General features: G+C 37.6%; 3 protein-coding genes and 1 long non-coding RNA gene across 22 annotated transcripts; 2 read left to right on the top strand and 2 right to left on the bottom strand.

The window, feature by feature from the left end:
• Nucleotides 1-27764: 27764 nt before the first annotated feature.
• On the top strand, nucleotides 27765-32857 carry LOC133880333 (protein FAR1-RELATED SEQUENCE 5-like). Of its 2 annotated transcripts, XM_062319285.1 has the most exons (8): nucleotides 27765-28062; nucleotides 28378-28427; nucleotides 29080-29133; nucleotides 29281-29370; nucleotides 29473-31643; nucleotides 31748-31843; nucleotides 31938-32063; nucleotides 32205-32857. In XM_062319285.1, exons 3-5 carry the CDS (start codon nucleotides 29100-29102, stop codon nucleotides 31344-31346), a joined length of 1998 nt encoding a protein of 665 aa, XP_062175269.1. In that variant the 5' UTR covers nucleotides 27765-28062; nucleotides 28378-28427; nucleotides 29080-29099; the 3' UTR covers nucleotides 31347-31643; nucleotides 31748-31843; nucleotides 31938-32063; nucleotides 32205-32857. The 2 variants fall into 2 exon arrangements, with proteins under 2 accessions (XP_062175269.1, XP_062175270.1); XM_062319286.1 differs by lacking the exon at nucleotides 28378-28427.
• Nucleotides 32858-33551: 694 nt separating this feature from the next.
• LOC133880204 (uncharacterized) lies at nucleotides 33552-35447 on the bottom strand. The gene is made up of 3 exons (XR_009902211.1): nucleotides 34654-35447; nucleotides 34195-34342; nucleotides 33552-34032 (listed from the first exon to the last, which is right to left on the bottom strand). It is a non-coding gene; the product is annotated as an uncharacterized LOC133880204 (long non-coding RNA).
• Nucleotides 35448-35611: 164 nt separating this feature from the next.
• On the top strand, nucleotides 35612-39145 carry LOC133880688 (UPF0481 protein At3g47200-like). 2 transcript variants are annotated; one of them, XM_062319680.1, is made up of 2 exons: nucleotides 35612-35867; nucleotides 37702-39145. In XM_062319680.1, exon 2 carries the CDS (start codon nucleotides 37761-37763, stop codon nucleotides 39060-39062), a length of 1302 nt encoding a protein of 433 aa, XP_062175664.1. In that variant the 5' UTR covers nucleotides 35612-35867; nucleotides 37702-37760; the 3' UTR covers nucleotides 39063-39145. The 2 variants fall into 2 exon arrangements, with proteins under 2 accessions (XP_062175664.1, XP_062175663.1); XM_062319679.1 differs by having other exon boundaries at nucleotides 35613-35867; nucleotides 37705-39145.
• An 11925-nt stretch (nucleotides 39146-51070) lies between these two features.
• LOC133879532 (putative disease resistance RPP13-like protein 1) lies at nucleotides 51071-66071 on the bottom strand. Of its 17 annotated transcripts, none has more exons than XM_062318109.1 (16): nucleotides 62817-66071; nucleotides 61740-62358; nucleotides 61462-61652; nucleotides 61286-61363; nucleotides 59783-60063; nucleotides 57293-58006; nucleotides 57101-57160; nucleotides 56973-57023; nucleotides 56057-56210; nucleotides 55711-55961; nucleotides 55487-55606; nucleotides 54275-54335; nucleotides 52572-52702; nucleotides 52221-52484; nucleotides 51769-51858; nucleotides 51072-51686 (listed from the first exon to the last, which is right to left on the bottom strand). In XM_062318109.1, the coding sequence occupies exon 1, from the start codon at nucleotides 65922-65924 to the stop codon at nucleotides 64737-64739; it is 1188 nt and encodes a 395-aa protein (XP_062174093.1). In that variant the 5' UTR covers nucleotides 65925-66071; the 3' UTR covers nucleotides 51072-51686; nucleotides 51769-51858; nucleotides 52221-52484; nucleotides 52572-52702; nucleotides 54275-54335; nucleotides 55487-55606; nucleotides 55711-55961; nucleotides 56057-56210; nucleotides 56973-57023; nucleotides 57101-57160; nucleotides 57293-58006; nucleotides 59783-60063; nucleotides 61286-61363; nucleotides 61462-61652; nucleotides 61740-62358; nucleotides 62817-64736. The 17 variants fall into 17 exon arrangements, 16 of the variants coding, with proteins under 16 accessions (XP_062174103.1, XP_062174104.1, XP_062174093.1 ...); XM_062318118.1 differs by having other exon boundaries at nucleotides 55733-55961; XM_062318117.1 differs by having other exon boundaries at nucleotides 55826-55961.
• Between the last annotated feature and the right edge of the window lie 6018 nt (nucleotides 66072-72089).

Raw genomic sequence — 72089 nt, 5'->3', positions numbered from 1 at the left:
AAATGTGAGATGTTTTCGAAAAACAACTCTCATATACAATGACGAAACAATGCGGAAAACAACAAAAATGCATTTTAATTTTAAGTGCACAGTAATTCCAAGGGAAACAGGTTTTGCGTTCGACTCCTAGGAATGAAAATTAAGTGCCTTTTCTTTTTTTTTCTTATTTTTTTGAATTTTCTCCTCTCTTTTTTTTTCCCTTCCCTTTCTCATTCATGTGAAATTACCAAAAAAAAAAAAAAAAAAACCTGTGTCAATTAGAGAAGATCCTGGTCCTCCTCGCTTCATTCTCAATCTCCTTCAATTCCCTCAACAACCTAAAAATATCGTTGCAATATTTTCTAGCCCTTAAAGCCACATATTAGATCATAGATGTTAAAATCGTTTTTCCAATGTTGGATTCAATTCAAGTCTTGTCCTCCCTTTAAAAATGGATGTGGTTACCATTGGTTGTGACCATCAGCTTTACCTCCTCTTTGGTTTGAGCGGAGGATTTCGTGTGTAGTCTCATTTCATTTGACCTTTACTTATTTATTTTATTTTTTATTTTTTTCACTTTACCACTATCAAGATAGCTGTAATATTTGTCACAGCTGAATAACCATTTTATTTTAGATTACAAAAAAAAAAAAAAAAAAAAAATGTTTAGTTGATATGTAAGTAACTATTGCTTTCTTGATCTTTGGGGTTGTACGTGTTAATAATGTTTTCATTTTTCTTTTTCCTCTGGACATGCACATGCAACTGCAATTTTTCTCTCTAACGGGGCCTAGCTATTTTATGTGCTCCATGAATGCCACCTTTCCAGTAAACTCTATCATATCAATATAATTAATATAAAATCTTTTGGTTCTTTCTTGATCTTCCTTGTGAACATAAGGTGTCCTTTTCCTTTTCATTAGTAAGCTGGACTGTTAGATGCAGGCATCTCTTGGTTGTTATATTGTACATGCATTAACCAACCTTTTGATCAGTGTCCCTTTGTGTTCTTGTTATAAAGGTAAACTCCTCTGCCACCTGTAATCTTGAACTGCCTTGCAGTTGATGCACACAGAATCTTTTGCCTTCTTTTGGCATCCTCCGACCTGGACAACTGGTCTGCTAAAGGAAAAAGGTTCCAGTTGTGGTTTGCTACCTAAACCTTGTTTCAATTTTGAGCTGAACTTGGTTGTGCTAAAGTCACGTGTACGTTGGTCTAGTTTAAGCTTCCCACCACTCTGGATGAAATTCAACATGATTAGCATTTGGTGTTAAGGTTTCTTCTGAATTGTGTGTGTGTATACATACATAAATACATATACAAAGTCATGTGCAAACTTAGTAAGCGTAGAAGAGGGTGCCCAATTTCATGCCCGTGCTGTTGTTTCTGGCTTGATCTCTTTTATTACAGTTTCCATTGCACTTGTTACGCTGTACGGTAAATGTGGAAGCATTAGATATTCCCGTCGGATGTTCAATGATATGAAAATTAGGGATGAAGGTCCCGTTTGGCAACCTCCTTCTCTCTTACCCCCATACTTGAGGGGAAGAGGGTTGCCAAACGGGGCCAAAGTCTCGTGGACTGCGTTGGTTTAGGATATGCACAATTTGGAGAAGCCAATGAGACGATTGATCTGTTTGAAAGAATGTTGGCCCAAGGTTTGAAACCTGTTGGAGTTACTTTCATTGGGGTTCTTTCAGCTTGCAGTAGAGCAGGATTTGTGGAGAAGGGACATCAATATTTTGAATCAATAATAAAAGAACATGGAATATATTTGATTTGGGTTTGTTAGAAAAGAAATTGGGTAGGTGTCATTAAGATGTAGTGTGACACGGAGTTTTGAATTACTGGTAAATGAATTACTTTTTTTTTTTCCTTGTTACCTTGGAACCGCTGGACAAGAATTATGAAAACAACTTATTACAACAACAACAACAAATAAAATAAATAAAAGTTAATGAAGACAGACACGCAGTGTTGGCGTGAGCTGTACGTAATAAACAAAAAAGGAGAGTGTTGGGACAAATATAGATCTTCTCGGCAGTTGGGCCCAGTCCGGGAAGTGGGCCCTCTCTGATCCACCCGACCAGGCCCAAATATCAAAAAGAGCATAATCTACCCGGGCCCATTGAGGCCACTTGGGCCCAAGTCTGTTGCAACTGGCCTGAGTTGGCGATCCAAATGCTAGTTGGTATCCGCATCTGCAAGCGTCTCGGCAGTACCCGGAATCTAAGGGACACGATGCACGTCGTGGAAGGCATGCGTCTCGGCGGTACCCGGAATTTAAGGGACACGATGCACGTCATGGAAGGCATGCGTCTCGGCGGTACCCGGAATTTAAGGGACACGATGCATGTCGTGGAACCCCATGATGCCACCGAGATCTACGGAACCCGAAACATTCGTTTATTTGGAGCCACGTCTCCTCCAATCGTCTGGTGCACGAATTGTGAAGCTAATGGAACTGCTCCACAACCTCTATAAATACAAGAACTACTTCAGATGCTAAGGTACATGCTAATCAGTCTCTTTGGCATTATTCTGCGCATTTATTCTCAGAACCAAACACTTACTTAAGCATCGGAGAGGGGTTGTCGGAACCCCCCGACGCAGCTTTACTTTTCAGGTGAACCAGATACAACCGGGAGCAACTTAGACCAACATCTGACCGACACGTCACCTACCGGAAACTGTCTCAACAATTTGGCGCCGTCTGTGGGAACGACTTATATCGTTTTCCTAAAAAAAAATCCGTTATAGTGAATACTCGATCAGAAACCAACCGAGTGCCTCGGGATGACCGAAATGCCCGAGACGAAGGAAACTCCAACGATCCCCAATTCACTCTCCTGAATGAAAGAATGGAGCAGATGGCCAAGAGCATCGAGGATTTGGCCACTATGAATGCTGTCCTCCAGGCCCGGGTTCCAGAACTTCACCGAACTATCACTGACCTAGGAAACCGAGAGGAAGGCAGCCGGGTCGAAGGCTCTGAGGAGCCGAACAAAGAAGAAGAAGTCCCAGGAAATCCTCCACCTGTTCAACCCGAGGCAGCAAGGGCGGTACAAGGCATGATTGCTCGGTTGGAGCAAAGATGCAATGTTCTAACCGCAGCTATTCAACGGAACGATAAGGGAAAAGCTTCCCTGGTGGAAAACCTTTTGCAGAAGACCACCTCCCCATTCACCGAGGAGGTGGCAAATATTTGCCTTCCTGAGAAGTTCAAAGTCCCAGAGATCCCGTTTTATACGGGACTTGAAGATCCCGTGGAGCACCTAGATAATTTCAGATCCCACATGGATCTCCATCGAACACCCGAGATGGTGACCTGCCGAGCCTTCCCTTTGACCCTCTCGAGCAATGCCCGTGACTGGTTCAGGAGCCTCCCGCCAAATTCCATTCGTCATTTCGAGGACCTCGGCAGGATGTTCCTGACGCAGTTCATGGCCGGCAGGGTCAGAAGAAAGCCTTCGGGATCCTTAATGTCATTGCACCAAGGACCCGAGGAATCCCTCGGAGATTTCTTTATGAGGTTCAACCAGGCTAGACTTGAAGCTGAAGCAGCAACAGATGATTTCATCTACGGAGCTCTCTTTCAGGGAATCCGAAAAGATGGAGCACTAATGGCTGATATAGCCAGGAAGCCCCCTCAGAATTTAGATGGCTTTATGAGTAAAGCCGAGAAGTACATTAACCAGGAGGAGACACTCCGAGCTCTGTTGGGACCCGAGGCTACTCGCCCATCCACTTCCGGGAACCCAAAAAAGAAGAATCCTCGGAAGGAAGAACGGAAGCGGGTTCCAGAAGAAGAGGCCAGGCCGAAGCGGGATCAGGAGTCCCTAAGGGGTAACAACTGGACACCCCTCAATGCACCCATTATGGATGTTCTCCTGGAAATAAAGCGAGAACCGACGTACCGGAAGCCCAGACCGGTGCTCGCAAATCCGCATTCACGATACGCTGACCAGTACTGTGCGTTTCATGACACCACTGGGCATCGTACAGAAGCCTGCATATCCTTGAGACTTCTGATTGAACGTTTCATAGAAAATGGAAAACTTGTCCGTTTCCTCGCAGATCAGAGAATTCAGCAGAATCCGGAGCACGGCAACCGCCACCATCAGAATCGGCTCCATCAGGATCAAAACAATCCCCGGGATGATCGGGGAAGAAATCAAGAAAGAGGAAGGGAACCAGAACGCAGGCCAGATCCTCGGGCTGCACGAGAAAGAAGTAGGAGCCGAGCTAGACTAGAACGGCAGGAGAACCTTCTGGAAATACAGACGATTTCGGGGGGTTTCGGAGGAGGCGGAGAATCTAGCTCGGCGCGGAAGGCATACGCAAGACAGTTACGGGATTTCGAGGTATACTCGGTGCAGAAACCTCCAAAGTCCCAAAAACGAGACGCACAAGTGATCGGGTTCTCGGACGATGATTACGCAGGGGTATCACTCCCGCATACCGATGCTCTGGTACTGAGTCTGGCCATAGCCAACCACAAAATACACCGCGTCTTGGTTGACACAGGAAGCTCGGCTGACATCCTTTACAGGTCAGCCTTCGAGCGGATGAAGATCGATCGAAGTAAGGTGATCCCGGCAAGATATTCGCTTGTGGGATTTACAGGAGAGCAAGTGCTCCCACTCGGGTCCATTGAGCTTCCGGTCACAGCAGGAATGTACCCGAGGCAGAGGACGGTGATGGTTCGGTTGTTAATAATCGACCAACCATGGGCCTACAACGCCATTCTCGGGAGAACAGCTCTCAACGAATTTAGGGCTGTGACCTCAACTCCTCACCTGAGCATGAAATTCCCCACCGAAGAAGGTGTCGGTGTCGAAAAAGGAGACCAGAGGATGGCCCGAGAATGTTACAATACAAGTTTGAAGAAGCTCCCGGAAGCCGCTAGACTCGGAGAGAAGAAAAAAGATGAAGAAAAATAGCAATCACCGTTGGGGGAGCCGGTCGAGGAACTGGAAGAATTCGAGCTCGGTGACTCGAAGAAGAAAGTCCGTATCGGCGCGCAGCTTCCCCCTGAAATGAAGGAAGCCCTGGTTGCATTCCTCAGAAAAAACAAAGATGTATTCGCATGGAGCCACGAGGACATGCCGGGAATACCCCCATCCGTAATAGCCCACAAGCTAATGGTGGATCCAAGCTATCGACCGGTTAAACAACGAAGAAGGACTTTCGCACCGGAACGGAACCAGGCCATTGCCGAGGAAGTACACAAACTGTTGCGGGCTGGGTTTATCCGAGAAGTAAACTACCCATAGTGGTTGGCCAACGTGGTTTTAGTCAAGAAAGCCACCGGGAAGTGGAGAATGTGTGTTGACTTCACCGATCTCAACAAAGCATGTCCCAAGGATAGTTTCCCATTACCTCGGATCGATCTGCTTGTAGACTCTACATCCGGTCATGAACTTTTAACATTCATGGACGCCTTCTCAGGGTACAACCAAATTCACATGGATGAAGCCGACCAAGAAAAAACGTCGTTCATTACCGATAGAGGTCTCTACTGTTACAAAATGATGCCGTTCGGTCTAAAGAACGTCGGGGCTACATACCAGAGGCTCGTCAATAAAATGTTCCGAAATCAAATCGGACGAAACGTGGAAGTCTATGTTGACGACATGCTTGTCAAGAGCACACGAGCCGCCGGCCATATAGCCGACCTGGGGGAAACCTTCGAGACACTAAGGAGTCACAAGATGAAGCTCAACCCGGCCAAATGTGCTTTCGGCGTTTCCTCCGAAAAATTCTTGGGATTCATGGTATCGCAAAGAGGAATCGAGGCGAATCCCTAGAAGGTAAGTGCTGTCCTCGGTATGCAACCTCCCCGGACCACCAAGCAACTGCAACAACTGACCGGGAGAATAGCAGCCCTTAACCGGTTCATCTCCCGGTCCACCGACAAATGTCTCCCATTCTTCAAGATTTTGAGAAAAGCCTTCGTGTGGAGCAATGAGTGCGAGGAAGCCTTCAAGAAGTTAAAAGAATATCTGACCAACCCGCCGCTATTAAGCAGCCCTGAGGAAGGAGAAATCTTGTATCTTTATCAGGCAGTATCACCCTCAGCAGTCAGTTCAGCTTTAGTCCGAGAAGACTCGGGCATTCAAAAACCGGTTTATTTCACCAGCAAAGCACTCCATGGAGCCGAGGAGAGGTACCCTCGGATTGAAAAATTGGCCTTCGCCTTAATAATCTCGGCCCGGAGATTAAGGCCATATTTCCAGGCACACGCTATACGAGTGTTAACCGAGCATCCGCTGAAGAAGATATTACAAAAACCGGATCTATCCGGGAGGTTGGTAAATTGGTCGGTAGAACTGGGGCAGTTTGACATAGAGTTCCACCCTCGTACTTCTGTCAAGGGTCAGGCCCTAGCCGATTTTCTACTAGAATTTAGCAATACGCCCGAAAGTGAAGAGCTGCCCGAGAAGGAAACATGGGTAGCATATGTAGATGGTTCTTCGGCCAACCAGAAGAGCGGAGTCGGTGTCACTTTAGCAAGCCCGGATGGAGAAACTTTTCAATATGCGATCAAACTGGATTTTGTGACCACCAATAATGAAGCCGAGTATGAAGCACTTTTGTCCGGGCTTTCAATAGCTCGGGAAATGGGAGCAAGGAAGTGGAGATCAGAAGCGACTCTCAGGTGGTAGTCAGCCATGTGCAGGGATCGGCCGAGGCACAAGGTGAAAAGATGATCCAATATCTCGAAAAGGTACACAAATGCCAATCTAATTTCCACAGAACCGCCGTAACCAAAGTTCCTCGGGAAGAGAATGCCCGAGCCGATGCTCTTTCCAAAATGGGTTCCGGTACCGGGCCTGTCGTCAGAACATCCACACGGGGGGTGGTGATACAGACCAAGCCTTCAATCCTTCCACAACTCGACATGATGGAAATTGAAGAAGGATCAGACGAACCCGAATGGGCTACTGATGTCATTCAGTACCTCCGCAACGGTTCCCTACCCGAGGAAAAGCTGCGAGCTCGGAAGGTAAAAATGCATTCAGCCCGGTACGTACTTATCGGAGGGGTACTCTATCGAAGAGGATATACCGAGCCACTCCTGAAGTGTCTTAAAAGTTCCGAGGCGGAATACATATTAAAGGAGATACACGAAGGAGTCTGCGGGAACCACTCTGGCTCTCGGATGTTGGCTCACAAAGCGATGAGAGCCGGATACTACTGGCCAACAATGAATAAGGATTCAGTCAAAATCGTCCGAAAGTGCGACAAATGTCAGAGGTTCGCCCGGGTGATGAAGCAACCCCCTGAAAAACTAAGCCCAATCACTTCGCCGTGGCCATTCGCAAAATGGGGGGTCGACATTGTCGGGCCTATGCCTCCGGGAAAAGGTGGCCGGAAATTCCTTCTTGTCGCAGTAGACTACTTCACCAAGTGGGCTGAAGCCGAGGCACTCGCCACTATCACTACCGCCAACGTAGTAAAATTTCTCTGGAATTCAATCATATGTCGATTCGGCATCCCACACGCCTTTGTCACCGACAACGGAAAACAGTTTGACTGTGGACCGTTTCGAAAATGGTGCGCCGAACTCCGTATCAAAAATTATTACTCAACCCCGATATATCCATCGGCGAACGGACAAGTAGAAGCTACGAACAAGACTCTTCTTAGAACACTAAAGAAGAAGCTCGGCAAAAAGAAAGGAGCTTGGGCAGAATATGTACCCGAGGTACTTTGGGCCTACCGCACCACGACACGCACTCCCACCGGGGCTACTTTCTCTTTAACTTACGGCTCAGAGGCAATCATCCCCGCCGAAGTCGGATCACCCAGCTTCCGAGTATCACACTACAATCCGGGACTCAACGACGAGGGAATCAAGCTCAATCTGGATTTACTACAAGAAAGAAGAGATGAAGCGCAGGTAACATGGGCTGCGTACCAAGACCGAGCTGCCCGTTACTTCAACAAAAAAGTAAGCCCACGAAAGTTTCAACTCGGAGATTGGGTTCTGAGAAAGGTAAGCCCCATCACCAAAGATCCAATTGAGGGAAAGCTCGGAGCAAAATGGGAAGGCCCATATAGAGTTATACGATGCCACGACAAAGGGGCATACCATTTGATTGATACGACCGGCAAAGAATTACCAAGAGCCTGGAACGTCGAGCATCTGAAGAAATATTTTATGTGAATTGCTTATATTGTGCTTACTATTGTTATCAAGTTAGCACCGACAATGTATGTTTATTCTCAATTCAATTCAAAGCATGGAATCTCAGTTCAAATCAAACCAGACCAGATCAAATCAAAGCGTTGCTCTCTCGGTTCGAAATACAACCGACCCGGAGCACGCACCGGTCATTCCTCAATATTGACTGAAGTCATTAAGGAATGTCTCGGTTCAAATCAAACCAGACCAGATCAAATCAAATCGTCGCTCTCTCAGTTCGAAATACAACCGACCCGGAGCACGCACCGGTCATTCCTCAATATTGACTGAAGTCATTAAGGAATGTCTCGGTTCAAATCAAACCAGACCAGATCAAATCAAAGCATCGCTGCCTCGGTTTGAAATACAACCGACCCGGAGCACTCCCCTGTCATTCCTCAATATTGACTCGGACAAATCACCAAATTTGTCTGAAGTCATTAAGGAATGTCTCGGTTCGAATCAAACCAGACCAGATCAAATACAACTCGGTAGCATAAGCGAAACAAAAAGATTATGTGAACACATCAAAATACCGAAGTATAAAAAGTAATTCTATATCATAAGCCAACCGGGTTACATTAGTTTCCATTCCAAAATACAACCGGCCCAAAAGAAGAATAAATATATTACAGAAGTGGGCTCCCCGTCGAGTCCCCAACGTCGCCAGCCCCAGGTTCCTCGGTTTCTTCCCTACCGGGAGTGCATTCCAAGACAGAGGGTCCCGAGGTTAAGTCATCTCGATAAGGATTGGGAGCATCCTCGGTCCAGTCCTCCACGTCCGGAAAAAATTCCACTCCCAGACTCTGCAACTCCTTGGTTGCAGTCTCGGGCAACTCAAGAAGTTCTGGAGTCACAGTCTCGGGATCGACCTTGAAAACTTTCGGGTGAAGGAGCATGGTCCTCAATCTTTCGAAACCCCAGTTGGATCCTCGGCCCCAACTAAGGCCTCGAAGCCAAGGAACCAGAGCAAGTTGTTTCTTGAAACGCCGGGACTTGGACTTATAGTGATGACCCTTCCTCCGAAGCCTCTTACACCGAGCCTGAATTTCTTTCCATTTCTCGGACAGAGATTGCTTATCGGCCACCAGCGAGTCCTTCTCCCGCTCTAATTCTTCCACCCGGGAAGACAGTGCCGTTTTGGCTTCGTTAGCCTCGGTCAGATTGCTCAGTACTCTGTCGAGGGTTTTCTCACTTTCAAGTGCTTGAGCATGAGATGTATCTGCCAGCTTCCGGGCTTGAGAGCCTTTATTATCTGATCTCTGGTCTGAATATCTTGTTTCAGGGTCTCTATCTCGGACTCCAAGTCCGTGGTTCGGGACACCTCGAATTCCAGCTCTTGAACCCGGGACTGAAGCTCGGCTACCTTAGCCTCCAGAGCAGCTTGACTTTCAGTAACACCCCGGTGGTCACGCCACAAGGCAACCGATCTCATAACACACTGGAAAAACGCAAGGAAAAGTTTTTTTTTTTTTTTTAAAAAAAAAAAAAAAAACGTGCAGAAAGATATTTTTGAAATCACAAGGCTTGCCTGCAATTGGGTATGAAGCATCGCCTCCACAAGTCCTCCGGGGGACGCGGTCCCGGACATTGAGGAAGACCCCTCTGGGATCAAGCCCATTAAAGTCTCTAGAGGACAGGCCAGCAGGCCTTCCCTCAAAGAACTGATTAACGCTCCCTGTCGGGAAGTTTCGGCTTCCATAAATTCCAGAGAAAGATTTCGAGCCTCCGTTTGGTTCTCACAAGTTTCGGGTCCAGAGGACTCCGCGACTTCAACTCAATCCGAACCTTCTCCATCCGGCATGGACAAGTCTATTTCCACGGTCTCCAGATGACCCTCCGGTTCCTTCACCACATGATCCCCAGATTCCGGTTCATCTTGGGGTTCTAAAAGTGTTTCATGCTCCGATGGAATGTGATTCTCGGAGGCCAAGCCGGCATCAGACTCCAAGCGAGCTTCCATCTTCTTAGCCGGAGACCGATCCGGAGTCTCGGATTCTTCAACCGGTTCCTCCCGTGTAACCGGCAAAGTGGGTAATACAAAGCGCGGCCGACCAAAAAGAAGCTCGGCTTCAGTAGCCCGTGTAAGTGCATATTCCAAAGGATCTGGGGCAAACCGGGTCCTCTTCAGCGACTCGGACGTCACTTCTTTCCCTTTGCGTTTGATCGTGCTCCGAACACCGGAAGCCTCTTGCTCTAACTCAGGTTCGTCTCCGATTTCTATTACATCGGACGCCTGAACGACCCCAATCGAAAGATCATTGGGCTGAACAACCATGGTCTCTCCACCAGATGCTTCCATTGGATTTCCAACCTCAACGGGATTAATAACGGCCGACAAAGAGGTAGTCGAAACCGTATTCTCGGGAGCTCTATCCTGAGGTACAATCAGCGTCCTCGGAACTTGGGTCGCCTTACCTACCGTTCTCGGAGGATGGGTCACCTTACCGGTCTTCTTTGGTTTTATGACCTTCTTAGACCCGGAAGCCACCTTCGACGCCTTCGGTTGTGGAGGGCCGGCCGCTTCACCCTCAGATTTCTTTGGTTTTTGTTTCCCTTTCCGATCATACCAAACCTTCTCGGTAGGAATCTGATACCCGAAAACCTTCCGCATATTCTCATCGGTGACTATGTTGTCATAATCTATCTTCGTATCGTTCCCTGGAGTCTGAGAGAACAGTAACATTGTGGCCACTCTTCTCTTGCCGGTCGCATTCAAGGCCGGAGCTTCTCGCAGGTCAACCCGGATAGGACTCCAGACTCTTGATATCCTTTGTTCGGATGATAAGGGCGCTACCGACTCCCAATCTCCCGAGACCCGAAAAAAATCTGACCTCCAACCCCGGTTGTTGGAGTAGCTTGGAGAAAGGTATATGAAGATGGGGTTGTTCCTAACAGTGAACTCAACAACCCCCTCTCTTTTATATGCCGCCCGATAGATATTGAAGAACTCCGGAATTGTCATCCGAGCCCCCAACACTGTTCGCCACAGAATGAAAGAGGCGAGGAGGTATCTCCACGCGTTCGGTGTAAGCTGGCTTGGGGACACCCCAAGAAATAGTACAAGTTCCCGGGCAATGTCTGGAAAAGGAAATCGCAGCCCGGCTAAAAGCATTTTTTCATAAAAAACGAGATCGCCCCCACGAATCTCTCGGGTAACAGGATTTTGAAAATGTAACAGAACTGTGGGGGGTATATCATAATTGTTCCGGAGGCGAAATTCATCCCCGGTACCGACCTTTGAAACTCCTCGGTGGTCGAGAGGCACAAGAGGCATCTGACGTTCAACTTGCTCGGGCACCACCTCGTCTTCGGATAATAATTCCTCTTCCTCAGACTCCGTAACGACAACCGTTGGGAGCTCCCTTGTGTCGGACATGGTGTGGAGAGACAAGGTTTGTATGAGCGTCCAAAAGAGGAAAAGTACGAGCTCTAAGAAAAAGATAAGAAAGATCAAGACAAGAATGCGAAATGCAGATGGGAGAGGGAATTTATACTCCAATGCAACAGGGGAAAGCCGGTCATGAACAACCGGGAGACGGGGAGACGTAAACAAATTTCGTCCCCCCAAACCGGCAGTTGAACCGTCACCGGTTACACGTCTGACACCACAGCGCTCCTCAAAAGGCGAACCAACGTCAAATCAATTTTAATGTGCTGCTGACGCACGTCGACAGATCGAAAGGACCACTGGGTTGACCGGTTGCAGTCCACCGGAAGATGAACGGTCTTGTTCAAATTTACTCTCCCAAAACCGGCAGCCAGAAAGCCCCGGTGGTCTGCCAAGTGAGACAAGACACGCCTTGAAAAACGAACCGGCGTCCAGATCGTACTTGACACGCTCACGGATTTCAAGGAAATTCGAAAGTTTGAAAATTTGGATTTGCGAGATGAAAGGAAAAAGCGGAAATTCCGTAAAAAGAAAATGGCGTGCGAAGGTTCTCGGGTGGATAAGGTATGGACAAGTCAAAGCAACCGACAAAACAATACTTCCGAGATGGATACGGAGAAGGGTCATTGATCGCTCTCGGTATTATACGCCCGACCCAAAACTCAAGATACATCAAAGTAAAGATCAATCAATTATTCCTAAATTCTCTCAAGTATAAAATTTACCTAAGAGAATTGGGGGGTAATTGTTGGGACAAATATAGATCTTCTCGGCAGTTGGGCCCAATCCGGGAAGTGGGCCCTCTCTGATCCACCCGACCAGGCCCAAATATCAAAAAGATCATAATCTACCCGGGCCCATTGAGGCCACTTGGGCCCAAGTCTGTTGCAACTGGCCTGAGTTGGCGATCCAAATGCTAGTTGGTATCCGCATCTGCAAGCGTCTCGGCAGTACCCGGAATCTAAGGGACACGATGCACGTCGTGGAAGGCATGCGTCTCGGCGGTACCCGGAATTTAAAGGACACGATGCACGTCATGGAAGGCATGCGTCTCGGCGGTACCCGGAATTTAAGGGACACGATGCATGTCGTGGAACCCCATGATGCCACCGAGATCTACGAAACCCGAAACATTCGTTTATTTGGAGCCACGTCTCCTCCAACTGTCTGGTGCACGAATTGTGAAGCTAATGGAACTGCTCCACAACCTCTATAAATACAAGAACTACTTCAGATGCTAAGGTACATGCTAATCAGTCTCTTTGGCATTATTCTGCGCATTTATTCTCAGAACCATACACTTACTTAAGCATCGGAGCGGGGTTGTCGGAACCCCCCGACGCAGCTTTACTTTTCAGGTGAACCAGATACAACCGGGAGCAACTTAGACCAACATCTGACCGACACGTCACCTACCGGAAACTGTCTCAACAGAGAGTGTATGTGTATAGTCCAAAATAGGGTGTAAATTGTTTCTATTTATTTGTACTGATTGAATGGAAAATTAACAGAGAAAAGAACAATAAACAGAATAGTTGACACGCAGTTGATGTAATGGTCTCATTTTTTGTACTATTTGTATGGTAAACTTGGAGACCTTTGTTGTATGATTGTGGTTATAATTAGACTTTGGTGATTGTCCTAGGCTCCAACAAACTACCCCTCTAATTATTTAAGGTTACAAAATTTTCACTTTGATTGCCACGTTTTTTTTTTTTTTTTTTTCTTACAAAAAAAATGCAACAAAAAGAGAAGAGGCATAAAAAAAAAAAAAAAGAAAAAAAAAAAAGAAGTAGAAATGCCAACAGTTTTCTATTTTCTTCATTAGTTAAAACTGTATTGAAAACAGTTGTCAAAACTCTTTAACAGAAATTTCTATAAATCGGTTTGTAAGAAATTTTTTACAAAAACCTACATATAAGATTGACATGTATCTCTTGGCATGTGAAAAGTACATGTTGTTTTAATAGCATGTATTTCTCACAAGCTTTTTTAATAGCATTAATAAAAAAAAAATGTGTTTTTCAAATGCTTAAAGAACACATGTCATTTTTATGTGGGTTATAAAAAATTTCCTACAAACTGGTTTGTAAAAAATTTCTATAATTTTTAATAACTGTTTTCGAAAACAGTTTGCCAAACATTTTTTTATCCAAAAAAAAAAAATAGAAAATGATTTTCTGTTTTTATTCTTGAAAACAATCCTTAAAAACAAAAAACCATTTGCGAAGCAGGCTCTTAAGCTTCAAGAGACTGCAAAATTTACTCAATTACAAAAATAAAAAATAAAAAAAAATCTATAATCCACTAGAAAAATAACTGAAAATTCATTATAAAAGCACCGGAAACCACCATGAAATATAGAGAAAACTCGTAAGTACTTGACACAAGTACCTAGCACAACCCAACCCATCATTTGCTAAAAATCAACCAATTTTGATCTGTTTCTGGCATGTCGATTAAGTCAATCATTTCCCTTTTTTTTTTTTTTTTTTTTTTTGGGGGGGGGGGGGGGGGGGGGGGTTTTTTGCCCAGCTATGAGAAACAAAGACAAAGTCATCCATAAATGTATGCCGAGCGTCGGGGATGTTATTTGCGCCATGTGTTTATTTTCGCCACATCATCTTAAAATATATATTTTTTAATAATTTTATTTAAAAAGAACAATTTTAAAAAAGAAAAAAAGAATATCACCATCTTCTTGCTTATAATATAGACATGGGGATCCCGACGAAAAAAAATGTAGGGTCCAAATTGAAGCAAATTTTCTTTAAACAAAATGTTGTCATTTTTCAGTGAAGCGGACGTTTAATGTTAATTTTTTTACGCCATTTCAGGGGTAGGAGAACCTCCTCCTTAAGCACATATATATATAGGTTTTTGTTTAATTTGAATTTAGTATTAAGTTTTTTTAATTTCTAGAATATGGTCTTTAAGTTTTATTCATATTTTAAATAGGTCATTTTACCTAAGTTTTATCTAGAATCCGTCAAAATGAATAGTTTGTCATATGTCACGTGCGTCTCAATTGACACGTTAGTGTTCATATCAACACCTAATATCAATGTCATATCATTAAGCGCCAAACTATCCATATGTAAACTAAAAATAAAAAAACAAAAACAAAAACCATCTTTTTTGCCATCTGAATTTTCTAGTTTTATAGTGTTAGAGAATATATATTAACTTTGACGCTGAGATAAATCATGTCAGGTCAAATGAGACACACGAGACAAATAGAAAATTGTTAACTTTGACAGTAAAACAATAGAAGAACCTATTTAAAATTTGAGCAAAACCTAAAGACCTAATTTTTAAAATTGAAAATTCAAAAACTAAATTCTAATTAACTGAAAACTTACAGATTAAATATGGATTTTCCTATATATATATATATTTTAAAAGAACGTGTGTTGTAGTAAAACAGCATCAGATTAGCCGAATTTTTTTTTTTTATATATAAAAAAAAAAAAAAAAAAAAAAAGAAAAAAAGAAAAACAGAGATTAGCCGTATCCCATACGCATGCACCGGAAGGACAGGTTATCTAATCGAATCAACTCTTAAAAAAATGAGTAAATGCAATTCTAACGTTGGTCATTGGTTTGTCAGTTGTGGATTCGTTGGTCTGCCCCTTATGTTGGACCCCTCACAAATCACAATGCCATTGAACAAATTAAGGAACAAAAAAATAATAAAAGAAACGAAAGGAATCAAATTATATATAGTCTTGTTTGTTGTATCCCAACAAATTTCCAAACGCCAGCTATATTATATTGTGTCATGGATGTCTATCTAAAAGAGAGGAGCGTTTTAGCTGCTGCCAAATTACTTTGAACTAGCATTTAACCTGCATTATGTGTGGTTTTATTATTATTATTATTATTATTATTATAATTTAATTTCTAAAAAAAAAAAATTGAAAAACACGTCTTGAGAAAGAATAGTAAAAAAATAAAATTTTAAATTTAAAAAAAAATATAGAAAAGAAAGATAGCAAGTCAAGCACCCAGTTCCGACAGATTCATATTAAAAAGAGAGAAATTACAGCCATACAATGTGAATCACTTTTGTTGGTACAGTTTCCGGTACGGTGATGTGTTGCCTTGTGATTCGTTTCCTTCCTCGATGTTCGTTCTCCTCGTAATCTGCAAAATAACAAACGGCTCGTCGGGGGTGCCGACCGGACCCCCACTCCGATGCCTAAGTCAGTTCAAACTTATTTTCTGGAGAATATCAGTAATCTCAAGAGTTCAGAGAATCTGCTAGTTTTTTATACCTGACGCAGTAGTCTTATTTATAGGCTCACAGTTCACAGTTATAAAACTGCTAGAGTGCTTGTAGCATAACCTAATTAGGAGTCTGAGTCCTAGATCACATAGTCTTGAGTCTTATCTTCATAGAATTCAAATTGGGTAGTAGAGTCCAAACTGGATAGGACACTACCCCTTTAGCTAATGTCATTCTATTAGGTACCTTATCCCATATTTGATGGGATAGAAGCCTATTTTGATATATTCTGAATATCCGTCTTTTTGGAGATAACGAATGGTCTTGTACTCGGGTCTGATCTGGCCGGGCCAACCCGATGGGCTCGGCCCCCGATACTACCTTAGGCCCACGTGTCTTTGGAGCTGATTATTTCTCCAACAGTTACCCCCCTAATTCTCTTATTTGAATTTAGAATGTAAGAGAATTAATTACCTCAATTTCTGAATCTGGATCTTCCATAATCTGTATCTGACAATTACCGCCTCTTTCAAAGTAATTATGACGAATAATGCCTCGAATCTCTAGAAGTATTGGAATTCCTGCTTCTTGGCGACCTAGAACTGCTGTCAGAGTTCTAATTGGACTCTGATCCTTTATTAGACTTCTAATCTGATATCTTCTTAGACTTCTGATCTGATCATTCTTCTTATCTGATTGGACCATAAGTCATATCCCAATTCTACCAGGAATAACTGATACCTGATTTCCCTGAAGTAGTTGCTAAATGTTTATCTCCTCCTTGGATCGGGTTGAGTGGATCCAACTTGTGATCTGTCATAGTACTAATAGCAACTTCTCATAGATATCTTCTTCATAAATGCCTCTACATAATATTGTCGGTAGGGCCAAAGTTGTAAAAATGATTTCCTACTCTCGGCAGGAGATGGATCGGACTGATGTAGTTGATTTCACCAAGATTGTGGTGAAATGCCACTCTTAGAGAACACTTTGCGTACGACTTTCCTGAGATCAAGGTTCTGTCTGACAAAAATGGTAAACCGTTGAAGAAAAGGCTTAACATACCCGAAGCTTCTTCATTGGTAGCGCTTCGTAGACCGCTTCCACAAAAATCTCTCTTGGGGGCTTCGGAGGCCCAGAATAGCGCTGAGGCTTTGGTTGTCCGAGACTTATAACGACTAGGGGCTTCTGGTGGCCCGAGGTTTTGTGCTTGGCGTACTGAATCTTCTAATCTGAATACCATCTAGCTTGGTCTCATCTGTGAATATTTTTATTTTCGAACTTTGTAATGTTTGAATTCTTTGTTATGGAAAAACTTTCCATGACAAATCAATTCTCACTTATCCTCTAATAACTTGAACAAACAATCGGTTTGTGTAAGTTAACTCCGAGGAGGGTAAGAAAAATCTTTTGTTTCAAAAATCTTTTTGTTTTGAACTCCGTGACTAGGAGAAAAAAATCTTTTGTTTTAACCTCCGAGTTGAAGAGGGAAAAATCTTTTGTTTTGAGTTATCCTCCTTAACTTAAACAAACAATCGGTTTGTGTAAGTTATGACCGAGGAGGATATGAAAAAATCTTTTAGAAGCGATGAACTTACTTGGTTATTTTTTGTAGAGGTAATATCCTCGTATGGTTTGTTATATGGGTTGTCTCCCCGTATCTTTGTTCGAGTTGCTCCTGAGAGATCTTAATTTGAGAGTTTGGTGTAGCTTCGGTGATTTTCCCTTTGTAGAAGCTTTAACTTTGTTGAGCTACCCCCTATAGCTTTAGTCCGCGACCGCGGGCTAAGTCGTTCGAGGCGAATAGTCAAGTCCTCTTGGTATCCTGGACGATGGTGTAAAAGAGATCTCGGAGTTCGGAGTTAGTCTCAGGGCTTCAACCTGTAAATACTTGAACTTTCATTTTCAAATGTTTCTTTTCTTTTTCATGTAAAATTTTTTTGTAATGAACAAAATTTCAATGTTAATGAATGGAAGTCTTGAACTTTTTGACTTTCACTTTCCTTATCTTATCAGTCGTAGAACCTCATAATTTTTCAAACTGAATTGAACATCTTTACCTGGAAAAAGTTTAAAGTTTCTCACTCAAAATGTTCTTCCGAGACATATCTCGGTTTCTTATAAATCTTACTTTTTATACTAGAGTTACCTCCAAAATTCGAACAAACAATCGGTTTGTGTCAGTTTTTTCCGAGGGAAGAACTGGTCTAATTTTTTGAAATTTAAGCTACCCCAAATATTTTGAACAAACAATCGGTTTGTTGAAAAATTTTACAGAGGAGAATAAAAAAACTATTTGAATCAAAGTGTTGAGTCTTACTTGATGATTTTTTAAAGAGGTTTTATCCTCATACCTTCCTGAAGCTTTTCCTTCCTGAAACTTTATCATTCTGCAGCTTTGTCATCCTAAAGCTTTGTCGTCCTAAAGCTTTGTCGCTCTGAAACTTTATCTCCCTGAAGCTTTGTCATCCTTGAAGCTTTATCTTCCTGAATCTTTACTGAAACTCTTTCTGAAGCTTTATCTTTTTTATGCTTTATCTTTCTGAATCTTTCCTGAAGTTCTATCATCCTGAATCTTTCCTGAAGCTCTGTCATACTGGAGCCTTTTCTCCCTGAATCTTTATCATTTTGAAGTTTTACCTTCCTGTTTACCTTAATGAGCTACCCCCCATAACTTTAGTCTGCGACCGCAGGTTAAGTCGTTCGAGGTGGGTAGTCAGGTCGCTGAGCTTTACCTTCCTTTCTGAAATCTTTTAATTTCTTTATCTCTGAATGCTCCAATCTTTTAACGTCTGGAGACCTCCAACCGAGAGGTTTTTCTTGTCTTGGTGTCCTTTCCATAACCATTTCGGGTCGTCCGAGGAAAGGACTCGGGCCGATTCTATCTTGGATGTTCTTGTCCTTCCGAAAACCTGCAATCCCGCCGTCGTATCCTTTCCATAACCCTTTCGGGTCGTTCGAGGAAAGGATTCGGGATATCTTTAACCTTATCCTTCAGAAACCTCCAACTAGGAGGTTTCAACCCTTTGTATCCTTTCCATGACCCTTTCGAGTTGTTCGAGGAAAGGACTCGGGCTGATTCTAATCGGGATATCCATCATCTTATCCTTCGGAAACCTCAAACCGGGAGGTTTCAACCCATTGTATCCTTTCCCTGGCCCTTTCGGGCTGTTCGAGGAAAGGATTCAGGTGGATTCTTCTTTGGATATCCTTAGCCTTATCCTTCGGAAACCCCCAACTGAGGGGTTTCAACCCTTTGTATCCTTTCCCTGGCCCTTTTGGGCTGTTCGAGGAAAGGATTTGGGCGGATTCTAGTCCTCATCCTTCGGAAACCTCCAACCGGGAGGTTTCAACCCTTTGTATCCTTTCCCTGACCCTTTCGGGTTGTTCGAGGAAAGGATTCGGGTGGATTTCTTTCCCGAACATCCCCACCATAACTCTTTCGAGTTGTTCGAGGTGGGGAGTCAGATGGACGCTGATGTAGCTTGATCATCTTTGGAGAAGTTTGATGAAGAAGTGCTTCCATTCTGTCTCGGACTGCTGCTTTATTCTTAGCAGAGATCAATCGATACCTGGGGACTGTCTGTTCTTCCTTGCTCTCGGTGTTGGACTAACTGAGAGACTTTCCTTGTTTTTTCTGCAGGGTTGTCTCCCCGGCTCTCGGTGTTGGACTAACCGAGAGACTTTCCTTGTTTTATCTGCAAGGTTGTCTCCTTGGCTTTCGGTGTTGGACTGACCGAGAGACTTTCCTTGTTTTCTCTGCAAGGTTGTCTCCTTGGCTCTCGGTGTTGGACTGACCGAGAGACTTTCCTTGTTTAATTTGTTGTAGGGGTTGTCTCCCCGTATCTTTTCTGCAAAAAGGGTTAACGAAGCACTGCATATACTAAAACAAAATAGCAGAATGCACAGTAGCACCATATATTCTTTTCATCCGTCGGGATGATTTTGTGATCCTTTCACTCACGACAGGAGTGAAGCCTCAACACATGAGTCTATTTTATCAAAATATATATACATTTCGGCAAAGCGTACAAGTGCATGCATATACATATATATATATTTTTTTTTCTTGGTTGATAAAAACCAACATTTATCCTTACTTTAACATAAATCATAGTTGTAAAAGAAGAGTATGAACTTATCTGGTGAATTCAATGAAGATGGACCGTCTTACTTGGAGCTCCTTATCCTGCACGCCACTCGATATGGTGCTCTTTGGGAGAGTTCCTCAAACTGGACCCTCGGCTCGGATTTGTCCCTCGGCACGTGACTGTGCACTTAGGAGGATGGCGAATCTAGAAGGGTCCTCAAAGTGTGCCATTTGGAACTAGGAGCTCGGGCATAGTCTCCTCGGAATAATACCCTCGGAATAAAGTCTCGGTATGTGTCATCTCGGTACATACTTTTCGCCTCGGTAGAGCACCCTCGGATCAAACTTTTCAGATTATACTTTCTTCTCGGTATGACACTCTCGGGTCAAACTTCTCGGATTATACTTTCTTCTCGGTAGAATGCCCTCGGATCTATCTTTTCACCTTGGTAGAACACCTCGAATCTATCTTTCCTCCTCGGTAGAACACCTCGGATCTATCTTTTCACCTCGGTAGAACACCTCGGATCTAACTTTTCGCTTGTGTAAAACACCTCGGATCTAACTTTTCACTCTGTAAATCACCTCGAATCTAACTTTTCTCCTCGGTAAAACGTCTCGGAATATACTAACCTCCATACCTTTTTTTTTTTTTTTTTTTAACAGAAACATCATAGGCTTGTATCGGAAAGCCAATTTCAAAAACTTGATTTGGCTTCTTCAAGTCTCCTTTCTCCTATTTTTCTTCTTTTTCGATGCTGTGTAGTTCTGACCCAGACTCTAATTCACATTCCGAAGACAACTCTGATAATTCCTGATTATTTTCACCTCTGACTGAAGATTTCGGCAAAAACCACTCGATGCACAGCGCCAGCGTTTCTCTTCGTTTCCCCAATAAACTGGAGCGTCTCTGCTTCCTTCCCTGAGGGCTTTTATTGGTGTAATAAAGGAGTTCAATAATTCATTTGACTATCAATTCGGCAGTGATCGGTTGGAAAGATGGCCTCTTTTCACGCCTTCGGTCATGGGAGGATCTTGACACGATGGTGCCAGAGGGGTTGTTCAAGGCAACCTGTAAGAGGAAATCTTCGGTTCGGTCATAAAGGTTGCTCTTCTTCTTTATTTTTGCTCAGTATTCTGACGCTGCCTTTCTCCAAACCCACAGCTTCAATCCTCACACAGCGCACTGAACCCCTTTCAATCTCAAAACAAGCTTGGTCAGCATGAAGCCATAACTGCCTCGGTAAGTTGTGGATCTCAAGTTCCCTAAAGATGAGAGGGAACCATAAGAATTGTGGGCCTCGGTGGAAATAGATGCTTCTCGGTTCTGTCTGAATCTTGGTAGAACCAGCCACTAGATCGCCTTAGACCCTTTCTGTCAAAGGAGTTCATAAATAACTTCCCTCCATTCTTTTTGATCTTATTTCTCAGCCAAGTTTTGAGAACCAGAAGAAAACAACACTGTTCGGGGCTCCAACATCTCACTGGGCGGAGCTCGAAGTGCCAAAGATTTACTTTGACGTCATGTGGATAACGAGATATTTTGGCTCAAGTCAAGACTTTTTAGCCACTCCAAATTGTGAACTTCTATCAATTGCCCAAAATTTACGAGGATCGCAAGATGAGGCTGGGCTTTTTTGGACCCATAGATGAACAAATACATCCAGCCAAGATTACCCATCGGAGGAAACTTTCTCCCTATTGCTCCAAGACTCGGCAAGAATCAACCCCTGTGAAGTGTGAACTGTATAAAAAACCGGAGCTACTAAACCAGCTCAACGATTTAATGGGGGATCTCCAGTCGTTTTGTGCCCAGACCTGTTCGAGCATCAACTATCAACCTGTGTCGAGGGCTTTCAAGCTGGGCAAGAACAAGGCTGTGGAATACTCCGGATTTAATGGCTATATCAAGAATGTCGATGGCACTGACTAGGGAAGAACCGGAGTGTAGCTGAGCTCGGGACGAGAGCCAGAAGCTTCTGGTTAGAACTACCGTGGTAATGGAAGCATCGGAGCAGTCGGGGCCTTGTGCTTTACGTCACACCATCGATCGGTGAGGATGAACACCGACTTCTGGGATCTGTCCGGCATGCTTGAGACGTTTATGGCCTTAAAGTGCTCAAGGTTGGATCTTCAGAGGAAGATCGGACTGAAGCAGAAGATCGACCTTTTGGGCGGCTGGGAGACCCGACCTCCTTTCAAGTCTCGAGACACGTTTCACGTTTTTGCCGAAAAAATCGAGACCGAACCCAGGGCCTGCCGAGGAGGCGTTGTTTCGGGATCTGCAGCACTGGGCCACCACGTTGCTGTACTCTAAACTTGGCTATAGAGTAGAGTATTTCTGTTGTTTCAGCATCGGCCGAGGAGGCCCACCGTCTTCGTTGACCGAAGAGACTGTGAAGAATTTCTGCTGCACCATCTTCCGGTATTCTGAGATATTAATCTGCTCCTTTCAGGCCATTGAAGCCGTGCATGGAGTTCTTGAGGTTTTGCCTGATCTCGTTTATGACCGAGGTTCGACCACAAACCGGGTTCGTAGACGGGAAGGCTTCGGTTGGTGGTGCTGGAGCGATCAGCGGGTGCAGGTGTCGCAGCTCTGGGTCTTCGTCTCCATGTGCCGATCTGCCTTAGTTGATGGTAGATCTACATGTCTTCCTACATATCTGCAGTGGTGAATCTTGGGCGTCGGATCCCTTGGGATTGAAGACCCCTTGGAGATAAGTCTTTGACTTTTAGTCAAGCCATTTGTCCAAACATGAGAGAAAGGAGCATGGCTTTTGATAAGGCCTAAAGAGAGCTGGGCTGGACTCTTTTGCCCTTGCTAAAAAGGAACTGAATCCGGTAATAGCTGGATTTTGTGAAGCTGCGGGTTCTTCTGCGTGTGTGGAGACACGTGGGCAATTTTTCAGCACAATGGAGCGCAGATTCGGTATCCACCAACGTGCATGAGCTATTGATGATTATAGATTTACAGATCTGTTGCCTGCGAATGAAAGATGGGTCGGTGTCGAACATGTCGCTTCCCATTATGAAACATAAATGGTTATTTGTCAAACACAATTATCAATTTCAAAAATCATATGCTGCCTCTTTTTGTGCCTTTGTACAAGGTGCTTTTTGAATTATCATAATATCTTTATTATTCTTCGAGATTAGGAATGACATCTCTTGAATATTAGTCAAACACGAGGCTGCTGAGTCAATGGCCGAATGCTACAAATCAACAAATAGACTGAAAACGAATTAGGATAACTTATCTCGTTTTTTTGACGAAGGCGAGCACTAATTCAATGCTAATTGAATACTAATACGTCATAGTTGAATGTGATCTACTATGTACGACCGTAGATCTATATAGATCTGTCTTATAAGTCGGATTCATCCTCACCGAGCAAATCACTGAACTTGTAAGTCACCATTGCGGATTTATTTTTGAGAGAACTACGTCGGTTCCCACAGACGGCGCCAAACTGTTGGTACAGTTTCCGGTACGGTGACATGTTGCCTTGTGATTCGTTTCCTTCCTCGATGTTCGTTCTCCTCGTAATCTGTAAATAACAAACGGCTCGTCGGGGGTGCCGACCTGACCCCCACTCCGATGCCTAAGTCAGTTCAAACTTATTTTCTGGAGAATATCAGTAATCTCAAGAGTTCAGAGAATCTGCTTGTTTTTTATACCTGACGCAGTGGTCTTATTTATAGGCTCACAGTTCACAGTTATAAAACTGCTAGAGTGCTTGTAGCATAACCTAATTAGGAGTCTGAGTCCTAGATCACATAGTCTTGAGTCTTATCTTCATAGAATTCAAATTGGGTAGTAGAGTCCAAACTGGATAGGAAACTACCCCTTTAGCTAATGTCATTCTATTAGGTACCTTATCCCATATTTGATGGGATAGAAGCCTATTTTGATATATTCTGAATATCCGTCTTTTTGGAGATAACGAATGGTCTTGTACTTGGGTCTGATCTGGCCGGGCCAACCCGATGGGCTCGGCCCCCGATACTACCTTAGGCCCACGTGTCTTTGGAGCTGATTATTTGTCCAACAACTTTCTTCACTTATGGAAGTTGAAGAAGAACCAAAATCCATAATTGATAGCTTCAAACTTTTTGAGTAGAGCTCTTTGCAAAGACTACCCTCCATCCTGTCCAACCAAAAGTAGCAATGTACAACATATCAATAAGTGCTAATCTCGGAATAAGGTAAGGATTCTAATCAATGAATGAATTATCCTAACATCATATGTTGACAAATCTTGAAGCTCCAAGCACAATGTGCTTGCATAAACACAATCACCAACTTCTAAAGCACCAAATTTCAAATTCAACAGTTTATTTTGTCACAAGTAAAATTACACTAGAAAATATGAGTGTGCATGAGAGAGATGCCAGAACTTAAAACCAGGACTACACATACCCATAAAAAATTCCACCAAATTGGTGCAGTTCAAAGTAGACACTACAAAAAATTTTGTTTTTAGTCACTTGCAATTAGCCACGTGTATGGGGTCATACACGTGGCTAACTGTTAGCCACGTGGATTACGCGTAGTGAATCCAATTATTGCTAAATGTACATTTAGCAACGTGTAATTTTATATATATGTGACTATTTTGCCACTTGACTTTTAGCCACGTGCTATCTTCAAATGGCTAAATGTATTTTTATTTCTTTTAAAAAATAATGAAAAATTATATATTTTTAGCCACATACTCCTTACACACGTCGCCAAAGTCAGGAATTTTTTTTTTTTAAAAAAAAAAATACAAGAAAAGAACATATCGATATCTGTTCTTTTCTTCTTCAGTTTTTTTTTTTTTTTTTTTTTTGGGCGAGATCCAACGAGATCTGGAGAAATGGTCGTCGAGATCCGGCGAGATCTGGAGAAAGGGGCGGCAAGATCCGGCAATCCGACAAGATCTAGAGAAAGGGCCCGTGTATCTGGCGAGATCCGCGCCGGATCTTCGTCCAAATCGTCTTCGAGATCCAAAAATCAACTACTCCGGAGACTAACAAAAAAGAAACCAACTACTCCAGCGACTAACAAAAAGGACTAAAAAAAATTAACAAGAAGACCAAAAATCACCATCAAAAGGACCCATAAAACCACCGGCCTCTTCTCCATCATCGACGACGAAAACGATCTTCTCCAGGTGTTGGCGATCGAGTCGTGTGTCCAGGTGGGGCTGAGTCGTCGTCTGCTGAGAAAAAAATACAAAGAAAGTGAGAATTTTTTTTGATGAAAAATGGGGAGATGTCGTCTGCTAGCTAGAGTTGAAAAAAAAAAAAGAAAAAGAAAAAAAAAAAAGAAGAAAATGAGGAGAGACGAGAGATGGAGAGATTTCATAAAAAAAGGAAAAAAAAAAAAACAAATTAGGAAGATAGGCGACAGATCCGGCTTTTAAAAAGAAATGACAAAAAAAAAATTTATAAAGAAGAAAAAATCAGATCTCAAACCAGATTTCGCAGAAGAAAAAATTTATAAATTTATTGCTACTTTGATCTCAAACCAGATTTCGCAGAAGAAGAAAAAATCAATTTATAAAGATCAGACTAGTTCAGAATGTCTTGATATCTTCAATACCGAATCTTTAGGTCAAATTCTCAAGTTCAATCTTTTATAAAAAGAACAACAGAAAGAAAGTAGCCAATTGGTCTTATTTAATATGGCTTCTATTTGATTGAAGAAGCTGGTCCATGTTCAAACCTATTGTAACCATGTAACTCTTAAGCCATGGGCATAAAAAAAAATAAAAAATTCTAGAAAATCAGAAAATAGTATTTGACATCATTTTAGTATAGTATTATAATTATATCCATGAGCAACTGAAATACCAGTTGCTCAGTAAAAAACTTATGTTTCCACAGGCATTTTTGCTACACACAACAAATTATAGTTGCTTGAAGACCCCAAACGTTTTACCTTCTCCAAAAATATTTTACCAATTTGCCTTATCCCCACTTTTACACTTCTTGTGTACTTAAGTTGCGCCCCTCTACGCTTCATAATGAGATTGATTTACTTATCAAAAAACATATTTTACCAAATACCAAAAATGAATCATAAATGTTGGAATTCAAACATAATGAGGCTCTGCTACTGTCTCTGTAACAATAAAACAAATGTAGTGTTATAACAATGCATCAGCAAGACTAGGATATTGTAAAAGAGTTGACAAGTATGAACCACAAAGGCAATCAACAACACACATACAAAATCACTAAAAGAGATAAAGAAGACGCCAGAAAAGAACGCCAATAAACAATACCTGAATTTGTTTAAGTGCTGAACATTCAATGCAAGTTTCAATCTCACGAAATTGTTGCATTATTGGTGACATCACCTGCTCCAGGCTCACCTGCTGGTTCTCATCTCTCATAAATAGGCATGAAATTTATTTTCCTACTAAAATAATTTCTGGCTAAAAACAAAAAAATCGGGCATTGGCTACCTCCACTGTGTGTAGCAGCCAAAAAAAATTTCACCCCTTTCTTTTGGTAGCAACAGATCCGGCCACACAGAGAGAAAGAACTTGTTTTTTTAGTGTCGCCGGAGACAGATCCGGCCGCCAAATCTACCGGAGAGAGGACGCCGGACGACGGAGGAGGCCTACTGCTAAGAGAGAAGCCGTCGAGAAGGATGGGGACTACCTGAGATACGTACAGTTGATGCAGAGCCGGAGAATAGAAAATTTCAAAGAGAGGGAGTGGGGGCTGTGTTGGAGGGGGTAATCTGCCGGAGAGAGAGAGAGAGAGAGAGAGAGAGAAAATGTAACACTCCGGTCCCATATTGGGAAGAGATGAATAGTTTACATAGAGTTAGTAGTTTATAAAGATACTCATGGGTGCTAAGTCCCACATTGCCTAATTACTAGGTGAAACTGGGCTTTATAAGTGATTCTAAGGAAAGCTTCAAATTGACTAGCCCTTTTGGGGTGATAGCGCAGATGTAGCAATCGCTTTTCCTTGGATCGTTACAAATGGCATCAGAGCCACCTAGTAACGCAAGGTCATGTGCTCCAGTACCATATGACCTGGCATTACTAGGTGAATAGTTCACATAAAATTAGTAGTTTATAAAGATATTCATGGGTGCTAAGTCCCACATTGCCTAGTTACTAAGTGAAACTGGACTTTATAAGTGATTCTAGGGAAAGCTTCAAATTGACTAGTACTTTTGGGGTTATAGCGCAGATGTAGCTAGCGCTTTTCCTTGGGTGTTACAGAAAATCTGCCAGAGCGGGACGCCGGACACCGCAAGGGACGGGGACTGTACGGAGGAGAAATTTGAGAGAGAAATAGAGAAGGGGGCTGCGTTGGAGGGGAAATGAAATTGAAAAAATAAAATAACATTTTCACATCAACTGTTGTGTAGTTATCGTGAGAAATGAGTGCAGAATCATTTCTCAAAAGAAAAAGTGCACACCGGGAAATGCTACCGCTCCGGAAGATTTTTCAGGAGAAATGGTTCCAGACCTGGAGCCCATGTCTGTTAAAAAATTGTCCCAGTCCGTTATTTAATAATTAAAAAAAGTATATATTTTTTTATTTATCTTTTATCTATTTTTTATTTTTTAATAAAATACATTTTTTAATTATTAAACAACGGACAGGGCGGTCTTTCATTTCTCTGTTTCGTGTTGCAGTGAAATGTCAGGAGAGAGATGGCTGGCTGACGTGATTGAAATCCATAGAAGATTGACTTTTGTTGATAAAAATTCAAAAGACAAAAAAAATTCTGGACGCCATTATTCTCTATGGGAAATGCTGGGGTGCCCACCAGCATCCCACCAAGCCTACGTGGCTTTCAATTTTTTATTCAGTCAATTCGTTTCATTTTTCAGCTGGAAAAGTTTTACTTATTTTTTTTTTTTTCATTTTTTATCCCGCGTCTCTCTCTCTCCACTATTTCAAAAAGACAAAAAGCTAGAAAAAAATTGCCCTTTCAGATTTGAGAACCTTCTGTGGTCCCCCATCTCTCTTGGAGGAAAACTTCGCCGGAAAAGTTGCCATATTCACCGGAAAATCTCTCTCGCCGGACTCTCTCACTTTTCGCCGGAAAAGTGGTCCCCATCTCTCTTGGAGGAAAATTTTGCCGGAAAAGTTGTCATATTCACCGGAAAATCTCTCTCGCCGGACAGCAGTCACTTTTCGCCGGAAAAGTTGTCCATTTTCGCAGGTAAATCTCTCCCTTTTCGCCAAAAAATCTCTCGCTTTGTATAAAATCTCTTCCTAACCGGAAATATTCCCTCGCCGGAAATATTTCTCTCGCCAGAAAAGCTCCACTCTCGGCAGGTGCTCATTTTTTTCATTAATAACATCACTTATAAGGAAAAAGGGAGTGAGAGATAGGTAGTCATATTTAGATGAGATTCAAAAATTTGGCTTTCAAGGTAGATAGTAGAGCTAATGTATTATTGGAGTCTTGTTTGTGAAGTTCAGTTATCCTAGAACACTCATTTGATTTTTTTTTTTCTTCTTCTGCATGTGCAAGGCCTGTGTCTTCAATTAATCAGCAGGCTTGCCGTTAGGGGGGAAAGGGAGGTAAATGAGTAGGTGCTTGATATATATTGTTGACCCAATTTTTGAGTGTAAGCTTTTGAGATCGATGCTTTAACATGTTTTTAGAGCCCGATTTATTTGCTTGTTCTTGGACTCCCCGAAACAGGCCTATTTATACTTAATTTTTTTTTTTTGCCGGAGAGGGTAATGCCCCTGGCTTTTGGAACCCTCCCTTCATAGTGATGTGTAACTTACAGTATTGTCCCCATTGTTTACACAGTACTTTGTAAATTTTTGAATCTCTTCATAGTGAATTTAGTTTATTAATAGTCCCATTATTTACTCATGAACTCTTATGGGGGCTTTTTCCATAGCCTCTCCTTTTTGTGCATGTGTTTGTGTTTGTTTGTTGACTCCTCGTAATATAAATATAATCCCTCCCTACATTACAACCCCATCTTTTATGTTAGTTATGTTTGTTAGTTCTTAAACTCTCTTTCAAAATTAATAGATATGTGATTAGCATGTCGAGTAATTTATAAACTTGGAAATACTATAGTTATTTAATAATTTATGTGAACATGTAGAATACTCATTAATTTTATACTTGTGCAACATTGACATGAAACTTGGGATATATCGCTTTGCCTCTTGGCATTATATTATCTTATTATTATTTCACTCTTAATTCTAGGCCACATTCTGTTCTCTTAAATGGACGATTCAACCAACGAAGGACCTGAATTTGGTTAGGCTTTTAACTTTTGCATTATTTATCTGAATTGTATATTATTGATTTGATTTGACTTGATTTGATTTGATTTTTGTTTTTTTTTTTTTTTTTTTTTTTTTTTTTTTTTTGTTTTTTTTTTTTTTTTTGTAATATGTGATTTAGAGTTGGATGATGAGGATAATGAGTCACAATACAAGATGATAGATGTTTCAAATGATGACGATTCAACCGACGAAGATGGACCTGAATTTGGTTAGGCTTTTAACTTTTGCATTATTTATCTGAACTCTATATTATTGATTTGATTTGATTTGAGTTGATTTTTTTTTTTTTTTTTTGCAATATGTGATTTAGAGTTGGATGATAAGGAGGATAATGAGCCACAATACAAGATGATAGATGAGAATGATAAAGTTGAAGAACCTAAAGAATCAATGATGTTTGATTCGTTGGAAGAAGTGGAAGACTATTATAGGAAGTATGGTCGGCAAGTTGGTTTTGGTGTGGTAAAAAGAACTGGAAAAAAGGGGAAAGATGGAAGTCCCAAGTACATAACCCTTACATGTATTCGCCAAGGCAAACCAAAAAAAGGCAAAGGTGATTGTACAAAGGCAGTTCCAAAAATAATTAGAACGCAATGTAAAGCCAGGATTTGTGCGACCTTGTGTGCTGATGGAAAGTGGTTTTTGAGTTATGTTGTGGTGGCGCATAATCATTGTTTAAGCCCAGAAAAATCAAGGTTTTTTAGATGTTATAAGAATATAGATGCTGCGGTGAAAAGAAGGCTTGAGCTAAATGATCGGGCCGGAATACGTTTGAATAAGAATTTTAATTCCTTAGTTGTTGAAAAAGGGGGGTATGAGCAACTTACTTTTGGAGAGAAAGATTGTAGGAATTATATTGAAAAGGCAAGAGAGCTTCGTCTTGGCAAAGGAGCTGCTCAAGCACTTCGTGATTATTTCAGTAGAATGCAAAAGCAAAATGATGGGTTCTATTATGTGATGGATGTGGATGATGATAGTAGGTTGCGAAATGTATTTTGGGCACATGCACGAAGTAGGGCAGCATATGAATTCTTTGGGGACGTTATTACGTTTGACACGACCTATTTGACCAATAGATATGACATGCCATTTGCTCCTTTCGTAGGTGTGAATCATCATGGTCAGTCAATACTTTTGGGGGCAGGGTTAATATCAAATGAGAATATTGAAACATTTGTTTGGTTGTTTAGTTCTTGGTTAGAGTGCATGAATGACAAAGCTCCAAGTGCAATTATAACAGATCAAGATAGGGCAATGAAAAATGCAATTGCTATAGTTTTTGCTGAGAGAACTAGACATAAATATTGTTCGTGGCACATTACGAGAAAACTACCAGAAAAGTTTGCAGCACATGCTCAATTCAATGGCATTAAGAGTGCATTTAATGTTTGTTTGTATGATTCTCAAAGTTGTGATGAATTCGAAGAAAATTGGAAAAGTCTACTTGAGACTTATAAACTTCAGGAAAATGCATGGCTTAATGGGTTATATAATGAGAGGACTTTTTGGGTGCCGGCATATATGAAAGATACATTTTGGGCCGGAATGAATACTACGCAACGGAGTGAAAGTATGAATGCTTTTTTTGATGGTTATGTGCACTCACGAACTACATTGAAGGAATTCGTTGATCAATTTGATAATGGTTTGAAGAGAATGGTTGAGAAAGAGAAAAAAGCTGATTTCGATTCGTTTAATCGCATGATTCCATGTTTTTCTCCCTATCCTTTAGAGGCGAAATTTCAAGATGTGTACATCAATGCAAAGTTCAAAGAAATTCAGGGGGAGTTTATGAAAGTTGTGGGTTGTAATAACTCTTGTCTTACATATGAAGGTGCAATTTCTACCTTTCAAGTGATTGAAGTTGGTGTCATTAATAGAAATATGAAAGACGTATCACATTGCGTTTACTACAATGAAGAAAATGAAGAGGAGGTAGAAGTGAAGTGCACTTGTGCATTGTTTGAAACAAGAGGTATTTTGTGTAGGCATGCCATTTCTGTGCTATTGTCAAAAAAAGTTGAAACATTGGCACCAAGATTTTTTCTTCCGAGATGGAGGAAGGATCTAAGGCGAAAATACACATTGTTTAAGAGTAGTTACGACAATTTTGGTGGTAACTCTGATGATGAAAGATATAACAACTTGTCCAAGAATTTAGATGAATTGGCATCACTTGGATAAAAAAGCAAGCACATTTTCACTACGGCAATGAAAGGAATTGATGTTTTAAAAGAGGAATGCCGTAAATTAAGTCTCATTTCAATTGCATCTTCTAGCTGCAATGAGGTCGTTCAAAGTAATGAAGATTCGACGTTGCAAAGTAATATTTTGCTTAGTCCTGTTAAGGTTGCACGTAAAGGGAGACCACGGTTTAGCAGAATGGTGCCAGCAGTTGAACAAGCGGTGAAGAAGAAGTCACAAGTAACAAATGAGCCAACAAGTGATAACAATGCCAAAACAAGTAGACGCAAAAAACAGGTTCATTCATTTTTTCTTTTCCCATAATTTTGGAACACACACATGCCTAGGTTTATCTTGCATTTTGTTTGAAACACATGAACCTAACCATTTTTTATTTGTAGATCTCAAAAAAAGCAAAGCAAGATCAAGTAAACAGAAGTCAAACTCCACTGCCTTCAGTAATTGATGATCAACACGGTCATTTAGTTCGTACTCAGGTATTTTCATTAATATGTGAACAAATATGACAATTTACTTGATACCATTTTTAAAATCTTTTCAAAACTTTGGGTTGTCTCATTTGTGTATTAGGTTGAGGTGGCCGTTGATGTAACAAGGGAGTTATTAAAATTGGTACATGAGCACAATTTTGAACAAGCTTTCCACATAGCCCTTTCAAAATGTGATTTGTCCATTGTGTCTTGGCTATGTTCACAGGTGATTTGTCCATTGTGTCTTGGCTATGTTCACAATATGTGAAAATTTATGGTTTTTATTTTTTATTTTTTATTTTTTATTTTTTTATGAAGACATTTGAATATACGCATGTGACTAATGTAATGAAAACTTTCTTTTCAGGTTGATCTACAATGGATATTGTCTGTAGTTCCTCTTCCTCTAAGCCAAGGAGTACTGCTTTACCTTCTGTGGCAATTAGCTTGTGATATCAACAACAATCCATCCCAAAAACTTGCTTGGATGACAGTTGTGACCAATGCAATAATTCCAACCGATTCAACGATTGCATTGCATGTGCAACCCATCTTATTTCAAGTCTATAACATTCTCAGCCATCAAAGCACGTTGCCCTTACAAGCTGGTGTTGAGCTTTCAAATATTCATTTTTTGATTAATGTCATCAATTCCATGATCATGACCTCTAAATAGTTCCAAAGTTATTATATTTGTATTCCTATTATGGTCAGGTTATGTAATTTTGTGAAATATGCTTACTATCATGGTCATGTAATTTTTTTGATTGTAACATATTTAAGTTATTCTCTAGATGATTAACTTTTTGTAGAGTTAAATTCTCGTGGGGGCATTGAAAACGTAATATGAAAGTGTTGATGGCTAAGTAGTGGAGTTCTTTTGTAATTAGTTTGATTTGAACCATTACACAGGTGAAACGGTTGTCTGAGAGTTTCAATGCCATCTTGTATGTGATACATATTTTGGAGTTGGGCATGTATATTTTGTTTGAAATTTTATTGTATATTTTGATGGCTAAGTAGTGGAGTTTCTTTTGTAATTAGTTTGATTTGAACCATTCCACAGGTGAAACGGTTGTCTAAGAGTTTCAATGTCAACTTGTATGTGATACATATTTTGGATTTGGGCATGTACATTTTGTTTGACATTTTTGTGTATATTTTGATGGCTAAGTAATGGAGTTTTTTTTGTAATTAGTTTGATTTGAATCATTCCACGGGTGAGAGTTTTAATGCCATCTTGTATGTGATGCATATTTTGGATTTGGGCATGTACATTTTGCTTGAAATTTTAGTGTTGCTATTAAAATTTCCAAAGATGCAATTTGAATTTAGGCATTTACATTTTGTTTGAAATTTTAGTGTTAGAACACTTCCAATCACAAAGCAATTTCAAACGCATACTTGTGGATAATTATTTAAATAAATTAAAATGATTTCCGAATTCAATTAGAGCAATTGGGAGTAGTTCAATTAAAGTGTATGACTTTGTTATAAAACTTTACAAAAATGCACTTGCTTTTTAACTTCTTGGTAGTCAAAACAAAATCACCCTTGGCTATTCTTAGCACCAGTCGATAGTTAGTGCATATGTTAAGCAGAAACTAGCCAATAGAAGGTAGAAGAAAGGTACAAATATTCTAAAAGAATAAACTGAAATATATGAAGGGTTATTGGAGGTGTGTATAAATAAAGAATAATACAAGTATCTGACTGTTTTGAATCTCCTTTAGCTATGATTGTAAAAATCTCCAGAATTATGTCAAATATCTACAATAAATAATCAGGCTACTCTAAATAATAAAAAAAATCACCTTCCACCACCACCACTATTATATCTCTTCATCCAATTTGTGATCAAAATCACTTATGAACAGGACGTACAAAGAATGAAAATTTCCTCAACCAATATGTCCCTCAGCAACACCACCTCTGCTCATAACAGCATGACAGTCACCAGCATTAGATACAACAAGGTTCCCTTTCCTGATCAGCTCTGTCACACAGCACGAGCCACTATGTACATCTTCTTTCAAAAAATCAGAGTACTTATTCTAGTGAACTTGCTTGACTGCCTCCTCAGTTTCCTCATCACCCCTTCTCATCACTTCATCTATTATGTTCTTATCCAAGTTTTCTGCCGCAAACTCAGCAGCTTTTGCACCTTCATGCCCATCAAATAAACCAAATAAAGACTGCAAAGATGAAGCAACAACATATTAGATTTGAATCCCATTACAATAACTCTACAACTGTGTGAAGGGAGAGGTTTTTTCATGTTTTTTCCTTATCATAAGCTTTGTTCAACTGAAAATAGTTCCTAAATATTAAACTTTGAAGATCTTATTCTTTATTACCTGAATTCGTAGCAATACGTTTAGGATAACTTCCTCATTACCTCCACTTTTAGAAGGAAATAACCACAGTAAATTTCATCCATGAACATGCTCCAAAAGGGATTTAATTTGTTCATTCATTTTCTTTTTTCTCCGTAATTTCAACCTCCTGAAAATCCAACCATCAAAACCAATTAATTTCAATTTGACAAGTTAAGTCCATAAATGGCTTCTAAATTCACCATAATTTACTGGGACAACTTGTATCGAAACTAATCAATTAATTTCACTATGCAAATCCATTTGATATTATCCAAACATTCAAAAATCTAGTAAAGATTCCTTCTTCCTTTTTTTAAAAAAAAAAAAAAAAATTCCGCTTCAGAAGAACTTAGCCATCACAAATAATTAATCTCACAGGCAAATCTTAAATTGCAGAGAAAATTAAATAATAATAAAAAGTAAGTTTCAAAAAATAACCTGTTTGGAATCTCCCTGAACGTTGAGGACAGCAGAAAGAGAAAAGATTACTTGTTTGGTGGCCGGCGCTTGGTCGGGGGGAGCGGGACGGTGGAGATTTGAGAAATTGGTTCGATCTATGGAGATTGCGGGTCGAGATCAGTGGTCTAAGGGGGGTGTTGTCGGCCGTTTGGTGGAGGGGGACGGTGGTCGGCGCCGGAAATGGGGGGGAATTTTGGGGGAAAGAGAGTCCGACGAGAACGAGAGGTCCAGCTGAAAAAATGAGGACTTTTTCCGGGGAAAATGGAGAGATTTTCCGGTAAAAATGGCAACTTTTCCAGCGAAATTTTTCTGGCAAGAGAGATGGGGGACCGCAGAAGGTTCTCAACTCTGAAAGGGCGATTTTTTTTTTTGGCTTTTTGTCTTTTTGAAATAGTAGAGAGAGAGAGAGTAGAGCTTTTCCGGCGAGGGAATATTTCCGGTTAGGAAGAGATTTTGTACAAAGGGAGGGCTTTCTGGCGAGGGAGAGATTTTTTGGCGAAAAGGGAGAGATTTACCTGCGAAAATGGACAACTTTTCCGGCGAAAAGTGACTGCTGTCCGGCGAGAGAGATTTTCCGGTGAATATGACAACTTTTCCGGCAAAATTTTCCTCCAAGAGAGATGGGGACCACTTTTCCGGCGAAAAGTGAGAGAGTCCGGCGAGAGAGATTTTCCGGTGAATATGGCAACTTTTCCGGCGAAGTTTTCCTCCAAGAGAGATGGGGGACCACAGAAGGTTTTCAAATCTGAAAGGGCAATTTTTTTCTGGCTTTTTGTCTTTTTGAAATAGTGGAGAGAGAGAGACGCGGGATAAAAAATGAAAAAAAAAAATAAGTAAAACTTTTCCAGCTGAAAAATGAAACGAATTGACTGAATAAAAAATTGAAAGCCACGTAGGCTTGGTGGGATGCTGGTGGGCACCCCAGCATTTCCCATTCTCTATAAGTTGCAGACCTGCAGAAGTACAAACCCACTCTTTCTTTCGTTTCACCCCAAAAGTTTTCCCTCTCACCAAAGAGCTACTCCCTCCCTCCATAACCTCCGCCTGCCGTCCACCCCGTAGCAGCAGCCGCCGCCCACCAGCGACACCACCACCAGCAGATGAGAGCGACGCCCGCCATCTACACCACCAACAGCCCAGCACCACCGTACTGAACGGTCCGAACGACCACCCACGACCCACCATTTAGAGGGGTAAATTTTCTCAAGGGATTTTTCCTTTTGATTTTTAACTCAGATCGTTGCTGTTTTATTGAATTGATGAATTTAATGGCTTTTAATTATTATTATTATATATATATTATGATGCAAAACTGCGTTCATATACTGCGAAAGAGTTTTTATTTGCCCGGCACATAGCCATAACATGGTTTGACGTGGTGTAAGGATTACGATTCTTTACGATTTTAAAGAAATTTGAAAATTTTAAATTATATGAATTTTTTTACGTGACGGGAAAAATGCTAAATATTATTAGCAACAAGCCAACTTCGCCTTACGCGGCCCTCTCACCATTTCTTCTTCTTCTTCTTCTCTCTCTTCTTTTTTTTTTTTTTATATTGTTTTTATATATATAAATATTCAGCAACAACGCTCACTTTAATGAAATGAGTTCCGATACATGTACAACCTCGCCTTAACTATTACATTAACCCCAAGATATTTTGAGATGAGACTCACACAAAAATATATTAAGATGAGACCCTAACAAAGAGGCTTTTATTTATTTTTTTATTTTTAAAGGAACAGCCAACTTTAAACAAAGAGTAGAGACCTTATAAAAAAATACATTTGAATAAATATTCAAGACTGTTAGTGATGAATGCATCATGCAACGATTTTAAGGGAAGTTATGGAGACTTGTCGAGGACAATTGAATATATTGTTAGTTATACTTTTTAATGTTTTTAATTAATTTTTTATGAGCTTTAGATTTTTTTTTTTCAATTATAAAAAAATTGAAAAATTTATTAACCCCCTCTTAACCAAAATCTTAGCTCTGCCACTGATAACAAATAGCATGCTTCAAACAATTTTCTCCAACCAACTTTTTCTCGATCACTTTAGGAAGCTGCCATTCGATCACTTTCCTTCCAACAGGAAGGTTATGTAAGCAGTCTTAATCAATCCTTTATTCCTCAACAACCCTTTCAAAGTGGAACTAAATCTCTTTCTTCTATATAAAGGGCTTCCTGATCTGTTCTCTTTTTATTACTGTTCATCCAGTGGACAACACACATGCTCGCCCGCTCTTCTCTCTCTCTCTCTCTCTCTCTCTCTCTCTCTCTCTCTCATGGCTTTCCTCCCTCTTCACCGACGATAGCCTTACTTCCCTGTTAAAACAGACTTAATGTTTTTATTTTTTATTTCTCTTTCTTAGTGTCTTCTCTTTCTTAAGATTTAAGTTGTGTTTACTGTCATTCTTTCTGGATCTTCAAACCTAAATCTTTGGTTGCTTTAGAATTAGATCAAAGGCCTGTTGAAAATTGGAAACCACACACACTAAGAGAGAATGAAAAAGAAGAGAGACAATAAATTGATAGAGGACTTTGTATTCTTTTATTCAACTTAATTGAAAATAACTTGCTTACATGGGTATTTATAAGATACAAATGACAATTCTCACTTTTTCACATTAATTTCATTCATTTACATCTCATATAATTTTCCATGGAACTTGTATGTAAAATAACTCTTAAAAAACCAAAAGACAACATCTTCAAGTCACCTAGTAACTTACAAGAATAATAAAAGACTCAAATAAATGTTATTAATATTAAGTATATTATTCAACAAGGCCCAAGGCAAGCTATATGCATGTGTTTGTTTAATTTTTTTTTTTTTTTTTTTTTTGTCATTTGTTTCCTGTTATTTACTTTGGTACATTAAAAAACCATTCATAAGACAACATATTCATTAAAACACAAAATTATTTTTCATTTTTTTGTTCCATCAAAAAATTTGGAAAATTATAAATAAATTTCTTTCATACCTTTTTTTCTTTTCTTCCTTTTACTTGCTATTAAAGCAGGATCTCAAAGATATTGTTTGGCATTGGCAAGAAGAAAGAATAGGAAAGAACAAATCATGGCAAAAACGAGTAGCAGCAATCAAACAACCATCACTATTAGAGATATTGTAACAGAAGTGACATCTTCGATTCAAGGAAAGCTTTGCCAAAAATCTCCAATACCATCTAAATGTTCCATATTTAGAGTCCCGGATAGACTACGCAGGCACAATGAAAAGGCTTTCGAGCCAGAGTTAGTTTCAATTGGCCCATTTCATCACGGGAAGGAGAAGCTGCAAGCAATGGAAAAAATTAAGTTATGGTATTTGCATTGCCTCCTCGATCGAGCACCAACTACGAGAACTACTTTGAAGTGCTTTGTAGAAGCTATTGGAAGAATTGAGCAAGAGTGTCGTGCATGTTACGCGGAAGAAATTCTTGTTCCTGAAAAAGATTTCATAGAGATGCTTGTGGTTGATGGTTGTTTTATCCTTGAATTATTCCGCAAATATATGGGGCAGGTGCAACCAGACATTGAAGATCCGGTGTTCTGTATGACATGGATGAATTGGAGATTAGCAGTTGACGTGATGCTACTTGAGAATCAGCTACCTTGGCGCGTGCTTGATTGCTTGTTCTACCTAACCAAATCACATGCTGAAGAGACATCCCTACCTAATCTTGTCGTTTCGTCTTATGAAATTTTATGGCCCCCTCGTGATAACCTCAAACACGATCATATACTTGATTGCCTACGAAACTCAGCAATTGGAACATCCACAATAACACCAGCCCCTAAAACTTTGCCAAGAAGCCTAATCACGTCTATGGCGCAGATTCCATCTGTGATAGAACTTGTGCAAGCTGGAGTTAAATTCAAAGCTGGAGACAGAAATAACAGGCTTCTTGATGTAGCTTTCAAAGATGGAGTGATGACAATCCCACCGTTAAGAGTTTGGGAGGATACAAGATCTACATGCAGAAATTTCATTGCATTTGAACAATGTGATCCAAGCAAAGACTTTGAAATCACCTCTTATGCTAAGCTCCTTGCTGACCTTATTAACAATGACCAAGATGCAGATTTTCTAAAAGACAAAGGAATTCTAAACCTCTATTTGGGCACTGAGGACGTAGCAAGTATCTTCAAGAGGCTTTATAGTGATGCTTCAGTCGGGGCTTTCTTTTACTCAGAACTCTACCGTGAAGTGAATGCATATTGTAGGCGCCCTTGCAATAGATGGCGAGCAACGTTGAAGCGTGACTATTTTGGCAACCCATGGGCGATCATATCGCTCATGGCTGCATTCTTGATTCTATTTTTCACTTTTTCACAAACCCTTTATTCTGTCATTTCTTATTATAAACGCCCCTCCTAATATCAGTTAAGAAATTGTAAGCTAATCTCAACGTGTGTTCTCTCAATAATAAGTCAAATTAATTATGGATCCTATTGATTTTAGATGTTCTTATTGCAAACTCCAAGTACTATATATATATTTGTAAATGTAAGAATAATTGATCTTGATAAATATCACAACTGTGTCGATCCAGATCTCATTATCTTAGTAATAAAAGTCAAATAATCACAATAACTTGTATCGTACATACATCATGTCTCATAATTTATTGGTTCCAATTATTGTTTATTATTATGGTTAAGCTTTGGTGGATTTTTCTCCTTGTTGCTTTTTTCGTTCTGGGATTTGCGTTGATTGTATATTTTTTGCATATGCACATTGATCAACCGATACAACAACTGAACCTCTCTATCAATCCTACTGTGTAAAAGAACACGTGTTCTCTTAAGAATTTGAGAAGAAAATGAGAATCGGAAAAGAAGAAATGGAATGAAATTCTATTGAAAATAGGCAATTCAAAGAGCCACACCCTCCAATGTTCAATCTGAACAATTCGATAAATCTCTCTTTCTCTTCCTCCCATTTATGCAATTTCCTATGCCTACGCCTATCAACTGAATCAGTAAATACATTCAGTTACAACTACCAAACATAACGACTATAACGAACATAATGACTTCAGTTACAACTAGGACACATAACTAGATACAGCTAATTATCCAGCTATCAATGCCCCTCCAGCTTATCTTCTTCTCCTCCAATGCCACGCATCAGCCTTCTCTCCTTATGATGCCACGTAAGAATCTTCTCTCTTTATGTTGCCACGTATCAACCTTCTCAGAAAAGCTCTTTACAATTCTCCCCTCTTGAGAGCACCTTGTCCACAAGGTGGGGGTAGGCTTGTGTTAGAGAGTGGTACTCCTCCCAAGTTGCACAAGCAATTCAGTGATGGAACAATTGTTCTTTGGCCAAGATCGACGAGTGAAAATCTCCATTGATTCAGGCTGAATGATGCCTACCAAATTCACAGGTGGCAAAATAGGTAAAACAGATAAATTAGAACCTAGTTTAGGTTTGAGCTGAGAGACATGGAAAACACTCTGTTTTGGTATGTAAAGCAAAAGAGCTAGAAGCGGCATATCTGAAATAGTAATTTTTATTTAAATTTATTAGTAATTTGAGAGAATATGTGAATTTTTTTTAATTATTATTATTTTTTGTTTATTTTCAGTCAGAGAAGGTGAATTATTCAAAGATGAATTTTTGAATGCTACAAGTCAGGGCGTAGGAGTGTGCATAACTTAATCATGAATATACTCCTTATTCTATTTGATGTGAGCTTCGGCCAATGGTGATGTGTGCGTGACGTTCCAATCCCATCACCACAGGCCCTATATTAGACATTATTATTGAAGAAAATTACTGGTTATAATGTTTGAAACAGAAGCCTTTTTTTTTTTTTTTGTTAAATCTTAATTTTCCCCTAAATTGGATTTAGATTTAGATTTCCACAAAAGCCTATAATGGGTTTAGATTTCTAAAGTGGAAAATTATAAATTTCATTTATATAATGTTCCGTTTGTTCAGCATAAAATGTTTTCAAGAAAATAATTTTTTAAGAAGATATTTTTGGCCGATGTTCGGCCCGTACGGAAATCACATATATGTTTTAAATTTTCATCTAATCATTTTAACCTATAAAAATCAGTTTTTATTCACAACATAAAAATATTAATCAATTTTTATTAACACGGATAGATGAGAGATTACTGAATTAGCCTATTAATATTGTTAATTGGGTTTTATCTTTGGGGTAAGATTTTGTTTATCGGGTATTTTTAGTGTTTTTAGGCAATATTTGTTGATTGGCTATCTGGATGTAAATTGGGATAGCTCAATAATTTTTGGTCTATTGAAGGAAGGTTTCTATAATGAGATAGTTATTTATTTATTTATTTTTTTGAAACATATAATGAGATAGTTATTGAGGATCTCTTTTGTATGGAAATCGTCAGATTCCAAATTTGGAAGTAAATAATATATAAATGTCATCTTTGTGGCTGCTGCTGTTTTAGGGGTTGTGGGTATGTTGCCATTTGGTGGGAGCCATCCCAATCACGTGTTGTTTGTATTTTCTGAACATTGTGAAAAGAGGGATTTTCTATTTGGTGGCACCAATTACATGCGACTTATCTTAATCCATAGTTAATCTATGATTAATTAACTACAGCATCTATTCTGGTTACTTTAATACCTAAATAGGCCATTTCAAAAAAAAAAAAAAAAAAAAAAAAACCTAAATAGGCTATAAAAGCACTATGGAACTTTAATTTTTTTGTTTGTAATGATAAAAGGGATTATATATTAGGGGAGGTGGCTTTAGCTATCCTATCTCTGCAGAAGAAACTACCAATCATGCTCATTCATAGGGTCACAACAAGCAACTGATCATAAAATTATTGGGAAAGAAACATGACAAAGAGATGATCTGGTGGAAATAAATACAAAATGACCATCTGGAAATTTATGACAAAGGAGAGAAAATAAATCTAAACGGTAGATTGCCCACACTACAAAAAAAAAAAGCAAATTCTGGACTGTTTAAAAACCGTCCAGAAATGCAAAAAAACCGTCTGGAATCAATTCCAGACGGTTTTTTCTAGACGGTTTAAAACTGTCTAGGATATAACGTCGCTAAATAAATTTCTGGACGGTTTGGACAAAATCGTCTGGAATTCCAGACGGTTTTGTCCAAACCGTCCCTAACTAATTATGGACGGTTTGGGACCAAACCGTCCAGAAAATTATGGACGGTTTGGTCCTAAACCGTCCAGATTTACTCTTTTTTTTTTTTTTTTTTTTTCTTTTTTTTTTTCGGTTCCCTTTTACTTTTTATTAATATAATTGATTATATAATGAAAATTCTCTAGACGGTTCAGTTCCTTTTTTGTTCGGTTCCACTGCTTGGGGGTTTCAGCGGGATAGGGCCCAAGAGGGACCGTCGCCATCGTTGGGGTAGAGCCAGGAGGGACCGTCCCCGTCGGTGACGAACACACAGAGGTCGAAAGGCCTTGGAGGGGCGTGGGGATGCGGCGGACGGCCGGGAAGAGTGGGCTAGGGAAGTGCGGCATGGACCCTGGGGTACATTTGGCGCATTGAGGCTCTTCACGATCTGCTGCGCCGTGGCCAGGACTCGATCCTCTCCGCCTGTATTGACGCTCTTCGTGGTCGTGGTTGCCATTTCCGGTTTCGGATTCTTGAGGTTTCAGTCTCAGAGACAGAGAAAAATGGTTCGGTATCAGGAAATTAGGGATTAGAAATTTGGGGATAGGAATAGCGATAGCGAGGCCATTTTCTCTTTTCTTTGTTGGGTTTGCGTGAGTGCGTGTGTTTGGGTTTCGGAGGAGCTGAGGTTGATGCTGAAATGAAGAGAAGTGGTGGCCATGTGTGGGAGGGTTTCTGGCCGGTTGTGATGTTTCAGGCCAGATCGATTTTTCTATATACATATGTTTTTTTTGGCTGTAAAGGAAATGGGCGGTTGTGATTTTGGTTGAGAAAAAATTTGGATGGATGTGGTTAAATTTGGGGACATCACACGGATTGATGATATGGCATGAAAAAAAAAATTTCCAGACGATTTTAAATGAAACCGTCTGGAAATGAAATTTTATGGACGGTTTGGTAAAAACCGTCCATAAAATTCTCTAAGAATAACATTTATAGACGGTTTTGGATGAAACCGTCTATAAATTTCTAGACGGTTTCATCCAAAACCGTCTGGAAATGTTAAAAACCGTCCATAAATGCCTCTTTTTTTTTTTTGTAGTGCCATTATACAACATTTTGGCTTGGCAAATGAAATTTTTTAATCTCCCAACGGGCAAAAAAAAAAGAACGAACAGGAATCATAAGATACCAAACAAGGGCCACACAACAGCAATTTGCAATCATCAAAACCAAAAAGGCACAACAAAATGAGCCCACCTAATCTACCTTATAATGATATTAATTTGATTTATATCAATTATAATGGAATGAGCCTACCTAATCTCCTGCATAATCGAAAATTCCCACTCCAGAAGTCTTTCCTCCTTCACTCAAGATCCTCCGTGAGGGTATTTCCAAGTTGGGCTGCATCACTTTTCCATTTTCACAAATTTTCGTGGTACTCCCTCCATCTTAGCACCAATAATTCAACATTCAGGGATTGACTTCCACACTGTTGCTCCTCGGAAGATCACCATATGGTAATGTTTCATGTACTTATTAAGCTGAAAATAGAGTGTGGAAAGAACATGTAACTCATCTTGGTCTAATAAAACCAAATTTTGTCCATAGTGACTCAGCTTCATCAGTCGCTAGAAGCACATTGTTCTCGATGCAAGTCAACAAGGATTGAAAGGAATCCTAAAACGTTCATCAATTTAGAATAGGTGCCAAAATCCAAAAAAGAAAAAGGAAGCATCCCATCAATAGATGAAATTAATTACCTGTCCATGAAAATTCGTATCTGTTGCTACTATGTGAGAATGTGCATACGTTGTACCCTGCACAATTAATGATGTAACGAGTTATCTCATCATTGTCAAAACTGACTTCATATGATTTGATCTTCTTGATGCTTACTATAATGGTAAATCATTTTTTTTCTTTCAAATGCAATGGAAAATCACCTGTATATATACTAACATACTCTGAAAGCAACTATCTAGTTTCATATAAAGAGACCAATTCCAATATTTAAGAACCCTCCATCTTTTATCAACATTCAGGAGCAAGTCTAGAAACTATCTATTGATCTCCACAAACTACAAAATTTTACAAAGTAGAATGGATTTTGTTGCAATTCATGCGACAAAACAACTTTTGTTTTGGCAATTCGTGGTGGATAAATCTAGTTAACATTTTCAATTCAAATAAACAAAAAAGTAATTTTTGTGGCAAAAGAACTGCAAAATATAACAGGAAAAAAATACTCACCATAAGGTCTTCCATATGGTGATTCTTCAAACAGTTAATGTGGTATTCATTTGCACATTGAGGGAACAATGCACGTGAATTAATTGAATATAAACTTCCTATAATAGAAAATAATTGTGAGAGGGCCAAAATTTATGTTGAAATTATAGCCTAAGCAAGCATTTTCATATTAGTATGAGATTATACACAAAATGAGAAATGTGAAATGTTAATGAGCAGAGGTCATCATTTTCATAGGTAGACAATTGACAACCTTTTGACACGGAATATAAACAATTCATGGCATGACACTTAGTGTCCTTATTCTATTGATGCTGACATGACACAGTAACGGAATTCGTCAAGTGTTTTTGACGGAAATGGACTACATGGACTAAATTATTATTTTGGTCTATCCTGAAGACTTTTGAATTATTTTTTATACCATAGAGAGCGATTTATAGTTTAAGCCAACTACATGGACTAATTTTGCATTTATTAAAAAAAAATAGTTGTGTTAATCCACACCCTTGGGTTTTATTTTATTTTTATTTTTTGTATACAAAAATAGTTTAGTTTAGTTTTTTTATTTTAGTTTTTAAGGGAATAAGGGTATAATAAGAATATAAAAAATATAAAAAACGGCATTTTTAACACACCTTAGTAGTTTGATGTATCAGTTTAACACACTTATAATTTCATGAGGTTATTTTAAAAACGGTTGTTAGTTCATGAGGCTTTTTAAAAAAATTTTTCCAAATAAAATCAATCTCTAGCATGATATTCAAACAGAACATCAGTTCCAGTAGAAGCATATTTACCTCGCAGTTGAAGCAAGTAGAAAAGGTTTCATTATTTCCATATCCTTTTTAGTAAGAGACCAACAATTTCTACCCACAACATATCACTACTCAGAAAAGCAAATCCAATTAATTAAATAAAACAATTGGCTTATTGATAATCTTATTGGAATAATATGATACTTTGGTCCGATCTGGCAGTACGTATTCCTCAAAGACCAACTCATGCAAGCCTAGATATCTTTCAAAACAATGTGGAGGCAAAGGTGGAAGTTAAAACTATGATTGGAAAAAAATACGTACTTTCTTGATAGTCTTCCCAATCTCTTACTTTAAGATGAGCTACACTTCCAAGCACCATTATCAAATGGCTTTGGTCATCTGGAATAATCCAATGAAACCAAAATTTAAGTATCATTGAGTTTGTAAATTAAATGGGGGAGGGTAAGAACAAGTGGAAGTTCACTCCACACACTTCACTCTTTATTTTGCTGAAAAAAAAAAGAATAAAAATAAAATTCACTTACCCTGATGTTTCGGCAATCTTGCAATTATCCCTTCAAAGTTTTATAGTATCGATCCCATATGCTTTACCATAAGAGGCACTGCCAATGAGATTTGCTTTATAGGTCACCTTATTTTTGACTTCTCCTGCAGGAATGACCGATTACTTGTCTCATAACCAAGAACTAATTTAGTCACCATAAGCTGTTACATTTTATGAATTGCAATCTTTACTTTGATTTGTTCTACTATAGTGAATGGTAATAATAGTGGAATGCTGATGAATAAACTAGATTTAGAGATATTAAGAAGTTGTGCTAGCTATATTATGAATAGGGCTTCTTTTTTTCTTTTTTCTTTTTTTTTTTTTTTTTTTTTTAAATATGAATTTGATGCCTTTTCTCTCTTAGCTTCTTGGTGAATTTGAATTGGTTGTAGTTGCTAATGTCATAGAAGTTGTTGCTGCTGTTTGAAGTTGATTAACACCTCCCCGCAAACTCATGGGGCATGGAAGAAGCCTAATCATAATCAATTGCTTTGCAGATTAAAAGGAAAGTATTTGCTACTAAGGGGGAAAATGTTAAATTGGTATTTGTTGTTTGGAGTTACGACAAATAGTTCTCTAAGTTTTAAAAAGTGACTAGACATTCTATGATATAAGCAAAAGAAACAAACAAATTCATGCAGTTCAAGTTCAGTTCGGATTTTGTTAATTTTTATAAAGGTAGTGACATTTTTTTTCTTACCACGACGAGTGTTTATTCACACTTTAAACTCCAAATACCAGTTTGTCATCGGGGCACACTACATGAACCAATTTAACAAAACAAAAGAAAGGTTCCTCACATGTGTGGATCAGTAACGCTAAGCGTGTTTTTTTTTTTTTTTTTTTTTTTTTTTTTTTTTTTTTGTCTATTTTTTTGACAATCCAAATGAATTTATAATATAATGATTTCAGGCCTTGAAGTACACAATATATTCCTAATAACTACAGGGTATAATAGTGATTAAGAACCAAATGTTGCTCTTGCCAAGAAAGAACATAATTAATAAAGCGTTAAGCTTCCATGCCGTAAAAAAAAAAGTAACGGTCCCGATTCATTTCAAAACATTTATACTCACACGTGACACGACGTCGTGGAAAAGTGTTCGATGAAAAACACCTTAACGCCGTTTCAAATGGAAGGAAAAAAAAACACATTCACGATTTCTCCCTCTTGATTTGCTCCATCATGCCCACCTTTATCACCTTCACTTTCTCCACCACCTTCATTGCCACGCCACGCCACGCCACGCTCTTCCCGGTCTGCAAGTTCATAGCGTGGTACACTTCGCAAAAATACGGTGACCCAGAAGCCGACAACTTTCAATGCTTGTCTAAGCGTCAAGGTAGCTCTTTTAGTTATCCTTTAAAACTCACAAAAAACGTAGAAACAAACAATCGTGGTTGGCTCTCAGGCCTAAGCTCCCAAACCAAGTCTGAATAAATTGTCTCTCAATTCTTGTTACTCCACGATCTCACTTGTCTCCATAGAGATCCAAGAGATAGGAGTTGACCATGACCGGTCCAAGCCAAGCAGGATTCAAATCCAAGCTATCCCATTTCTTGAACCAGACCCTAACACCAGTTCGAGGAATTAAAAGGCAAGCCCTGCTACCACTACCGGAGGAAGAGAGACCTGTGGTACGTACATCTTTTACCCGCATTGACAAGGGACGTGAAGCAGGAAGCTCCAGCTTCATGGGTGGCCTCTGTTTAGATTGTGAAGAACAGGGGAGAACAGAGTGAAGTTGTGGAAGGAGGCAACGTGGATGTGTTTTTTTTAACTTCCTTTGAAATGGTGTCAAGGTGTTTTTCATCAAAACCTTTTTTTCCACGACGTCGTTTGAGTTAAAATATATTAAGATGAATCTGGACCGTTGCTTTTTCCTACAGCAGATGTCCGGTAATTTTCTTTACCGCATGGAAGCCGGATCCATCTAAATAATTTTCTTTAGATTTAGTTTTTCTGCTCTTGTGTTGTTTTATTTTACTGTTGAGACTTTCTTTTTGGCTCGACTTCAGCCTCTTTCGGTGTCTGCTCAGTTGCTGTGCTTTTTGCAAATGGCTCCTTCTAGAACCCTTTGCTTTCCCACTGTTAGCAGCCTCTGTAGCCCCTTCTGTTCTCTTGATGGGCCGGGTCATGTAATTGACCCATTCTCGACTATTCTCTATCATTTCCTTGTTGCACCATCTTTGGATTGTTTACATGCTTTTGTTGGGGTTGCCCACCTTACTTGTGTTCCTTTAATGTTATATTTCCCCATTTTTCTTCTCCCCATATTGATTAGGGGAAAAAAAAAAAAAAAATTCCACCCCCAATGTTGCAAATGACTGGGCCAAATTGTGGGCTGCACCATTTGTGGTACGAGGGATTTCAAGGACAAGTGGACAACCAAAATTTAAGAGGTGAAAGTATGAAATAAATCTATAAGGACGTAAATGCGTTATTTTAATCTATTCAATGTGTTTTTAAATCTTAGTTATTCGTGATTTTTAATTGGGTCATTCCGTTCAAAATCGTCTAAAAATGTTGACATGGCATTAACGTCCGCCTGTTCATACCCGTTAATGCCACGAATATTATTGCCACATCAGATATTTTCACATCTGTTTGCCATAACCCTATTTTAGAGCTTCATCCGATCATTGAATTTGCAAAGGTAATAATGAACTCCAACCATGAAATGGAGAAAAGTATCAGATCCATGCTAAATCCAAGAATTGCAGCACTACTTGTTCTAGGTTCATGTCAATTTAATATATCAAAATTTTGCAAGTTCATTTCTAAAAGCTGCTCTAGTTTTCTACATTATCCAATTACCAGAAAATACATGTTATATGTACATCTCTTTTTATGATCAATCATTGGATTTGTGGTACCTAAATTCAATAATTTATTAGAAAAAGATATGTGGGCACTACAGATTTAATGGTTAATTAAAAATAAAATAAAAAAGATGTATTGAAGATATATAGAAGATGTAAAAAGATATTGCTCTTACTAAAATCTCTCCACTCTCATCTCTGTGCTAAAAAAGAATATATCAGCTTGTAAGGTCAAGTAATAATATCTAGTATTTGTATACCACTAGACAAAAACCTCACATACATTTTAAGGGAAAAGGCTCTGCAAAATAGAGCAACTGAATTTGCTAACACTATATTAAACAACCCTTATATAAAGCTTAAAAAAAATTCTAGGAATATAGGAAAGCAGAAGAAAAAACTTTTTTTGGAGTATTTTTATTGAAACTAAACAACAATAATAATTGGACAATCAAACCAGCCTTACTGTAAACCTTGAAAGTAAAATTACAAATATAGCCTATATAAAAACTGTCGCAACTTCGCTCAAGCCAACTTTGAGCGAGGGTAGCATATTTGTTCTATGATTAGTCTTATTCGCTGCAGAATGCAAATGAAAAGAAATATCTCATCTAGTTAGTATCTATTGATACTCGAGTAAGCTCTGCCACTTTCTGCTTACATATTATAGAACATTTCAATTGACAATTGATTGGATGCACTATGGCCTATGCAACCATCAAGATCAATAACAATTAAAAATCTGTCACATTGACGATGTAAATTTAAAGTTAATATAAGACAACAAAATAAATACCAAGGAACATGATGCAAAAGAAACCTATGCAATTCACTTATGTCACAGAAAACAACAAAAACATGTTACATAATAAATTCCATTTTCGTGTACAACTTCAGATTAAGCATTATAAAAACATGTTACTGCATTATAAGTAAGATCAAAACAATCTTCATCACAGGCCCCATAATTATGTAACACAAGCAAGTGCCAATGATTCCATATTGGAAAACAGGGCAAAAAATCACTAATATGAAAACAACAGCTTGGTCTAATTTTATCTACACGTTCCTCATTTCATCAAGCAAAGTGCACTCAAATCTGTTTTGAGTCAATACTACAATCCAATTTGAGAGAGAAGCAATTCATGCACCTTGTCTCTTATAGCGGTCCAACTGACAACCCCTTCTCTCTTTTACAGATTTTTAAGAAGGCTCTGTTCGAATGTGCGAAGGTTGGATTGCCGGGACCACAAGTTGGAATCCCTTTGGTGAAAAATGGTTTAGCTAGTTACAAAACTTCAATTTTGTCATATTGACGGGTAATTCATAGAATATTGCTTGACATTTCCCTTGGAGCAAAATGACATTTCCCATGTGAATTCTCACTAGACTGGAAGTGGAAGGACTTGTACAATGCTTCTTGAATCTTTCAAAAGAGAGATAAAAAGGATTCATGATAAAAAAAAAAAAAAAAAAAAAAAAAAAAAAAAAAAAAAAAAAAAAAAAAAAAAATGGAAAGAAAAAAAAAGAAAGTTGTATAATTTCTACAACATGGTATGGATGGAACATGGTATTTCATCCCTAAATCTTAACATTTACCCGACTACTCCTGAATATGAAATTATGTGTTTTTCCTTAATTTAAAAAATGGAGTTGTTAGTGTTCATCCATAACCCACTGAATGCTCTAAGGACCTGGTGTAAACAAGGTCCTTTACATCCCCCAATAGTAACCTGCCAAATTAGCTTGACTTCTCTGTAGAATGTTTGTTGTGGTGGACTCCACACCTTGTCATCACTAAATCAATTAAATCAATGAAAAAGGAAAGCAGGAAACTTGTTGGATGTTTGTTTTCTTTTTTTGCCTTGCTTGCGTCCTTTTTCAATTGGGGCAGAATTATGTTGGTGTATTTTTTTTCACAAAAAAAAAAAAATAAATAAAGAAAATAAAATAAAATAAGGCATAGAAAAAAAAAGGGTGTTTGGGGGGGGGGGGGGGGGTGTCTGAACTTCTAGCCAACCTCCCCAGTACCTTTTCTTTTTCTTTTTCTTTTTATTTTGTATAATTTCAAAATGAATTTGACAGAAAAATTGCTGGAATTTGTAGGGAATGAATTATTTGTTACACACACAAACCACATTACCACAATGAGTGATTTGTAACTTTTAAAATCTTAAAGGGCTATTTGTCAAACAATCAAACTTCAGAACCAATTTTATAATTTTTCCAAAAACATTAAAGTGCGTGTGAGAGACTAAACCAAAATACATATTTGCATATGCTCATTGGGCCAAATTGAGATCTGCATATGTCCAAACTTGAGTTGGAAATGAGAGAAGAGTTTTGAGAACAACAAAGTTGTTTATGATGGCTACGTTAAACTGAATTTTATTGTAGCCTGGAGGAAGGAACAAGTTCAAGTCTCTTGTTTCAGATTGGTAGACATATTTGTAAGTTGAGGTAATAATAGTGGCTTCTCAATGCGGCATGGCGTATGGCAAGCTGAATCTGCGAATACTAGATCATACTTAACCCTTATATAAAGCATATAATTGGATATAGGAAAGTAGAAGAAAAATTCTCTCTGAAGTATTCTTATTGAAAAAACAGAACAACAATAACAACTTGGCAGTCAAGTCGACCTTATTGTGATTAAATAAAATTTAGGATTCAACACAAAAGTAAAATTACAGGACCAGTCTTGATTAAAAATTGTCGCACATTCGCTCATTCCAATGTCACGCGAAGTTTCTATCCTATGATTAGTCTCATTCTTGCTCGTGCCAAGGTCAAGCAAAGGTCACACAAGATTTTGTTAGGAAATATGTCTTGTTTCCCAATACTCGTGAGACACGAGAAAGAAGAAAGCGGAAGAAAGATAAACATCCAATCACAAAAGAACAAAAGATTTACGTGGTTCACCTCTAAGGGCTACGTCTACAAAATTGCAGCAGATTTCACTATGATAGAGAAAATAATACAAGAGACTTTTACAATTCATAAACGTTGATTAAACTATTCAACTCTCAAACTCCTTTATACAAAACCTAGAAAAGACATCTCAGTGTTCCAACAATTTTTCCCATAACATTAGAGACTCATAACAAGTCTTTAAATAGAAAACTAGAGTTTTTAGGTGGCAGTGTCCGGGCGCCACTATGGTTCGGTAGCATAATGCCCCATGTGTCCAGTCAAACCAACACGATGTCCAGACATGCCTCAACAAAAGTCGCTCTCTGGAGCTCTTGTCTGGACCAGGCTCCACGCCTCAACAGATTTGTCTCTTGAAGAATTGCACATTCCCACTCTAGAAGCCTTCCTCCACTCAAGATCCTCCATAAGGCCATTTCCAGGTTGGCTTGCATCACTTGTCTATTTTCACAAATTTTTTGTGGTACTCCGAACACCTAAGCACCAATAATTCAATGTGCGAGGACTGACTTGCAGGCTGTAGCACTGTTGTTCCTCAAAAGATGAGAGCATATGGTAATGTTTCTTGTACTGATTCAGCTGCAACACAGAAAGATGTACATATTAATCTAAACTTCTTGGCGCTTAGAAACCCCAAACAGAATGTTGAAAAGATGCCTACCACATCTTGCTCTAATAAAACCAGATTTTGTCTATATTGATTCAACTTCATCAGCCGCTGGCAGCACATGGTTTTCAATGCAAGTGAATCCTACACTAACAACGTTGATCAATTTAGAATAGGTGACATTGTCCCGAAAAGAAAGAAAGAAAAAAAGCATCCCATCAATAGAGGAAAATTATCTTTCCATGATAATCATTATTTGTTGACACAATGTACACTAATAAATGTGGAACATTTTAGCTGACACTGGTGTGTTATCAACAATTATTTAAAACTTGAAAAAATACTCAATAGGATTGAAAATGGCGGGAAGCAGTTTACAAGATTTGATTCCAAGCATATGACTCTTATTATTGACAATAAAAAGTGACCCTGTAAAAGAATCTACAAAGAATTAAGGACTAATAGCAAAATCGAGAGTTATAGAAATAAAAAAGATGGGAACATACCTTGTTGATTCGGAGCATCCCCAATTCTCTATGGAGTTCTCAACAATTTTTGGCGGTGACATGAGAGAGACTCAACTGCACAGTTATGGCATAGTGAGAGAGGCTCAACTGCCCCATTGATAACATACCAGTACCACATAGTCAACAGATGATGTCACCATCTAAATCCAGCTTCAGTTTCTCATCTCAACAGTTTGATAATTGAAGGTATGAGAACCAGTACTAGCTTGCAATTGGTTTAGTGCTGGATGGATATTAGACAGCCTGCCATTTTGTTACCATAAATGAAGTCATCCACTTTAACAGGATCATATAATGGCCACAAGAAAATCCTCTGCTGCCATTGATTACCTTTTCCCATGTGAGGCTTTCAGGAGATCAGGTGCACTTCAAACAAAAGAAAAAGAAACCGAAATGCCCATGATGTCGATTTGGCACAAGACTTTCACAAGCTCCATAGGTTGCCATTGAACTTTTAGTACCTGTTCATTAGAAAATAGCTAAACATCTAAATCAACTAAGAAATAACAGCACATGCATAATAAATTCAAACAGAAGATGTATACACACAATAGTTTATGGTAGTGCTAACCCAGATTGCAATAAAATATTCAATGCAGTTGCTAACCTAGTTTCAAATCAATTAGAAATGTTTTGTTGTAGATTTCCAACTTGGAAGTAGATCTTCTGTTTTGGTGAATTTTCAAACTGACAGCATGGACCTTCTCTATTGTGGTTTTGTTGTCCACACTAGATTGTATTTTTAATGTGTCATCTAAAATTTCCAAATAAAAGAATGTAATGATAAAATTATAATCATGAATACTGAGAACAATATCAACAACAATTGTAGAATATTAACAATTTTAGAGAAGCAATCCAAAATCATGAGGAAAAATCTGCCATATCGCTGTGATTAGAATTTTTGGATTAGTGTTAGTGTAAACAGAAGCCTTTGCATGAGTATGTAACCTTGGCTCAACTCCAAACCAGTTCACTCTCTTTAAGGAATTGAGCATTCTCACTAGTATAAAATTAAAGCAAAATAGCCAGCTCCTTAGACATGTCTATATCAAATTATTGTGATCTTCCTTGAATTTATATACAACTCATTATCTAACATCAAGTGAAAAAGGTTCATACAAGGTTCCTGGAGCATAAAACAAAATAGAACCATAATCGTACAATTAACATAACAGCCCTACTCATATTCTTATTGCCATGACATTAAATTAAAGTATGACAGCTAAAATAGCTCAAGTATGAGAATAAATCTTAGGCAGCAAAAATTCCCTCCAAGTTGATAGTTTTTCTAAATTCAACTAATACGAGTTCTATGAAATCGCATGTTAAATGTAACTTTCTTTTCAAGTAGAGAAGAGTTTAGTTTCTTGTTACCACTTTACTGTACATAAAGCTTAATTTTTGTTCACTGATAGTCATCAACCTAGCGGATGTAGGACAGCCGACATCATATTTCTACGATTAATTAGGAAATTTTAGGTTAAAGATTTTAGCTTTGAACTTATAAAGGATGGAAAAAATGAAGTACTAGGTTTATGCTTCTAATCAGGGTGGGCAAGATTGAAATTTGAATGATTTGAATATGTATGAGCAACCATAGAAAAATATAGAGCAAACTGAGAAGTTGTGCAATAAAAATCAACTAAACAATAGATCAAATAACATGTAAGTCATCAAACACATATGTTGAGTAACTAGGTGTATGAGGCCAATCATTCACTCACTTGACTGTCTTTCTATTCTAACAAAAAGTTAAAACTCAAAAAAAGTGGGGGATTTACGACTCAAGTCCCCATGCTTCTTTTATTAGTATTATTATTATTATTGGAAGTTGCACACCTGGAGGGACATGAACTCACAACCTTATCCCCCCACCTTTCTACAAAGGAAGTACTATTTGAACTAAAGCTCATTGGTGCAAGTCCACATGCTCTAGCGACAAATTCAGACAGAACTCTTCAAAAGAGAAAAATACCCAATGGGAGCGAGTAAAATGAATATTAATAGAAACACAAATCTTGGGAGCAAACCTTGTTGATTCAAAGCATCCCCAATTTCATATGGAGTTCTCAATCATTTTTTTGTGGTAACCTGAGACAGAGATAGAATCAACTGCTTATGTCCAGAATGGTGAAGCAAATAAAAAAGTAACTAGTGGGCAAAGCATTCTGTTTTATCAAACATCAAAACTCCAACTCACTCAAATCTAGCACTAATTTAACTGAATGAAACTATGTTTTTTTATAAGTAATTGAAATATCATTAAAAGTGCAAAGCGCAACTCAAGTACACATGAGGTATACAAAAAAAACTTCTAACTATAAGTAAACAGAAGTACAAGAAAATTATTAAAACTAATCACCAAGGGGCTAAAAACGCAATGGTCAAAGTAACTATTTCCCTGGACAAGAACGGCACAGTTGGTCGATGTTTAGGAATGGGTTTTCTTTTGCCGATGTTCAATGCAAAAAGACAAAAAACAGTAAAAACACTAATTAGGTACTCCCGCTCGCCGCTTCCACCCTACTTAACCGCACCGACAGCCGCAGCCTTCCATTTCCGTACGTCTAACTGGTGTGATAGACATCGACCTTGGCCAACTGAATCATCTTTTAGCCTTAAAGCAGTGAATGAGACATGACTTCCTTTTTTTTTTCTTTTTTTCTTTTTTTCTTTTTTTTTTTTTGTCGGTGACATGAGTTTGTTGAGTTGGGAAAAAAAAAAGATAGTGCATTTCTTCAACACATTTTCGGACAATTTTAAGTTTTAAATTTATATATTGATTTATTAGACCCATATTTAAATTTCACAAATCCAATAAATAAATTTAAAAATAAGATGTGTAAAAAATATATTTATATCATTTTTGCACTAGTGATAAGTTTTTTAAAATTCATTTTATTTTTTAAATGTAAGGAATTTTTTTAAAAAAAATCCTATGAAACTTCGAAAAACAACTAAATAACCAAATTTCGAAAAACAAAATATATGGCAACACGACTTACGAGCAACACTGAAACATCACAAAACCAGAAGCCACATCCAACAACATTCACTAATTTCTTTCAACTAACCTATCTTTCAAGTAAATTCAGGCCAACATATGATTTAAATTTTATCAGTAGCTAGATCTAAAACCAATGCAAGGGTTATAGACAAGAATAAGCCAAGTACTAATTCTGTGGTCACAGGATATGCCATAAGCAATGATTATTAACTCTTTCATGTCTGCAAAGAGGTACCTTGACCCGCAAAAGATTGGACGGTGATAGCAATGACCACGACCAATTATCCTTGTTAGCACAAAGCCCAACTCCTTCCCTCCATTGCAAAAGACGATTGATTGCCCACATTAGATGTACCTACAGCATATACACACTAACTTCAATACCCAAAAGGCCAATTAAAGGCAAGTAAAGAATCTCCTTTGGGTGCCCAGAAAACAGATTAAAATAAAAGACAACACCTAGAGATTAACGTTAATACACAGTTTGGTTGCCCCCCAAAGAATTGAATTTTGCACTCCATATTGAATTCTATCGGTGCTCGATTCCCTCAAGTTATCAACATTGATGACATACCAGCAGCACTTCGTCAACAGATAATGTCACCATCTAAATCCAGCTTCAGTTTCTTATCTCAACAGTGTGATAATTGAAGGTATCAAAACCAGTACTAGCTTGCCATTGGTTTAGTGCTGGTTGGATATTAGACAGCCTGCCATGTTTTACCATAAATCAAGTAATCCACCTTAACAGGAGTTACAGGATCATACAATAGACACAAGAAAATCCTCTGCTGCCCTTGATAACCTTTTCCAATGTAGCAGCTTTCAGGAGATCAGGTACTAAATGGTAATTCAGAACCTACACTTCCAACAAAAGAAAAAGAAACTTAAATGCCCATGATGTCGATTTGGCACAACAGTTTCACAAGGTCCATAGGTCTCCATTGAACTTTTAGTGCCTATTCATCAGAAAATAGCTAAGCATCTGAATCAACTAAGAAATAGCAACACAAGCATAGTAAATTGAAACTGAAGATCTACACTCGTGTGCATTAGATGATTTCAATAGTTTATGCATAGTGCTTTTCACACATCCTGGCACAAAAGTGCAGCAATACAAGTTTGTGGTAGTGCTAATGCAGATTCCAATAAAATATTCAATGCAGTTGCTAACCTAGTTTCAAATCAATTAGAAATGTTTTTGGGTACAAATAAAACCATGCATTAAAAATAGCAGATTAAACTTCATCTGCCCCTTAGTTCCAACTCACAGATCTTTACAGGAAATACCATAGCTAAATTCAACTAATTTCAGTTCTACGGTAGTCATCAAACTCGCCGATGCAGGACAGCAGGACATCATGTTTCGACGATTAATTAGGAAATTTTAGGGGAAAGATTGTGGCTTTGAACTTATAAAGGATGGGGAAAAAAAAAAATACTAGGTTTATGTTTCAAATCAGGTTAGGAAAGATTTCATTTTTAAAGGGTTGAATATGTATGAGCAACCATAAAGAAATACAGAGGAAACTGAGAAGTACAATAAAAATCCATTAAAAGTATGATAAAAAAACAAGTTTGCCATCAAACATATACGCAAATTAACAGGGTGCATAAGGCCAATTGTTCACTTACTTGTCTCTATCTTTCTATTTGAACAAAAACTTAAGACTCGAAAAAAAAATATTCAATAGAAGTGAAAGTGGCAGGAAGTAGTTTACAAGATTTGATTCCAAGCATATGACTCTTGCTATTGACAATGAAAACTGGCCCTGTAAAAGAATCCACATAGAATTAAGGATTGACAGCAAAATTGAGAGTTATATAAATACAAATGATGGGAACATACCTTCTATAGAGTTCTCAATCAGTTTTGGCAATGACATGAGAGATACTCAATTACTCAGTTCTGGCATAGTGAATTAAATGAAGAATGAACCAGTGAGCAAAGCATTCCATTTTATCAAAGATAGGAATCAAGGAAACCTAAAACACAGAGGGTGAATATATTGATGAACTAGCAGGTTGAAAATGTATGTACCTAACAGTAGAAGCTAATATTATACTGAAAATTGGGGACTCTTGCTAGTCTTGTAGCTTATTCAATCAATTTGTCATCAATCCATATCTGTTCGAGGTGAGCAATTTTACACCATCCTTTTACCTCTTTTACATTGCCACTATTTCATCAACAAAGGACATTCCAAGATCAGTAACATAGAAAGCAAGGCAAGCAACCCTTTTTCTGGCATGTACTTGAGCTTAGGGTAGCTAAAGATAAGCAATGCTTGAAAAACATTCAGGTGTTGAAAAACCGTCAGACTGGTGGGCGACAATCATGCTTCAAGGAGGGACTCCACATCTTTAGAATTGCCAGCAATTGTCAAATGTCCAAGAAAGGAGAGGTTCTGCAAACCCCCTCCCATTCAACCCGCAATGACTTTGTCACAAGCGTAGATGTTAATTGATTTCAGATTGGAAGGCAAGCCCCCTTCAGGAAAGCACTCAACTTCTGAACAAATAATTACATCTACTTCATTAAGAGACGAAAGGAGTATGTGCATCTTGTCAGGAAGTGATCTCAGACTTGTTTAACTCTAACAATGCATAGCCATCACTAGCAATCTAGCAACATCTGTTTGAGCAAGGCTATCTTGAGACTCCTTTAACTCTACACATGATCTAATAGTGGTATCGAATTCCCAATATCAGCTTTAGGAAGATGTCTTGTAACCCATTAAACAGCTCAAACATCCTGCAATGCAAAACCAAACAATTTCTCGGTCAATCAATACCAAAGTTTAGGGGAAAGATTATATGTTGAACTGTTTGAATATGTATGAGCAATCATCAAAGATACAGAGCAAACTAGGAACTTTTGCAATAAAAATCAACTAAAAGCATTGATCAGTTAACATTTTAGTCATCAAGCACATATGCAGAAAAATTGGGTGTATAAGGCCAATCATTCATTACTTGTATTTGTCTTTCTATTCTAACAAAAATTTAAAACAATAAAAAAGGAATTCACAATGCAAGTTTGCATGCTCCAGTGATAAATTTAAGATAGAACTCTTCTTAAGAGAAAAATACCTAATAGGAGTGATAGTGGCCGGAATTGATGATTGATAGTAAAATGAAGATTTATAAAAATGTAGTGTTTTATTTTTCTTAGAAGTGTTTTGAGAAGAATTTTGTAGTTTGTTTTGGAAAATGTGTTTGTAATGGGGGCACATCACAAAACTAGAAATCATATCAAACAAGATTTACTAATTTCTTCCAACCAACCTTTCTATCAAGTAGCTTCAGGCCTACATATAATTGAAATTCTGTCTATAGCTAGATCTAAAACCAATTCAACGGTTGCAAAGTAGAATAAGAGTAGTGCTAATTCTATTACAGGATATCCCAAAAGCAATGATTTCTTTGTCCTTCAGAAATATTTCAGCTCAAACAGAGCATTATTTCAGCTCTTTTTGTTCTGAAATATTTTACGGAAAGTTTCTAAAATTTAAAGTAATGCTATGTTTGGTACTTGTAAAAACATTTTTTTTTTTTTTTTTTAAAAAAAAGGCCTAACTTTTGAATTTTGATTTGTGTCATTCTATTATAAAGAAAAGAATTTTGATTTGTGTCATTCCATTTTGATTTGTGTCATTCTATTTCAGCTCGGACGGAGTCATTATAATGAGATTTGGGGACTCTCGCCAACAAGACATAACCAATACTCATATATCTATCTATCTATATATGTGTGTGTGTGTGTGTGTGTGTGTGTGTGTGTGTGTGTGTGTGAACTACCGACAAAGAAAAGAACCACCAAAAAAAATTACCTCCACCTACCGACAAAGAAAAGAACCACCAAAAAAAATTACCTCCACCTCTAAAACAAGCCTCAGGTTTTCATTTCAACATTTTGATAATTGAAGGTATCAGAAACAAAACTAGCTTCCAATTGGTTCAATACTAGCTAGATATCAAGCAAACTACCATTTTTTACCATAAATCAAGTCAGACACCTTAACAATGATCACACGGCAGCCACAAGAAAATCCTTTTCTATCATTGATTACCTTTTCCCTTATAGCAGCTTGCAGAAGAAAATGTACTGAATGGTAATTCAAAGCCTATACATCAAATAAAATAAAAAGAAACCAAAATTTTCCCGTTATTTGATTTGGCACCACAGTTTTACAAGGTCCACAGGTTCACTAACCTTTCAGTACCTAACAAAATAGCTGAACGTCTGAATCAACAAACAAATAACGACACACGCATAGTAGATTGAAATGGAAAACATACACACACGTGCATCAGATGATATGAATAATTTATGCAAATAAAGATAACTTAGTTTATCGTGGTGCTAATGTAGATTCCAATAAAACATTTCATGCAATTGGTAAGAATATGGTTTCAAATCAGCCAGAAGTAATACTGTCAAGGTATTACTTCTGGTGTTCATATAACTTGTTTTGCATGGTAAAATTATCCATGAAAAAAAAAAAAAGGAGCAATTGGGGTTGCTTACTCATAGACAAGGCTCTCAATGGGGCAAACATTGGCACCAACAATGGCAATCTGAGAGGTGGTGTTCGTCCTTTTCACCAAAAATGGTTCTTTGTATGTTATGTCTTTGTCAAATACCTTGGACCAGTACCTCTTAATCTCCTTCCCATCCCACGAGCCTCGTTTTCAATGTCATGCACATCATCACTTGGTTCACATTGTCTTCTTGATCTATTTCCTCACTGTCGACACTTGGTTGAGCTTTTTCCACAACTTACTATTACACTTGATTGTTATGTCTACCTGCAAGCACAATCAACAAAAATTCTAATCATGCTTGAAAAAACCTGGTTGGCACATTCAAAAATTAGCTACAAACAATATCTATACCCTATGGAACAAGATCTACAACTTGAAGAAAGTAATTATCACGAATATATAGAAAGATGCATATGCAATGCCGTCTAAATATAGCAAGGCAACAATGAACAGTGCAAATATGTAATATGCACAATATTATTACGATATCCATGATGGGTGCAGGTCTTAGTAGTCAAAAATTCTGAAGTAGATTTACGCGATTTACCGCCAGAAGAGTAAGCTTTGGATCAAACAAGTGAAGCACTAAGTAGATCAAATAAAAAAAAAAAAAATCTTATTATCATCACATTTATTATTCCTGATGCTGTTGTTGTTGTTGTTATAAAGTCTAAAATCAGTAAATTAATATATGCTACACACCTCTGCACAGGGAATCGAGAATATGGATAAATCAACAATTTTGTAGCACCTGAATATATTATATATATATATATATATATATATATATATATAGGACAGCAACACAACATGTTTCTATGCTTAATCGGAACCAAATTTTAGGGGAAAGATTGTGGCTTTGAAGTTATTGAGGAATGGAAAAAGGAAGTAGGTTGTTTATGCTTCAAATCATAATAGAAAATAATGTATTTTAAAGGGTTTGATTATTTATGAGCAACCAAAAAAAAAAAAAAAAAACAGAGCAAACCGAGTTGTACACTAAAAATCAGCAACAGGACATCTTAGTAAATCAAACAAATATGCAAAATAACTAGGTATATAAGGCCAATCATTGACTTACATGTCTCGGTCTTTCTATTATAAGAAAAAGTTCAAATCTAAAAAAATTTGGACAATTTACTGTGCAACTGCAAGTTTGCATGCTCTGTTTGTTTACATGATTTGATTCCAAGCATATGACACTTATTTTTTACAACAAAAAGCGATCCTACAAACAAGGAATTAATGATTTACAGTAATATCAAGATTTATAGAAAGACAAATCATGGGAACATACCCAATTCTCTATCAATATAAGAGAACAGTCTGAAACTCACACAGCCAGCAAAATGAAAACTTTTTTACCCTAAAGCATCCACCAATGCATAAAATGGTATCCAATCTCCATATTCAATGTAAACATCTCAGACACATTCTTTTTTTCCTCAAATAGGTAGTGAGAAAAACCACGAAACCAATGAGTTACCGGATCGATGTGGCCTAGGACCTCTTTTCTCCTCGCAGCTTCTTCCTCACTCTCATACAGCCACAAATCAATCAAGAACTACAAACAATATAGACGTTTATTTATATAAGAAAATTCACTATAATGCGACTCTAACCAAGCCAACAAAAAGAAAAGAAATCAGAACGAATCTTTACCTTTTCCAATTCCATATTGCGTTGAAGATCAGCCTCGGTGGGTCCAGCAAGAGAGATTGGCTTTGTGATGCTGTACTTCGCTGCCGTCTGTCGCGAAGAACCGTTTGGACTATTAGAATCCACCATTTCAGCCCAACACCAAAACAAACGAATCTAAAAGCAACGATAGGCGGCAAAGTGGGCATAGCATTCTGTTTTATCAAAGACAGCAACTAAGCAAATTAGAAGAGATTGGGTAAATATATTGATAAAATTAGATGGTTGAAAAGTTCACGTACCGAAATTGGAGAAATCTTGCTATACTTGTAGCTTATTCAATTGGTTGCCGATCAATCCATATCTGTTCAACGTGAGCAATCTTGCGCCATTCTTTTCCTTTTTTACTTTGCCACTCTTTCTTCAACAAAGGACAATCGTGGATATTTAGAATAGAAAGGGAGGCAGGTAACCCCTGTTCTGGCATGAACTTGAGCTTAGGGCACCTCCTGATATGCAATTTTTCAAGAGCAATGAGGTGTTGAAGCCCCTTCTTGTCCAAACATTTCAAATTTGGAAAGTCGTAGATTAAAAGATAGGTCAAACTGGTGGGCAGCAACTGTGCCTCTGGGAAAGACTCCAAATCTTCATTTTTGCCAGCTATTAAGAAATGTTCAAGAATGGGCAGGTTCTGCAAACCCCATCCCATCCGACTCGCAATGAGTTTCTCACAACCCAAGATGACAATTGAGTTCAGATTGGAAGGCAAGCCCCCTTCAGGAAACGACTCAACTTCTCGACAGTCTTCTATATACAATCTCTCAAGAGATCGATGGTGTATGTGCATTTTTTCAGGAAGTGATTTCAGATTCTCACAATATTCGATGTCTAACGATGTAAGGCTGGGGGCACGCAATCCTCCTTTTGTCACGGGTGGATTTTAGTAGGCAGGATCAACGGTGTTAGATTGAGGTTGCAGAGGAGTTCTATGGGAAGCTTAAGCATGCAGGATAGTTAGCTTAGTAGTGGAAGGGAGTGAAGATGCAGGAAGCTTGTAGAAGGTGGGTTGACCCGTCAACAGTACACGTGGAGACTATTGCATGATGTAAGGCGATTATGCTGGGCAGCTGGATTACAGTTAGGAGGTTATACACGTGCGATAGGAGTAGTTCATTCTGTTTCTAGTTGTAAATACAGTTCAACATTTCTTGCTGTAATTCATCACTTGTATAAATAGTTGTAGGTTAGTTGATTGTAGATATCTTGGATCATTGTTGTTCATTGAACAAAGGAGATTTTCATTCTTTTCTTCCTCAATTCTTCTTCTTTTTACATTTTATACACTGATTTTTCATAACAGTTGAAGACAACTGTTACACCTTTTGGAAAAGATACAAAATTAGGGCAATAAGAGATACGAATCTGCAAGGTGACTAAATCATGTTCATAATGTTCTGGAACGGTAAGAGATTCCAGATTGCTACACTCGTCGATTTGGATGTCATAAAGCTTTGGGAATAAATGTAATGGAAAGGACTTGAGAGAATCACAATTCTCCAAACACAATTTTTCAAGGGATGAATAGCCAGGTGTGTTGAGAGCTCTAACTTCTCACAATCACTAATCACAAGGGTTTTTAATGCGGAGGGAAGACCATCATAGGACTCCAAGGCAATAAATCCTCCAATTACGAGCTTCTCCATTCCAGTTGGCAACTCCTTTAACAGCGTCTCATTACAATTGCTGAGCTGCAATTCACGAATAGTATGAGTCAATGGGAGTGGAGCCACCAGCTGCGGACAATTAATAATATCAAGTTTGGATAAAGAAGAAAGATGGACCGGCAACCCTCCTGTTAGCTTACGACATTTCTCAATATAAAGCTGCTCAAGTTGAGGAAAAGCTCCACCTCCATTTTCGTCACCAAAAGAAACTCATTCCTCCCACTTTGGCATATCCTCCAAGTGAAGAACTTTAAGGGCACCAAACGGCTTAACTGAAGAAAAACAGTTGCCACAAAACTCATGACCCACTCTAACAACTTCACCAAACCCAACAATAGAGAGGTTTTGCAGAGAGGGTAGTAGCCCAAGCGGTGGCAAGCTGCTGCAATATTTACAGCTTTCTAGATAAAGACATGCTACATTAGAGAATGAAGGATGCCCTACCCAATCTGAAAAACTTTTACCACCGTAGGATTTGATAGTGAGACTTTTCAAGTTTGTATGGGGTTGGAGACTATCGAGTACACTTCTTTGACTTTCTGAAAAATTATTACCATCTTTCCATCCCAATACCAACTCTTCGAGATACTTTCTATCCCTTAAGCTTGTTGCATTCAGAACATCAGTAGGAGATTCAACATTTTGGAGCTCCAATATTGAAAGTGATCCCCGGAGATTTGTGAGTTTTTTTAACTCTCCAATACACAACCCACTACCTTTGCCGACGATAAATTTAGTCAATGTCTGGAGGCATTTTAATCCCCCAAGTTGTATCGGCATGTCTTTTATGCCAGTTCCAGTAATATCAAGATGGCGTAAACTAACGAGTTTCTGCATATCTCTTGGCAATGAAGAGAGCTTTTTACAATTTAATAAAATCAATGTTTGCAAATTGCACAACTTACATATAGAATCAGGCAATATTTCCACATCAGTGTAAGAAATGTCCAAATAACGTAGATATTTAAATTTGCCAATTGAATCTAGCAATTCAGTAATGTTCTTATAGTACAACAGATAAAGCATCCGTAAGCATCCTAGTGTCGGCAACAAATCATGTGCTACTTTTTTACTCAAGTAGTACAAGGGCGCATTGAAATCTATCATATTGAAATGTAGGAAAGTGCGCAACCTCTTAGCCTTGTGAAGGTTCTCAAACTTCTTCAAGTTGTGAAATTGTTTTTTGGAAAAATAGGACATGTGGCGAGTATTATTTACAATGTCATGAGAACAATCACCCTCCAACCTTACAATAAAATTTCCAGATATAGATGTTGCTAAATCGCTCACAAGATCATGCATTACAAAACATAACTTGTCAACACTTGATTTTTGGAATAATGATCTTGATTATAGAGTGACGAAATACTCATTACCAAGTTCTTCCATTGTTTTGTTTTTGGATTGCTGGAGGAAACCTTCTGCCATCCATAACATGATTAACTGATCTTTTTTGAAAGCATAATCCTTTGGAAAAATTGAACAATAAGCAAAGCACCGCTTTAGGTGCGAAGATAGATATTTGTAACTTAATCTTAGAGCTGGAAGAATACCCATCTCATCAATTGGCAAATCTCATAATTCACTCTTCAATATCTTATCCCATTCATCAACATATGGTTTAGATCTTAATAGAGCCCCAATTGTCTTGACTGCTAATGGAAGGCCTCCGCACTTTTCCATGATTTTTCTACCTATTACTACTAACTCTCCATGCACGTTAGAGTTGCCATCATGAAATGCATGTGCTGCAAATAGTGTCCAACAATTTTCTTCTAGTAACTCCTTTAGAGGATGAGTTGAACTAGCACGCATAACTGATGCAACAGAATGATTGCGTGTTGTTATGATGACCCTACTTCCTTGTGCTCCAAATTTAAAAGGTTTGCTTAGTTCCTCCCAGTGAACATAATTCTCATTCCAAACATCATCTAATACAAGTATAAACTTCTTCCCCATTAAACACTCCTTTAATCTAAGTTGAAGCTGATTTAGATTAGTGACATAACAAGGTGACGAAGTTACTGCCTCCAAAATTATTTTGGTTACCTTGAACACATCAAATTCTTCAGAAACACAAACCCATGCTTCAAGGTTAAAGTGCTCCTTCACTTTGTCATTATTATATACAAGTTGAGCAAGGGTGGTCTTGCCAATCCCCCCCATGCCGACTATGGCAATCACACTCATCTCTTTGCCACATGCATCATCTGAGAGCAACAATTTAATTATTGCCTCCTTTTCATCATTCCTACCACAAATTTTAGACTCTTCAACCAAAGACGTCGTGGGCAATCTTTCCGATAATTTCCCTCCCGCACCTTCTCTTAGGCCGATAACATCCTTTTGTTGTGTTAGAGATTCTAGTCTTTCGAGAACGTCTTTTATCTTTGGCTCTATCTCTTTGACAAAAGAATTACGAAAAGTAGAAATAGATTTCCGTACCTTGTTTGCAGTGGTTTGAAATTGAGCATCCAACTCGCTTCGCAAAGCTTCAGTAGCAATCACATCCAAGACATGCTCTGCATCATAGACTGCATCTTTCAGCTCATCAAGCCACTTTTTCACAACAGGCTTTGAAACTTGCAACTCCTCTGCGTCTTCAAGCACTGCATTGAGGGTCAGGAATGTTGTGTTCAAATTCTTTAGGAGTTTATCGGAGAGTTTTCGTCGCCGAAAGAAGTCAACGAAGTCACCAGATGCCATTTTTTCAAAAAACACTTGAAGGAAGGGAGAGACAAAAACGGTTGCAATCTCAGCCATGGTTTCTTCTTTGGAAATCGAAGGAAATGAAGGAAGGGGAATGCAAAATGCAGAATAAAAGCAGATAGGAAGGTGTGTTTTGGTTTAACAAGGAAGAAGGGAAGTTATATTGATCCTAGAGGAAAAAGGAAGAGCTATTGGGAGTGATGGACCCACGAGGGGCAGGGGCAGGGGCAGCTCTAAGCAGTTTCTCACAAAAGGAATTACTTTTACACCAAAGAAGGAAGTAGGAAACAGCCTACTGGAGTGATGGAAGCGTAAAAGAAATTACTTTGCCTTACAATATGTTTCTTTTGTAATAAGTGGAGACCGACTCATTAACGTCAAATATATAACAATCTTTTGCTTTACAATCTGTTTCTTTTGTTTCTTTCCTTCTCTTTAGATAATGAAAAGAAAGAGATTTGCTTTGGATTCCATTGATGGATTGAATATGGCCAATTGTGGTGGACTCCACAACAATTGTGAAAATACAAGTCTGAAACACTTCAAACAAGTTTGGCAGAAAAGTTTAACAGAAAAAGAGGAGCTGCATTATGATCATCCTCCTATAGAAAAACTTTGTTATTATTTGTTATCATCCTCCTATAAAATACTTTAAGGATATATAGAAAACTTTGTTATTATTTGTTTAAAGCGATGGCTGTGCTTTGATTTGATTATAAGAACTCAAAATTTGAAAAAAAAGGACATAATATAATTACAGAAACATATGTTCTAAATAGAGAGAAAATATTATAACAGCAGAGCACTCTGTTTTGGTATGTAAAACAAAAATAGCTACAAGCGGCACATGTGAAATAGTAATTAGGAGAGATGGCTTTGGATTCCGTTAATTGGTGAATTAATCAGGAATAAAAGATAAAGGAAAATAGAAAACTGATTTAACACTTCATCATTTTACAAGAAGACTAATTTTGAAAGAATACTGTAAATGGCCTCAATCTATAATTTTGTAAGTGGATGTGAAAGTCGTTATGAATAGATGGATGGATTAAATTGTCTTGTTAAAGTGAAGGAATAATTTCCCTTTTGTTGCCCTGTCTAACTTAAAAAAAAATATGATATGTTGTACCCCATGACACAATTATTGACGTAACTAGTAACTATTGACTTCTTTTTTATTATTACTAGCTCGTAACCCGTGCTATGCGCGGGATTCTTCTATATAATTTAGTTTCATAATAATAATAAAAAAAAATGGAAGAAGAGAAGCATAGAAAATATAGATAAAAAAATGAAAACTGAAAAACACTAATATAATATAATAGGGACAAAAATTTCTTATAAGAAATTTTCTACAACTCACATTTTAAAAAGACACGTATCCTTTAAACATGTGAGAAGCACATGTTTTTTTATTGATGCTATTTTTTTTCGTACATGCTATTTAAATAACATATGTTTTTCACATGCCAAATGACATATGTTAATCTTATATGTGGATCGTAAGAAATTTCCTACAAACCAGTTTGTAGGAAATTTCTGTTCATATAATAGTGTTATCTTTTTTTTATTACACAAAGTAATAAAAAACTACTCAATAAACATAATACGCTAAAAAACCATCATACCCCGTACAAAAAACAACCATAGGAAACTCTTTCTCACCATCATTTTCTTGAATTTAATGTAAAATTTACAAAAGATAAAATAAACAATTTGAATGAAAAATAATATATTAATTACATAAAAAAAATAAGAAGAAGAAGAAGAAGAAGAAGAAGAAGAAGAAGAGAGGAAATGAAATAAGAGAACCATAGAAAATATAGACAAAATAAAATGAAAAATGAAAAATAATAATAGAATAAATTAAAGTTTTCTTTTCCATATATTTTTCTGGTTCATATGAAACCTTGAAAATCATATTGTCTATCAATTAAGCACATTAACAATGTGCATTATACATAGAAAAAAAAAATCAATGAACAATGTAAATTAAAAAATCGTCATACCTCGTACTCAAAACAACAATTAATGTAAACTCTCTCTCTCCATGGTTTCTTTGAATTCAATGTAAAATTTAGAAAAGGAAAAAAAAAAAAAAAAAAAAAAAGGAAAAAGAAAAAGCATTTTGAACAAAAAAATAATATAAATTAGGAAATAGGGACAAAAAAAAAATGTAAAGAAAGAACAAAATCATAGAAAATAAAGTAAAAAAAAAAATGTAAAATGATAACCACTAATATAATAGAAAATAACTATTTTTTTATATACTTTTTCCAGTTCCAAAGAAATTTGTAGGTATAGGAAGAAACTACGGTTAGATAGATATTTTTTAATTCGACCATCATTCTTATATATAGCGTAAAAGAAATTACTTTTCCAACCAAAAAAAAAATAATAATATAAATTATCAATGCAAAAATAAGGATAGAAAATCAAATCAGAAAAACAGAAGCACATAAAATAAATACAAACATATTATTTACAATTTTATTGAACAGAGCCCCGACAAACTTGAAAGGCAAACTAAAAAAAAAAGGCTATAACAGTATTACAAACAAAAAGGTTCCAACAATAGCAAAAACTTCGCTCTCTTTGCTTTAAGCACCACTCTCTGGTAATGTAAACAACATTGCAGTTTTGCATAGCCACAAACCATTACTTCTCCATATATTTATTTGAGAAAGCAGGAAATATTAGAGTGACTTTTGACATTTCTCAAAGAAAAAAAAAAACTGACATTTGACTCTTTGAGGTTTAGTTTGTAACGGACATTTAGTAGGAGGGGAAGCAGTATTGGAGTAAAAAATTTTACTTGAAGGAAGAGAGAGAGATAGAAATTAGTGAGAATTTAATGACAACAAAATTAAATGTTTTTATTCATTTTCTATTCAATGGAAGAGATTTGATTAGGAATATTAAACGCACCGTTTATTTCACTTGAAATATATGGAGCAGTTCAATTTTACTTTTTTTCCTCTCTTTGCTTTGAGCACCACTCTCTAGTAATGTAAACAACATTGCAGTTTTGCATAACCACAAACCATTACTTCTCCATATATTTATTTGAGAAAGCGATAGATATTGGAGTGACTTTTGACATTTTCCAAAGAAAAAAAAAACTGACATTTGACTCTTTGAGGTTTAGTTTGTAACGAACATTTAATAGTAGGGAAAGCGGTATTGGAGTAAAAGATTTTACTTAAAGGAAGAGAGAGAGAGAGAGAGAGATAGAAATTAGTGAGAATTTAATGACAACAAAATTAAATGTTTCTATTCAATGGAAGAGATTTGATTAGGAATATTAAACGCACCGTTTATTTCACTTGAAATACATGGAGCAGTTCAATTTTACTTTTTTTTTTTTTCTTTTTTCTTTTCCAGTTTTACTTAAAGGAAGAGAAAGAGGTAGAAGTTAGTGAGGATTTAATGACAAAAAAAATTTGACGATTCTATTCATTTTTTATTCAATATAAAGATAGTTAATTAGTCATATTAAATGCACCATATATTTACTTGAAATACACATACTGGTTTAGTTTTACTTAAATTACCAGTTTTTTACTCAAATGGCCGATTCAATATTTAAAAAGTATGGATTTATGTCACGTGTCCTAATTCTAGGCCAACTTTAAGTTGGAACTCGGCTTTTAAATATATATGATATAATATGATATGTTTCAATAAAAATAAAATACATATAATTTTGAACATTAAAAAAAGAAAAAAAAAACATTTCAAATTTAATGCTTAATTAACTCTTTAGTGTTTTAAAAGCATTTATATTCCTTTTGTGTACAATAATCAAATAAAATTTTGCATTTTTTGACTTTCAAAAGCAGAATAACACTTACAAAAAATAAGTGAAAATCGTAAAAATCACATAAAAGAAAAACAATCATCTCATAAAACATTTAAATGAATTAATATATAAGGCCCTTATTTTTAGTTTAATTTATATAAATTAAAACATGTTAAAATATTTGTTCACATAGGTGTAGTTTAGAATGAAAATAAGTATGAAAAAGAAAAATAGCAAGAAGAAAACCACGATTTTGATTATCAAAATATAAAATAGAAAATTAGTAGGAATTCTTTTTAATGTTGGTGTGATACCTATTATATTCTAATCCTATATAATTCTGAACATTCGAAAAAGCAAATGAACAAAAAAAAAAAATCTCATAAACATTCAAATGAATAATTGTTCAATCATAAATTTCAAATCCATATAATTTTGAACATTAAAAAAAAAAATCAAATTTAATGTTTAATTAACTCTTTCGTGTTTTAAAAGCATTTATATTCCTTTTGTGCACAATAATCAAATAAAATTTTGCATTTTTTGACTTTCAAAAGTAGAATAACACTTACAAAAAATAAGTGAAAATCGTAAAAATCACATAAAAGAAAAACAAATATCTCATAAAACATTTAAATGAATTAATACATAAGACCCTTATTTTTAGTTTAATTCATATAAATTAAATGAACAAAAAAAATCTCATAAACATTCAAATGAAGAATTGTTTAATCATAAATTTCACAAATAAAATGGAAACATATTTAGATTTCAACCAAAAATATAAAAATACCAAAGAGTCATACTTAAATCATTAATTGAGAGAGAAGCTACTTGTAAAAATAACTGAAAATCGTAAAAATCACATAAAAGAAAAACAAATATCTCATAAAACATTTAAATGAATTAATACATAAGACCCTTATTTTTAGTTTAATTCATATAAATTAAATGAACAAAAAAAATCTCATAAACATTCAAATGAAGAATTGTTTAATCATAAATTTCACAAATAAAATGGAAACATATTTAGATTTCAACCAAAAATATAAAAATACCAAAGAGTCATACTTAAATCATTAATTGAGAGAGAAGCTACTTGTATCATTAATAGAGAGAGAGAGAGAGATTAAATAGACTGGTTATATTTAGATTTCAACCAAAAATATAAAAATACAAAAGAGTCATACTTAAATCATTAATTGAGAAAGAGAAGCTACTTGTATCATTAATAGAGAGAGAGAGAAAGAGATTAAATAGACCGGTTATATTTAGATTTCAACCAAAAATATAAAAATACCAAAGAGTCATACTTAAATCATTAATTGAGAGAGAGATGCTACTTGTATCATTAATAGAGAGAGAGAGAGAGAGAAAGGGAGAGATTAAATAGACCGGTTATATTTAGATTTCAACAAAAAATATAAAAATATCAAAGAGTCATACTTATATCATTAATTAAGAGAGAGAGGCTACTTGTATCATTAATAGAGAGAGAGGGAGAGATTAAATAGACCGGTTCAATTTTATTTAAAAGACCAGTTTAGTCAATAAAAAGTATGGGTTCATGCCACGTGTCACTATTCTATGACATTCTAAGGAAAAACTCGGCTTTTATATATATATATATATATATATATATATATATATATATATATATATATATATATATATATATATATATATATATATATATATATATATATATATATATATATGATTATTATTATTATTAAACAAAAAATCACAAAACCATGTATATGGGTTGTGGTCTGATTTTATGGTTTTTTTTTTAAAAAAAAAATTATATATATTTTTTAAAAAGAAATAAAAAAGGTAAATAATTATATTTTTGGATAAAAAAACGTATTGGGTCTTTGGTGTCTCAAAGGGCTATTTTAATTATGGATAAGAATTCTTATAAATTTAGGTTCTCAAATTATAAAAATTTAAACCATTTCTTTAAAAAAAAAAATAATAAATAAATAAAAATTCAACGTGAATGTGATAGTACCAGTAATGGTCGACTTTTTTTTTTTGCTTTTTCCAACCTGACAATCTTGACTTCTCTTTTAGATAACGAAAAGAGAGAGCTTCGGATTCCTTTGGTGGATTGAATTATGGCCAATTGTGGTGGACTCTACGCCATCTCAAAAAATAACAAATGGAAGAACTAGGAGTAGGAGTGGAACAGTGACTATGTGATAATAAAGTTCGTCCATTAATCATTAATTTGTTTACTTGGGTAATGGGTAGTTTGTGTATAGGATTTCAAAAGTCCCATCTTAAAATGTACTATTTAAAAAAATATTTTTAAAAATACAGTTAAGTATTTGGTAAAATTATAGTTTAACTTTTAAAATTATAATTTAGTCTTTAAAATTTTTGCGATTTCAAAAAAATGCCCATTTGCCTCC

The sequence above is a fragment of the Alnus glutinosa genome, chromosome 10, assembly GCF_958979055.1.
Source record: "Alnus glutinosa chromosome 10, dhAlnGlut1.1, whole genome shotgun sequence".
In the NCBI taxonomy this organism is placed as follows: Eukaryota; Viridiplantae; Streptophyta; class Magnoliopsida; order Fagales; family Betulaceae; genus Alnus; species Alnus glutinosa.
This window is presented reverse-complemented; position numbering and strand designations above follow the sequence as displayed.

What these genes read in the sequence shown, in the direction of transcription:
- LOC133880333 (XM_062319286.1), top strand. Translation starts at nt 29,100, where the DNA reads ATGGACGATTCAACCAACGAAGGACCTGAATTTG. An exon ending in CAACGAAGGACCTGAATTTG is followed by an intron (nt 29,134 to 29,280) that starts GTTAGGCTTTTA and finishes TATGTGATTTAG; the next exon opens with AGTTGGATGATGAGGATAAT. An exon ending in CGAAGATGGACCTGAATTTG is followed by an intron (nt 29,371 to 29,472) that starts GTTAGGCTTTTA and finishes TATGTGATTTAG; the next exon opens with AGTTGGATGATAAGGAGGAT.
- LOC133880688 (XM_062319680.1), top strand. Translation starts at nt 37,761, where the DNA reads ATGGCAAAAACGAGTAGCAGCAATCAAACAACCATCACTATTAGAGAT.
- LOC133879532 (XM_062318119.1), bottom strand. Translation starts at nt 65,924, where the DNA reads ATGGCTGAGATTGCAACCGTTTTTGTCTCTCCCTTCCTTCAAGTGTTT.